Source organism: Pyrus communis, chromosome 17 (genome assembly GCF_963583255.1).
Source record: "Pyrus communis chromosome 17, drPyrComm1.1, whole genome shotgun sequence".
In the NCBI taxonomy this organism is placed as follows: Eukaryota; Viridiplantae; Streptophyta; class Magnoliopsida; order Rosales; family Rosaceae; genus Pyrus; species Pyrus communis.
The window spans coordinates 13,102,105-13,173,343 of record NC_084819.1 but is presented as its reverse complement, the minus strand read 5'-3'; the positions used below and the strand labels follow the sequence as shown (position 1 = coordinate 13,173,343).

The window sequence follows — 71,239 nt, the reverse complement described above, 5'->3', positions numbered from 1 at the left end:
GTACCAGATTATCAAACCACATCTACCATTGGTTAGATAAACACTAGCATAATGACCATAAGCATTGGTAAAACCACTTACCATCATTGACTATACATAGCCGTTACCACGATTCTTTCTCAAAATTTCTAGCCACACCCACTGGTGATACCAACATCAGAAAATTTTCACCATACTCATCATTAGCAAAACAATTATCATAAATTCCAGCCGTAACCTTTATTGGTCAAATAAATATTAGAATTTCAAGCCAAACCATCAAAATTGGCAAATCACATATAAAAAAAATTCCAGCCACATTCATTGGAATTCCAATCACAATTATTCACCACTATATATTAAACCAATCATAGCCTCGGGTTGCGATTTCATTCCTGCTCATAAAATCATCACGACATTCATAAATATTAAAATTTTCAACCATAATTACCATGGCCATAAGATTTGAAAATGTCTAACCATAATCATCATAAGAACAAGGGAGACTACTGGATTGAAGTAAAAGAAACTTTGGACCAAGCTTCAATTCAGCCGGAATATAATTGCTTGCTCGAAGCGGAATCCCGGGATATTTTTATCCGGGATTTGGCGAAACAACGATTTCATCAATCATATAAATCACTATGGTTCAACATGATACCTTAATTCATAAAATGTAACATATCAAAGAACCAACAAAGCATAGTCTTATTCTCAAGCCACATTGATCCATCAATCTATTTATAATAATAATAATCACATCTAACATCATTCCACAATCACTCCAATTACTCATTTCCATGAATCAAAGATGCACGACATTAACGTCTAACTACATCAATCTATCAATGAATAACATATCATTTCACAAATTTAATTAAAGAACTCTACATAAATCCCCACTTGGATTATAAGTAATAACATGGTGAATTCATTTATATTCACAAGGTCTATTGCGATGACTCCCCATTCACTCAAATCTAGGGTCAGACTAACCTTATGAAAATAAGCAAGAGCAAGGATTTCAAACAACTCAACGAAATCCAAAATATCCAGTGATTTCTCATAAGCTACCCAAATCTATCACATGTATAATCCATGCCTACACCATGAGAATGGTGCACTGGCCAACCAAAACTCAGATAACTGCAAAGCTCGGGTGAGCGACAATAATCCAAGTATGTGATACAATTAATAAAACCAGCCATCAATCACAATTTATAAATCTTGAATATAAATCATTCATAAGAAATCAATACCAAACCTTTGAAAACTCTGAATGAGTCACCTAGACATCCAACAGTTCGTCTGAAACAAATCACAATGTCTCACAACCATATTCTCATACAACACAATGAAAAGTAGGGCTAAAGGGATGCAGTTCGGCTGAAGCCTACATAAGTAACCAAACAAGAAGTGGCCCCCCAAAACGAATTAACCAAACAGAGCCACCCCTAAGAAAGTAACCAAGTAGGAAGTGACCCCCCCATGCGGATTAACCAAGCATGATCACTACTAAGCATACATGGCCATAAGGATCGCCCAACACGGATTAACCAAGCGTGATCCATGTATATAGTATGGTCCCCCAATGCGGATTAACCAAGCAAGGTCCTAGTTCACTACTAGCCTTCAATTTACAAAACATTTCAATATGTAATTCGAATCACTTTTCCACAAATATTACCAATCCATGAATCAAATCACATTTAATAATTATAGATCGATGGCCAATTATAAAAGAATCACATTTTAACATAAAACACATTTATAAAACCCAGTCATATCCACACAGGATAACAATTACAAAAACAGGGTAATCACCAATATCACGTATATTAAAGTCACTCACCGAGACAAGTACGCAAAGCTTCACTAAGTCTCTAGTAATACTAATTTTAGTAATTCCAATGGTTCAAGACCCGTTGACCAAAGTAATACCAATGCAAATCATAATTCCCATATATATAAACATATATCACATGAATGCATCTTTATGCATAAAAATTGTGAAATCATGTAACCACATGCATATCGTAATTCACGCCAACGAGACTCGAGAAGGTTGCATATCATAGAGTAGGATCATTTGCTCTGATACCATTAAAGTTGTCACTCCCCGATCCCGACATACATCCAGGATCGACACGTGACATCACCCAAATACTCATATATCTCACATACCCCGTCTCAGGAATATGGCAATCACAATTCGAGAATCAAATTGCAAAGAAATTTTTTGTTTACCTTATGGCTGCATCTAACCTTCTCGTTAGACTGCCTACGTACCCTCAAATAGGGATCAAGCCATTCGTAATTCATTTTTACAAAATCAGACATTTATTCCACTAAGTTCAAGCAGAAAAGCATAGTATTCCTCAATCATTCAATGTAACTTGACAACATGTAATTCCTAGACTCAGGCTACATAACCAATCCCCATGAAAACATGATTTCTCTCCCATCCAACATATAAATCATTAGGTCACATCATGATATCGCAATTCACAACATACATCATATTTAAGAGCCAACGAAACACAAAACCATTATGTAGCCACATAAATTAATTAATTTGATCAAAGTAATAACAATCATTCCCATATCTTCTAAATTCATACCTTACAAAATCATAATCGAATCATAAAAAATCCCCAAGGAGTCACTCAGACGTCCAACATCTTTTCTAACTCAATTCACAAAACTCTTGAAACCATTGACACGAATATATACATATACATAAAACTAAGGCTAAAGTGACATAGTTAGGCCAAGCCTACTTCTCCAAACAATGGGATTTTAGGCCACTCCACGAAATTCAACAACCTCAGATTCCAGATCACTCAACGGAACCAAACCAAATATGATCGCCTAAAAATGTACCATGTACAACTAATCATCATCACCTCTAGAATGCGTATGGTCCCCCATCGCGGATATACCAAGCAGGACCATAGGCAAAAACTCATCGTGCAGGCAATGATCGCCCATTGCGGATACACCAAGCATGACCACCCCTGAATACATATGGTCCCCCCATCGCGGATATACCAAGCAGGACCATACATGTACCACAACTACGTGGTGCAATCTCATCATCACACATTAAACATAATTATACGCATACATGCTATCGATTCCACATATCAACCAGCATCAAGTCAAATGGAGCACAACACAAGGAATTCCCTTAATTACTATTTCTACTAAAATCCAATAAAGTACCTAAGTCATCTCCTGACTTCCATCTCCATCTCATGCTAAGGTAGAATGCCAAGTTCAAATAGATATATAGTTGGTAATCATATCCAAATAATTATCAAACAATATTTAAATCCCATAATTGTCATAACATTCATCATAATTATCAATCACATTATTAAAAAGATAATTAAACACATATATGTCCCAAACATCATCAGTGCACAAGCCAAATCCTAGTTAATAAGCATAGGTCTATGGCTAAATATATAAAATCACATTTCAATAGAAATCATATTCATAAGACCAATTCTTAATCACAATTGATACCAATATAAGAAATTAAGATAATAATCATATCTCATATATTCAAGTCGCTATCAAACCAACATAGGCCCACTAGATTTTCACTAGTAATACCCTAAGGTCCGTAAACCATATCTACAATAGCATACTAAAATTTGGTGTCAATTCAATGGTAAGATTGTCAATTGTTAGAATATTCAAGTGACGGACCTTATCGAAAATATACTCAACCAATAACAATTCATAAATCAAATGTTACATATCGGAAAATTCGACTTTTTTCCAAAAATTCTCAAATTTCACAAGAATGAAGATCTCAAACCAATTTGGCTAGAAAACACCCCAAACTGGCCACGAATCGCCGGAACCCTAAGGTGGGTGTTCTTCAATTCGACTTCCTCAGTGTTCCTACACCCTAACCACCAGTTGGGTCTTGTTCCTGGGTCCAAGGGAAGTTGATTAAGGATGATGGTGCATGGTGATACTCACCAGAATGACGAATCGCCATCGAGAACCCCCGGGTTCTCCGGTAGAGTTCTACCCGAATTAGACCTTAAAAACCCTTGATTTTTGGTGGAGATGGAAGGAGGAAGATAGCTGAGTAGGTTGCAGGTGATGAATGGGTGCAAAACGCCTGAAAAATGAAGGATTTTGGCCTGAAATTGGTCGGGTCGAAAACCCTTTTTTTTCGGTGGGTGCACGGGTTGACAAATGAGGGGGGAGAACTTTTTTCTCCTCTCCTCATTCCTTCTTCTTTTTTTTTTCTTTTTTTTTTTTTTTTTTATCCCTTTAGCAGGTTCCCTTAACCCCATTTATATATTTGGGCCTTTTACCCTCTAGTGGAAATTAAATAATTTTCACAACCTAAAGTTTCACAACTTCAAACGTCCGTAACTATACCGTTATAACCTAAACTTGCAAACGGCTTTCGCTTATGCGCTCGTGGCTTCGAGACCTATACAAAAACGTTAATTGTGACCTCGAAAGGTCAACGAGTAAATAATAATTTTCCAAACTTCACTCTTCGTAACTAGTTTAATTGAAATCTAATTTCAAATAAATCAATATAAATTCTCCAAAAATAATATAAAATCTCAATAATACAAATACGTAGATTATAACAGTGAAATTCAGAAACGGGATTTCATAGCTATTACTTGAAGTCGCTTAATCAATGCTTCTGCTAAACATTTTGAGTATGGACATGAGGAATGGGGTGTTCAACATCGATGCCCAATGTCATGCAGTAATCATCAAAGGTTTGAGATGTAAATTTACCAGGGTTATCAAGTCTGATTGACTTAATGGGATAATCTGGGAACTGTGCTCACAACTTAATTATCTGAGCAAGAAGTCTCGCAAAAGCTACATTCCGAGTAGACAAGAGACAAACATGTGACCATTGGGTAGATGCATCAACCAAAACCATAAAATATCGAAATGGTCCACAAGATGGTTGAATAGTCCCACAAATATCCCCTTGAATTCTTTGCAGAAATGATGGGGATTCAGCATCAACCTTTAGTTGTGATGGTCTAATTACCAACTTCCCTTGAGAGCAAGCCTTGCAAGGGTTATCATTTGAGATAGCAATATGTCTGCTCAATAGTGGATGTCCATTAAAGTTGGCAATGATCCTACGCATCATGATAGATCCTGGATGACCCAGACGGTCATGGCAAAGCATGTAAACTTTTGAATCAATGAACTTCTGGTTCATGACAGTATATGATTCAGCTGTCTTTATGTATGTATAATACAATCCAATCGACAAACCATGCAACTTCTCCAATATACGCTTCTGGGTATCATTGGAGGTAATGCATAGGTACTCCACATTTTCTACACTTTTCGTTTCAATGTGGTATCCATTTAAACGTATGTCTTTGAAACTCAACAAATTTCGAGTAGATCGAGTAGCGTACAATGCATTCTGTATGGACAATATTGTTCCATTTGGTAACATAATCTGGGCTTTCCCTGAGCCTTCAATTACATCTGAAGGTCCTGATATTGTTGTTACCCTTACTTTTGTAAGCATCAATCTTGAGAAAAACTTTCGATCTCGAAGGATTGTATGCGTAGTTGCGCAGTCTGCAAGACAAATATCTTCGCCATTTCTCATATTTTGAGAATGACCATAGTTTTTATCCATGCTCTCTGAGTAAGGGAATTAGAGTTAAAAGCAAGTTATAACAGGAAATTTACATGCCACTTTTATTGAATCTGAAATGCTAGTTTTGAACTACAAGTTCAGCATAATAAAAGTACATCAAACATAAACAATTCAGTCAGACGGATATACTTCACTTCCCCTTTCCACAATAAAGTCTGAAACATCGAGGTGGGTTATGTTCAACTGCCCTGATAAGTCACACACTGGATCAGGTATATCCATTGGTTTAGCCTGGTCGAGAAAATTGGTCTAGACACCCTTCTCCTTAAAGGAGGCTTGATACAAATCCACCAGATGTTTTGGGGTACGACAAGTACGCGCCCAATGCGCATTGCCACCACACCCATGGCAGGCTCCTTCAGAGTTCATGGGAGCATTGTTCATATGAGCTTTGCCTTTATGGCGATTCACATTTTTGAAGCTCTGGCCTGAATTATGCCTTGGAAACTGGTTGTGAAATTGACCACCATGGTTCTTACCTTTCCTGTTCCACCGATCTCGCTTGTGGCCACGACCTTGTTTATGATTATCGCCACCAGATGATATGGCATTCACTTCGAGGGAAGCAGCATTCACTTCTGGGAATGGTGCAGATCTAGTAGGTCAGGACTGATGATATTTTATCAGAAGCTCATTTTTTTGTTCAGCTACCAATAGCACAAATATCAGCTGGTTGTATTCAATGAAGCTTCGCGCTCTATACTGCTGCTGCATGAGCACGTTAGAGGCATGAAATGTGCTGAAAGTCTTTTCCAGCAGATCTTCCTCAGTAATAGTATCCCCACAGAGCTTCATCTAAGAGGTAATTCTGAACAACGCAGAATTGTACTCTGTCATTGACTTAAAATCCTGGATCCTTAGGTGAGTCCACTCATAGCGAGCTCTTGGAAGAATCACCGTTGTCTGGTGATTGTATCTGTTTCTCGAGACCTTCCAGAGAGCTAACAGATCTTCAACCTTTAAGTACTCGCTCTTTAATCCCTCATCAAGATGGTGATGAATAAAGATCATGGTCTTCGCCTGCTCTTGAAAGGATGAGCTATTCTCTTCCCTAATGGTATCTCCAAGATTTCCTGCTTCCAGATGGATCTTGGTATCTAGTACCCAGGTAAGGTAATTCTTCCCGGCAATGTCCAGGGCAGCAAAATCAAGCTTCGCCAAGTTCGCCAAGTTCACCATTTTCTTTTCTGAAAGAAAATGAGATGTGTAAGAACTTGCAATAATATGTATTACTGGAGGAATATAGTGTTAGAACTTCTGGTTCTTACAAATTTTTTATTTTGATCTTCTGGCCAAAATAATAAGCACTCGAAACTTCTGGCTCAAGATTTTCAGGGTGAATGAGGAGGGCGATTGTACCGCACCATTCTCATTGAAATAATGTAACATAGAATGGGCGATTATTCCGCACCATTCAAGTAGTAGGAAAAATTTAAATACACAAAGCAGGGTGGGCAATTATACCGCTCCACCTATAATTGCAATGAAATTAAACAGCAGGAAAATTTAAATATGCAGGGTAGGATGGGCGATAATACCGCTCTACCTAAAATTTGCAGTAAAATTAGATTTGCATTCCAAGATAGGCGATGATACCACACCATCTTAGATCGCAGTAAGATTAAATTTGCAGTTCAAGATGGGCGATTGTACCGCACCATCTTGGATTGCAGCAAAATTAACATAAATAAATACTAGGTTAGTAATCAAGATCTATACCAAACAAGAAATCAAAGATGTATGTAACTGTTAGGTTGAGAACTAGAAGCAAGCATGGAGCAAACAGTTCGTCGCGAGGGTATATCACGCAGTTGAGGCAGAGGCAAAAGATGAACAGTAAAAACCTTAGAGGAAACATTTTTTCGTTCGGCAAAGAGAAATGAGAGAATGGTTATATTTAGAGACTCATGCTGATAACGTGTTATAAATATGTAAAAATTAGAAAGATAACCTTTTTAGTGAATGGAGCGAAGCACATGTAAAATGTCACATTGAAACTATAGCACAAGAGGATAACAAATAAAAGACGGAGGAATAGATGATGTTATTGATCTTTCTTTCTTTCTATCTGTGTTCTCTCTATCTCATTTAACTACAGTTGAAGTGCTCTATTTATAGAGCGGCTCCATACAAACAGGTTCTTACAGTTTGAAATTTACATCGCATGCTTTGAAAAACAATCCTTTTGTTTCCAAAGTCTATTTCAATTTGCAAGGGCATTGACAATGTTTTCATTCATCTGCCAACGTTACTGTGGGCATTCATTACCCACTAACATTTTCAACATATTTTAATTCTTAAAAAATATGAGTTTTAAACTATAACCTGTAAGATTAAAATCTAATTTTAGTCCCTACTGTATTTGATCATCTCATTTATTAAGGCATTTTTTATTAGCACCCTACATAATGTTGAATACACCCCACATTAAAATTTAATATTAAATGATTTATATACCCTAATAAGCAATGCCAATTTCGACCTCATAAAGTTTTAAAAAAATATAAAAAATTCTAAATAGACCCCAAATCATTTTTAACGTGTATATCTGAAGATTATTTATCTACTTCAACTCTCAAAACCGTTCTCACCCTCTATTGTAGATTAAAATCTTAACTAATGAAAATACAAAGAGACATGGGTAAAACTAGAAAGAGCTCAAACGGGTATTGAAAGGGTGGTGTTCGATCAAATAAGCTTAAGTGTTATTTCGAAATACTGTAACTCTCAAAGAATGAGTACTGTTTGGTTTGATTTAGAGGGAAACGTTAGTGATTTTGAAGAGCTTCTTTAAGACGGTATTGAACATAATTTGTTGCAAAAAATTGTGGTAGAAGTTTTTCCCTGTGAGATGAAAATAATGTCGGGAACTTTCCTATTGCCTTGAAGAATATGAGTAAAGGACTAAAAGTGAAGAATTTGCAGCCTAAGATTTCAAATGATCATGTTGTGCTTGAGACATAATCGTGATATAAGTGACTAGAATATGAAGAGATTTGACATGATCATTTTCGTGCCAATGTTGTTGAAGAGAAATACAAGGATTATACAATGTTCAGGAAGAGGGGCAGACGGAGGCTAAATTCGTTTTTGATCTTCAGTCTATAGGGCTTAAAGAGAGTTACTATTTTCGTTATTTTATTTACCTGCATATTGAGGGCAGCCATAGCCAAGAAAGAAGGGAAATTGTAATTGTAAGTTTGTATTGGAATCTACATGTTAAATGATTAATAAGACTTGTTTCTTCTTTAAAAATCTAGTCGATGTGAATTGTGCATTGGCTTTTGACATTACAGTTAATAGTGTGAAGAGTGCGGAATGTATGTAGAAAATGTAGGGTATATAATGTAAGGCATATGTTGAGCGTGTAGGGTGTGACATGTGAGAGTATTATGAGAATATATGTGGGGTATATTAAAATAAATTTTAATTGAAAAAGCAAATGTGGGTGTATTAAGTATGTGGGGGTGTTAATATAGCAAACCTTTATTAATTATATTTTAATGTTTTATTTCTTTTCTTTTTCCTATAATTTTAATGTATTAATTACATTTTCATTTCATTCATCATAACATATTCATTTAGGTACATTAATTCACTTGATATATTTTAGTGTATCCATTGATACAAATATATAGGTATATTAATTCAATATAATACATTTTAGTACATACATTACGATACATTAATTCAATATAATACATTTCGGTACGTACATTTCGGTATTGACATTTAGGTACATAATTCAATATAACACATTTCGATACATACATTTAGGTTCATTACAATATATTTTAGTACAAGCATTTCTGTACACTAATGTATTTACATATTTATGTGTCACTAATTTCTTTTAATATTTTCTCATTTATTTTCATTTATAATTGAAAGAACCAATATGTGGATATTAATAAAATTAACATTTTAATGTGGAGACATTAAATAACAAAAATAAAATATAAATTTTAATAAAAGTACACTTTAAAGTACTAAATTAAATATGTAATCTAGCACCATGTTTTTTTTTTTTAAATTCTAATCTAACCCATTTATATTATTCTAATTTTTCTTTTGTGTGGTGTTGAACAAAAGAAAAGTAAATTTGAGCAGTCTATTGTGTTAGGTTCCATATCGCCTAAGGAAGTGGATCCTCTATGCCTTATATGTACATGCTCACCTCCTTTAGCATGAGCCATTTTGGGAGCTCACTGGCTTCGGAGTTCAACTCTGAAGTTAAGCGAGTTTGGGCTAGAGCAATTCCAAGGTGGGTGATCCCCTGGGAAGTTACTCGTGAGTTCTCAGAAACAAAACCGTGAGGGCGTGGTCGGGGCCCAAAGAGGACAATATCGTGCTACGGCGGAGTCGAGCCCAAGATGTGATGGGGGCCCAGGCCAGAATGTGACATATTGAATATTCACCTTGAGGCAGGGAGTGTTTTCTACTTGGGTGAATATTTAAGTTTGTCTACTCATTTGCCTATTCCCTTGGAGGATGAAATTGCCCATGTGGCTAGGCAAACTTACTCCTTTCCATAATTCAAAACTTGTGGTATATAGGAAAAAAGAAAATCTAAAGCGTAGTATCAAACGGTGCGGCGGTTGTAAACTCCTTGGATGATGTCGAAGCCATCGACTTGACTTGAGGAATACATTCTCATTTTTATAGACTTTCATCGTATCATTTCCATAGAGTTACAGGTTCTCGTAAAGGGCAATTTGGAGAAGTACTGCCTCTTAAGCTAGTTTGGACACTTTCCTCGATACACCTTAGCATTAAATTTACAATTTGTGTCATAAGTATTATATAGATTCATACTTGAGGCTTATAAATGGATTTTACATACTAGAGAAATTGATTTAACGTTGAATGCTTTGTTCAAGAGGAATGCATCTTCCTTGTACATACATTCATTATACAATTTCCAGAGAGTTGTAATTTCTCTTGGATGGTCTTATCTAAGACACGTTTCCCAAAACTTAAAAAGCGTTTTTAGAAGCACTGAAGATGAGATTTTTTATTTTACTCCATATAAGATGCGGTGACAGAGGAATCCAAAGTTGAACTTGAGATTCTTTAAATTTGAAAAATAGCTCAAAACTTTTCATCAACGAATGGTCTAAACATATTTTCCTTACAAATATATAGTTACTTTGAATTAAAAATCTGGTTATTAGTTACAGATAACTAATAGACCTAGCAAGTGGTACTTCAAATTTGCCAGTTTGCACAATAATTCATCCAACCTAAGAAATTCCCTAAGAAATTCCATATTAATGATTAATGATTGAATTCAACACTTCTCTGTCTTAATTTATTCTCAAGCCCTGGCAACTGGGGTTAATTCATACATGTAATTAGAAACTTATAAATACATCGATAAGATCCAATAATGCAGCAAGTTCCTTTACTAAAACGGATGATAATCAACTGTTCAAAAGTGCACTCACGAAAGCACGACAAAAGAACTGAAAGAGGAGTTCATGCTCCTGTCTATACAATAGCTTGAATTCGTTAACTAGATTATCCGAAAAACCATCTATTGCCACTAGTTTATAGAGCGCTGTATAGAGCTATGTATATTGAGAAATTGAGAGAGATGGGACATTAGGAACTTACTTCCTCTAGTGTAGCCGAGAAGTGATACCGCTTCGTATGTCTTCGTCCTCTTCAAGTGCTTCTCTTACTAACCTCCAAATCGCAAACTCTATCTCTCCATGGAGACCAGATTCAGATAACATGAAATCTATTTGTGGATCTATGACTTGCATCCGCTGCCAAATCTGAGATGTTCTGCTAATTGCCTGCATTTATGTCTACACCACAACATGGAGGTTTGAAATTGAATTTATTAAATCCTGAAATTTACATGCATATATGTAGAAACTACTCAAAAAAAAAAAAAAAAAAGATATACAAAATATAACTCATCACGACTGCAAATGTCCAGTCAGATATATGAATAGTAGCAGGCCACTGATGGAAATATAAATTACAAAGACGGTTTCCAATGCACAGGTATTAGGTACTAGTGTTGAGATTTGAAGCAAAAGAACTGCATAAATCATTGGAGCAATATATATTATATATTAAACAATATTTGAAAAAGGACAACTCATTGGACGGCTGGATTTGCATAACTGAATCTTGATGATCAATCCCGATGTACTCTTCAAACTGGCACGTCCCATGCACTAGTGTAGTTAGGTACGACATGTTGGAATTATTGAAATGTAAATCAACCTTAAATGATCTACAACATAGAATAAGAATGTGAATAAGAATGTAATATTGAAGATTAATGTACATATTATAATTTGATCTCTTAAAAATATTAATCTTATATTGCAACATTTTACAATATTTTGAAACATTTTAATAGCATACTTTTACTAACATTTTATTTTAATATCAAACATCTATTATAAATTCTGTTAGTTGAATGTTAATTGATGACATGATAGTATAATTTGTTCACATAAAAAATTAATTTAAAAAGGAAAAAAATTTTATGCCAAGTGAGCCCCCCTCTCTCTTTTCCGTATGCATTTGCATCTCTCTCTTCGACTCCCATTACAGACGGAGGTACGTTGATGTCATCGCCGACAGAGATGAGCTCCTTGGTAGCCTTCTGGATGAACCTACCTCTTCTCCGGCCAACTTAGACCCAGCCACATTTACACCTGCTCCCGACAACCGTTACTGACCGAACCCTCTCAGATCCGTTGCAGGACCCACCCTCTGCGTCTTCCCAAGTGACGTCGTCGTAGCTTCACAGCACCACCATCGACTTCCTCCTCTGCTGCGGAGACTTTCAGGTACCGCCGCCCACCTTCCCAAATTCCCCAAATTAACCCTTCACTCTCGCTTACTTGCCCTAAGTTTTTGAGCGTTTTTCTGTACTCAATTGCCCTGAAAGTAACGAATTTTAGTTGGATTAATTGTTCAATTTCCCAAATTCGGCACTTGCAGTTCCCCGTTTGCTTATTTGCCCTAAACTTTCAATCTTTATTGTTGGGGGTAATTTAATTGTTTATGAAATTAGAGCATTTATTCAATCATGAGGAAAACTATTGGTTTTGTGAAATTAGGCTGTGAGGAATAAGAAGAACTTGGATAGCTTAAATGTGCATCAAAAGTTCACATTATTTTTATTTGTGGCTTGGCAATTGAAAGATATGTATTGACCCAGGTTGTAAACTCTAATTATTTTTATTTTTGGCTTAAAAGTTTTAAAATTTAAATTTCAATGTTTAAATTGGCTACTGGATTCATCATATAAAACTAATGTCATACTTAAGATACATGCACCACAATGTAGGTCAGCCAATTCTGTATCACTATTGTACTAACTGGTTGTCATATCCTTTCATATTAATCTTTTTTCATAGTTGAAAAGACTTTTAAACTGAAAAATAGTCCAGCTGTTTTTTGCTTAAAAGTTTTAAAATTTGTATTCCGCTTTGTTAGATATTTGGAAATTGAAAAATATGTATCAATGCTCGTTGTAAAGTTAATTTTTTTTGTTTTTTGTTTTGTTTTTGCTTATGTCTACATGTTACAAGAGCAAGTGGATCAGAGTTTGAAATTGAAGAAACCAAGAAATGGACACCCTCTACAAACTGCAGGACTACTACTCTTGCTGAGGTCTATTTCAATTCCTCTCGATTTTTTCAATCTGGAATCAGGATAAATTGCTTTTATCAATCTATTTTTCTTCATATTTATAAATTAACCTAGCTAGGTAGCTATATGGTCTCTCTTTGAATTCCTTAAACTAAAACCCTCCAAAAAGTACACTTATAATGATTTGTAACTTAGATGCATTTAGGGCAAAACTAGGTAATAATTTGCATATAATTGTTTATAAAATATTCATGATTATTTCACAAGATTTGTGCTTGCACTTGCGTTCTTTTCTTTTTCCTTTTTGGGAGATCTATGGAAAAATAGCGAATTTGTTTTTGGCTAAAAAGTTTCAAGATTTATGCCCCATTTTGTTTGTAGCTTGGCAATTGAAAGATATGTATCGAATCTATCGATCCAGGTTGTTAACTGTAATTATTTTTATTTTTGGCTTAAAGAGTTTTAAAATTTAAATTTCAATGTTTGCACATCTGATGTTATGAAGTAAGGTGCCAAGTCCTCTTACATTCATATAATTACATATACTTTCATGTTATAATCGCTGAATGAAGATGGTCCTTCTAGCAGTTTTTTCTCTCTCTGGTTTTCAGTTGATTACCATTTATCTTTTTCCTATTCAATTCTTTTCAGGTTTGTAAATGTTTGGCCTATGTTTTACCTGTAGATCAGCACACACTTTCTACAGCACATGAATTTCAGCTCAATAATTTCTTTCTCAACCGTTAATCATGTGTAAAACTCTTCAGTGGATCATTGCACATAATCCTGAGTCTAAAAACTTCAGAATTTTTTGCTTCTTAATTTGAAATCTGAGAAAGATATCTAAGCTATATTTAATGATTTCATGTTTTTTTAATTGTGTTACATCTTAATTTGACGGTGTTCACAGAAGGATACGTGTAGATGTAGCAAGTGTTTTGTAAAAGTCAAAGAAACTGTACATGGGCTGGGGTTAGCAGTTGCTATTTCATCCCACAGACGGAGACGCTATTGGTATTGAGTAATCTTCGAAGAACGTCACCTCTTCAGAGAAGTACTCTGGCAGCATTCGTTTAGCACTTTCCAAGGTACGGACTCCACCAATCCCATGTTTTAGTTTGTTTCTAATTTCTTGAGTTTTTAGGGGGCATATTCTGTAATTAAAGGGGAAGGAGGAGTCCAAATTGGTTTCGAAATCTTGAAACTGGTCAAATTAAAGAATCAAAATTCAAAGATAATATGCCACCAATCACAGGACTCCGAATTCCGACTCTGCTGCTGCATTGAAGCATCATACTTTTCTTCATATGTTGGAAACATATTTTATTTTTTTGTGTCTTTTTGGGGTTTTTTCTTTTCATTTGTTGTAATTTAATGACGAAATTCGATTGAGACGAAAAATAAAAAACATTTTGTATTCTCATTTGTTGATCCATATATCGTATGACTTTATTTTTTTGTATGAATACTGTATGACCATATCTTATGTTTTCATTTGTTGTGATTTTGTTTGCTCCAATGCAGTTGCGATTATGTCTTTGTTTATTCATGCTGTTTTGATATCATAATCGATTGTGTCTTCGGTTTGATCTGCTTTGATATTACAAATCTACTCACACTGCTTATAACACATTTAGTCCCTTAGTTTAACACTTACATACAATATTTATTATCCATTTGCTATTCCCGCGGCAACGCGCGGGCTAACGCTCTAGTAAAATCTAAAGCGTAATATTAAATGGTGTGGTGGTTGTAAACCCCTCGGAGGGATGTAGAAACCGTTGACTTGTCTTACCTTAAGGAAGATATTCTCATTTTATAGACATTCATCATACCATTTTCACAGAGTTGCAACTTCTCGTAAAGGGTGATTTGGAGAAGTATTTCCTCTTGAGCTAATTTGGAGACTTTCCTCGATACACCTTAAATGGATTTTACATACTAGAGGAATTGATTTAACGTTGAATGATTTGTTCAAGAGGAATGAATCCTGTTTTAACATACATGGATTATACCATTTTCAGAGAGTTGTAACTTCTATTGGTTGGTCTAAGATACATCACTTATAGAAAGGTCATAACTGTTATGATAAATTATACATTTTATTATAGCTTTTGTTTGTGTGTCGACCAGTCTTATGGTGTACCTTCATACATCAAACACACGCATTGTAAAACCAACATGGTCGTAATCATTTCCAAACACTCGAAAGCGTTTTCAGAGGCACTCAAGATGAGATTCTTTATTTTACTCCATATAATGTACGGTGATAGAGGGATCCTAAGTTGAACCTGACAGAGGTTCTTATGTTTTGCTAATGTTGAGGAAAGGAGATGACTTATAAATTCTTTAAACTTGAAAAGTAGTTCGAAACTTCTCGTCAACCAATAGTGTAAGGGTAATGCTATGGACTAAATTTGTAGACAAAATTTGCAAACTAAATTTAGTATCCTAACATTAATCATAGTGTAAACGTATTTTCCTTTCAAATATGTAGTTATTTTGAATTAAAAATCTGGTTATTAGTTACAGATAACTAATGGGCCTAGCAAAGATTTTCCAGTTTGGACAATAATTCAAGCAACCTCAGAAACGCCACTATCGTTTATATCAAGAGTGGGGGAGCTCTGTGTTGAACTGCGTCGGGAATTTAGAGACTACAAGCTGTAAATGGTCGGTCAGGAGAACAAAGACTTAAACTTTAGCGTGGGACTCTACAGTTTTGGTTGAGATGGGTAAGTCGGAAAAGGAGGTAGATGTCGCCGCCCAACCTATCATTTCTTCTCCATAAAAATCACGTTTTGCAGGACGTATAATGCTTGACGAGCCACTTCCTCCGCCGATACCACTAGTCTTGTAGGTAAGTACACTGCCTTGCGTGATGAAAAGCATCTTATCCAGTGGCGCCGCGCCCCCTCTCGAATAAAACAGCTACCATCAACATAGTTAACTGGCTCAAGATGCTCCATGATTGCATCCAACACTTGTCTGTCTTTGTTTTCAAGCCCTGGCAACTGGGGTTAATTCATACATGTAATTAGAAACTTAAGAATACATCGATAAGATCCAATAAGCAACATCATTTTACTGAGACAGATGATAATCAACTGTTCAAAAGTACACTCACGAAAGCACGCCAAAGAACTCAAAAGGAATTCATGCTCCTATCTATACAATAGCTCAAATTCGTTAACTAAGGTTCTAAAAGACGCTAGGCACTAGTCGAGGGGCGAGCTGAGCCTAGCGCCTTCGCGGCTAGGCGGGCGCCTAGGCGGACTAGGCAGATTTAAGTAAATCTATTGTATTTCATGTAAATAAGTGTCTGTTTATACTTAAAATATATATAATTTCATCATAAACTAGAAAATAAAATGACAAATATATTATGAAGTATTGGAACATAATGAAAACCTGGGGAGCAAATATATAATGTGTGTTTTTTAAGTATTCAATAAGTCTCTTACAATTTATTGAAAATAGCAAAATGCAAAAGGAAAGTTATCTATTTTCTATCTAAGTGAGTCGCAACCTAGGCAGGTGTCTAGGCGGGTCTAGGCGAGCTAGGCGAGCACCTCAGCAGGTCTAGGCATCCTTTTTAATTTTCAAACGCCTAGGCATTAATCGGGGCGGTGGCCAATCGCCTAGCGCCTTGACGGGGTCTAGGCGGCGCTAGGCGGGAATTTTTAGAACAATGTCGTTAACTAGTTAATTCGAAAAACCATCTACTGCCACAAGTTTATAGAATGCTATATAGAGCTATGCATATGGAGAAATTGAGAGAGATAGGACATTAGGAACTTACTTTCTTTAGTGTAGCCAAGAAGAGATGGCGCTTCATATGTTTCTTAAGCATCAATGGAAGTAACGAGACGATACTCTCCACAGGAAGATATTCGTCCTCTTCAAGTGCTTCTTTTACTAATTTCCAAATCGCATCACGTATCTCACTAGGGAGACCACATTCAGATACCATTAACTCTATTTGTGGAAATATGACTGACCTCCGCTGCGATATCTTAGATGTTTTGCTAATTGTCTGCATAAATGTCTACTCCACAACATGGAGGTTTGAAATTGAGTTTATTAAATCCTGAAATTTACATGCATATATGTAGAAACTACTCAAAAGAAAACAGATATCATATATACTAAAACCCGTAGGGGTTGTTTACTGTGGATGACCAGTGTCCGGACGGAACTGCCCTCGCTTCTCTGTTTTCTTTCCGTTTGTGTCCCTGTTTTCCACGAGGCGCTCATCTTATTCTCTCGACTTCGAGAGTCATCTTGAGTTAGGGTTTTGTTCCTTCGTTGCTTTTCTTGATTTCGGCTTTTGCTCTTTTCGTTTTGGCTGTTCTTTCTTCCAATCCTCTGTTTCCTATGATAACCGTGCTTTCTTTCGCGGAAAGGGTTGCTGATTTTCGTGGTTTAAGGGATTTTCTCTCTTTCACTTTCTCCGTTTTGCTGAAAAACCACCCAACCAATAAACGCTTTCGGTTTGATTCGAAGAAAAATTTTACCCATAAAGGATAGCATTTCTTGGTGAGTTCTTCGGATCTTACATCTGGGGTTTTCTTTTGTTCAAATATGGGGTTTTGAGATCGTGGTTTTCCTTTTCTTTTTTCTTTTTAAATTTTTTTTTATTATTTGAGATTTTGTTTGGGTTCTCTTTTTTCAGATGAGTTTTGCATCCCTGTAAACCTAGATTTGTCGGCGCTATGTGGAAGGTCATAAAATTGGTTTCCAAGGTTTTTTTTCTTCCTGATCTTGCGATTGCTGATGCAAGGGTTTCAGAGTATTTCCCAATCTCTCCTTACATAGGTAACTAAATCTCACTTCTTCTCAAGTACCCAGAAGTCAAATATTTAATTTTTCACTGTACTTAATCTCTTTTAGCAACATCCAGTTGTCCTCTGCTTTTCTCACTCTCCAGTGTTCATCAACACCATCAGGTCTCTCTCTACCTCTACCTCTCTCTTTCTCTCTCTATATCTCTGATATGTTTATACATGTCGTTGTGTATCTATATATCAGGTTGAAAAAATTGTTAATATGATTAATTTTGTTAGGGAAATTATTTGTTTTGGTGATGGATTTGTGGGTTTTAATCGTGTTTTGGATATACTAACAATTTTGTTTTGCAGTAAATTGCAATAGGTTGTCCACGGTTTGCCTGGTAAAACCAGATTTTGTGAGTCTATGATTTTTCAGGAGTTGCAGCGTTGTTAGTAAGGTTTGAGCATTTTCATCACATTAGCTTTTCCGTTCATCAGTCCAATATGTTCTTATCCCTTGCACTCCGTTGTTTATGTTTGGAATTTGTGATTAGAAATTGGAGAATTAACTTCTTGATAATTGCATGTGTTTATGCCCCCTCATGATATCATGAGATCTAATGAGATTGTTTGCGATCTGGTTAAATACATAGTAATAAGGACAATAGTTCATATTTTTAAGGAAGGTTAATGGTTCTTGGTTTTTACATTTATTGTTAACTATAATTGTTATGGTTGATTATCGTTCTTTTAGTCTCACTGAGTTTCTTTGTTCAATGGTTTGGTCCATCTTATTAAGTTTCTCACCAGAGATCTCTTCTAGCACTGCTCTTCTCTTGGACCAGGTACAACTTCTTTGACTTTCTGTTTGTTTCCGAGAAAATTTAGAGCTCGAAAGTGTGTAGAACTGTAGAAGTAAAAAAAGTCTCAATCTTTCTTTTGTCCTGTACAAAAAGAAATTGAATTTTGAATTTGCGTTTTTGGCATACCCTTTACTAGAATTTTGTGATTTGGGAATTGTAGAAGTTGGTGGCGATTCAAAACCCATTAACTTGGATGAGAATTAAGAGTAATTTGAAACCAGACAGCAAGGAATTGCAAGTGGGTAATGATAATGATAATGGTGAGGATAATGATGATGACACAAATCCGCTATTTTGCATATGGTTTTGAAGATTGATTTTTTTTTTTTTTCATTTTGATTTTTCTTTTTTGTATTTTTTAGCAGATGTTGTTTTGGTTTTTAATTCCTTATCATCGCTACTACAAAAAAGGTTAGTTTTGTTTTCTACATTTAAAGAGTGTTTAAAGAAAAGTTGCATGTAATTGATTTTCTGCTATAATGTTTTGAAATTCCTTATTTATATTGTTCTAGATATTATTGGTTTGCATTTATTTTACGTGATGGTATTAGAAAAAAATAAAGCCGCAATGATGAAAAAATTTGTCTAAGTCAAAACAAGCGATAAAGAATCCTTACACCATTGAGCCATTACTGAAATAAATTTGATACCAATTTTATGTGTGCACAGTTGAATGTGAAACAGTGTAATTAAATATGAAACAATATGTTTTCAGTACCTTGGTATATGGTACAAGATTGGGGGTAATGACACCAATAAAAACTGGGGTTGTAATAAGTAACTTTTTCTCCGTTCTTTATTGTAGTACTATAGATTAAAATTTGTCACTGTGCATTTTTTATTTTTCTGCACAGTTGGATGATTAGGTTTTGTGCAAAGTGAATCATTCGAATGCTCAGAATGTATTATATTTGTAAATTCCAGCTAATGCTGCTCTAACATGATACAAGAGACCAACACTTTCATCCATATGTAAGTTCCTCTAATAAGTGCTTTGCACAAATGCTTTACAAATTTCAGCTTTTATCTTCTGATTATTTTATGCAGGGGTTTTTATTACTTTTTCTTTGATTGGAAATTTGGTGGTTTCTTAAGATACAATGATATCAAATTAGATTTTTCTAATTTTCTGATTTTGGTGTTTTGCAGGGAGTGCTGATATACTGATATCTGGGATTTTTTATCTTTGAAATAGGTAAATGCTATTTTTAATGTTTCAGTTTTGGCATGTTTGGTTCTTTGAATTCTGTAGTTTGCTTGCTTCTTCGTTGCTTCGTGATTTTCATTTTTCAGTGTAATGAAATTCTTGAATTTTTCATATTGAACTAATGAAGTTCATTCTGAATTTCCAATTCAACATTATAACATTATAAAATTGTTTTGCAAAGAAATTGTGTGTTCTTCATGTGCATTCTTCATTGTTTGTACTTTGAATTCAAGATAATGCTGTATATTTTCAACAGTAACCAATGATATATTCTCAGATAATCGTGGCAGGATGCCCATGATGTGTTATTTAGGGGACTTTGAGTGGAATAATTTTGTGATGGTTATTATTTGAAACATTGATGTTTTTCAGTTATTTGACTACCTTTACATCTCTTTCATTTAAATACTTGATTGGGAGCTTAATCTTTCTTTTGGTATTTGTTATGTTTTCTTTTGTTGGCTGTATTTTGTATCTCATTAACAACAGTAAGCAAGTGAAAGCTATAAGTTATCTATTACCGGTATCCATTTTAAAAAATCATATGTGGTAGATGTTATTATTTGAGATTTCTTATTATTGTAGTGGTGTTGTGTTAACATTTCTTTTGCAATTTGATACTTTTCTATTTACACATTTCTTTACATGCAATTTAATCTGCATATTTGTGATTTCATAAATTGATAAAATTGATATTTTGATTCTACAACTTTGTAATTGAATGAAAATGGTTTCAGCTCTGCGATTTGCCAGCTTTTAATCCAACAAGAAAGATGAAGGTTCGTGCCTATTGAGTGTGGAGGAGTTAAAGTAGGTGAGTTCGAAAAATGTAAGAATGCAGGAATGTAAGTAAAGATTAATCTTTTTCACATGCACATCATCTTTTGTATAAAGATTGTATCAATCAAATCTTTCGTATATAAAGATTTATTCAGCATTTTCTGTCATACAATCTTTTTATATCTTTGAAACAAATTTTTCACACAATTTGTGATCCCGCAGCAACCCGCGGGCAAAACTATCTAGTACAAAATATAACTCATCACCGACCTGCAAATGACCAAGCAGATAGTTTTGCCCGCGCGTTGCTGCGGGATCACAAATTATATAGAAAATTATATAGAAAATAGGAATAGGTCGTCACATCTAGGTTCGCATCGTTGTTTATGGTCGAGAGATAAATGAAGAAAATAGGGATTGAGGATTTTTTTTATTTCCCCCAATGGTTTAATTTTTTGAAAGATATTTTCCTATTGATTTTAGTAGTTGCGTTCAACTCGTCTTCTCTTTATTCTTGTTCTTTTCATTTCCACTTATTCACTTTCACCAAGAAAAGAACGAAAATTCTTGTCAACATTATTTATTTTCTTTTAGCTAACAAACTTCGTTTTAATTATTTGACTCGACTATAGCACACACGGGTTCATATCATTGTTTTTCTCGTCAAGAGATAAATGAAGAAACTATGAAGTGAGGTTTTTGTTTTTTTCTTTTTTCTTCCAACAATGGTTTAATTTTTTCAAACATATTTTCTATTGATTTTAGCAGTCGTGTGCATCTCCTTTCCCTTTATTCCTGTTTTTTTCTTTCCCACTTCTCATTTTGTCTTTCTTCATGTTCTTTTCTTTTCCACTTATTCACTTTACCAAGACAAGAACGAAAATTCTTGTCAGCATTAATTTTTTTTTTTTCTGGAGCTAAGAAACTTCATTTTAATTATTTGACTCGACTCTATGACATCTAGGTTCACACCGTTGTTTTTGGTCTAGAGATAAAAGAAGAGAATATAAATTGATATTTTTTTTTTTTTTAAATTTCCCCCAGTGGTTTAATTTTTTGAAACATATTTTTTTTATTGATTTTAGTAGTTGTGTGTATCTCATTTTTCTTTATTCTTATTCTTTTCATTTCTACTTATTCACTTTGCCAAGAAAATAACGAAAATTCTTGCCAACATTATTATTATTATTATTATTTTCAGCTAAGAAACGTCGTTTTAATTATTTGACTCAACCATGTGACACCCGGTACGCATCATTGTTTTTCATCGAGAGTTAAATGAAGAAACTATGAATTGAGGTTTTTTTTTTTTTTCTTCCCTTCAGTGGTTGAATTTTGTCAAAGATATTTTTCTATTGATTTTAGTAGTCACGTGCATCTCGTTTTCTCTTTATTCCTATTCTTTCTTTTCCACTTCTCCACTTCTTCACTTTACTAAGAAAAGAACAAAAATTCTTGGAAATTTTTTTTATTTTTTTTAGCTAAGAAACTTCATTTTAATTATTTGACTCAAATGTGACACATTTGTTTGCATCTCATTTTCTTTTTATTCTTGTTCCTTTCTTTTCCACTGATTCACTTTGCCAAGAAAAGAATGAAAATTCTTGTCATTATTGTTTTTTTTTTTTTAGCAAAGAAACTTCATTTTAATTTTTTTACTCGACTATGTGACACCTGTGTTTGCATCATTGGTTTTTGTCAAGAGATAAATAAAGAAACTATGAATTGAGTTTTTTTTTTCTCTCTCCTAGTGGTTTATTTTATTGATTTTGTAGTCGCGTGCATCTCACTTTCTCTTTTTTCCTGTTCTTTTCTTTTCCACTTTTCACTTTACTAAGAAAAGAACGAAAATTCTTGTCAACGTTTTTTTTTTACCTAAGAAACTTCTTTTGAACTATTTGCTCGACTATGTTACAGTTCGCATTACTGTTTTTCATCGAGAGATAAATGAAGAAAAATGAATTGAGGATTTTTTACCAAGTGGTTTAATTTTTTCAAAGATATTTTTGTATTGATTTTCGTAGTCTCATGCATCTCGTTTTCTCTTTATTCTCGTTCTTTTCTTTTCCACTTATTTACTTTACCAAGAAAAGAATGAAAATTTTTGTCAACATTATTTATTTTTTAATTTTTAGTTAAGAAACTTGATCTGTCTACCTTTTTTGAAAAGGAAAAGGAAAAAGAAAAGAGAGAGAGAGACAGAGAGAGAGAGAGAGCTGGGATGCTCTGCAAGGAACGGGAAAAACTGGAGGGAGAAGGAGAAAAGAAAAGAATGGGAGGACAGCCAAGAGACCAAAAAAAAAAAAAAAAAGGAAGTAAAGTAGTGTTACATTTATCATCTATTTGTATCATCTCTTTAATAGAGGTAGGATCAACCAATACAAGTGGGTTCAATCTTTATTGAAGAGATGGTACAAATAGATGTTAAGAATCGTATCTTGAAAAAAAATAAAATAAAAAATAAAAGGCGGGCAGGAGATAGAGTCGATAGTATTAGTCAATTTCTCAATGGAAATGTTGAGGGGAATCTTTGGATTGCTGCTTAATCCTTCAGTATATGACTGTACCAGCCATTGAAACTCGCATAAAGAGCTAAAATTTTAAGCTTAATGTAGTAATGTAGCGGGAACTATGTGCACTGACTCCATGTTCCCATTTTCAAGACTATCGATCATATCCTGAGTTATAACAGTCAGGGAAAACCAGGTCGATTTGGTTAAAAAATCTAGAGTTCATAGTTGATAGTTCGATTTGGTCTTTCCTTGGCGCAGCGGGGCCCTCCTAGAGTTGAACTATAGTTCGCTGTGCTTGTAGCGGGCTTGTTCTAGTGAAAAGAGATTTCTCTATTAGAAAAACGCATAAGATTTGCTCGAAACTGTAAACGGAACAGGTTAGGGCATACTTACTTGGGAACAAGGAGGTGAACTATGAATGGCTTGATTTCATTTTAGGGTACATAAGTAGCCTAACGTGAGAGTTAGAAGTAATCACAAATTAAAAGGAATTTAATTGGTACTACGTAATCAATTCATAATTTTAATCACCTCTCGGGGTTAAATTTTCGAAGTGTGATAGAATGGTATCAGAATATAGGTTAATACCTCAGAACAAGGAGTATCAAAATGAATGTATGCCAATACAAATGCCTATTGAACCTAACGTTATTACACCGCATGAGATAGAGATGGACGTATCGATAATGTTTGACTACTAGTATGAGATGATGAGTCATGGACTCTATTTGAAGTTTAGTAGATCTAGTAAACCAAGGTATCTCACGTATTGTACTTCGTATGATTAGATACTTGTTTGATACATGGCACCGATAGAGAATATGTTTACTTGTAAATAAATCATGTTGGGTGTGATGTGTGATGTGTGATGTGTGATGATGTGATTGCACCATGTAGTAGTGCGTGAAGAGCGGGTCACAAGCATGCTTAGCTACAAAGAGTTGGACCAGCATTACATGTATGTGATTTTCCTGGACAGTCAGGCATACATAATTTGGTCTTCTCAAATTTAATTACCATGTAGTATTTCAAGCTGGCTGGGATTGCAATTGTGAATGTTCAGTTTACAATTTTTCCAATGGCCATGTGGATCTGCTGCTTCAGGTATCAATATATGTTGTACCTAATGTCATAATATTAGGAAATGAGAAAAGAATGCAAATCAATTTCTGATAACAAGTAAATGAAGCTTCGGTTCTGAAGAAAATTACCTGCCAAAAATCATAAGCTGGGTTGACAAGAAACATTGGGGTATTAATGTGTTTAATAACTTCTTCAGGAAATAGACACTGGTGTAGAAGTTCACAACAAAAAATGGGGGCTTTGTGTTATAAATCATAACCGAGCAGAAAAATAAGAAGCTATAAAATTTGACTATTTGGCACTATATAGAGGAAAAGAACAACTACCTTTGCTGGTTCCATTCTCGAAAGACAATCCTTGTGCAAACTTTTTGATAAACCCTGACTGCGCGACAGAAAATAAGCAAGAGAAAGAAATGAAGGTACTGTTTAATGGCTAACGTCCTAAAGCCTCCCGCTAAAGATTTAATTTTCATTAAGAGATATAGACAAAGATAAATGAAACCCTTTCTCATATATGATGTATCAGACTCACAAAAAAGAACAAGCAGATGGACCCAAATAAATTAAAAACATATCGACTAGATTTTACATCTAATAATCAAATGGTGGATCCTGCAGATCTGACAGTGTCAGCATTTGATAGTAATTAAATTTCTATAAAAAAACATAGAGTGATAAAAAAAAATATAAAGATTATATAAGCTAGTAATAGCACTGTTCTAAAAATCCCCGCCTAGGCGCTAGGCGGCTGGCCACCGCCCCGATTAATGCCTAGGCGTTTGAAAATTAAGAAAGGGCGCCTAGACCTGCTGAGGCACCCGCCTAGACCACCTAGGCACCCGCCTAGGTTGCGACTCACTTAGGCAGAAAATAAATAACTTTCATTTTGCATTTTATTTTTTTTCAATAAATTGTAAAAGACGTTGAATACTTAAATGAGCACACATAATATGCTTGTTCCCCATGCTTTCATTATGTTCCAATACTTCATAATATATGTGTCATTCTATTTTGTAGTTTATGATGAAATTATATATATTTTAAGTATACACATACACTTATTTACACGAAATATAATGGATTTAGTTAAATCCGCCTAGTCCGCCTAGCCGCCCGCGACCCCGCCTAGCCGCCTAGGCACTAGGGCCAGCTCGCCGCCTAGGCGCTAGGGCCAACTCCCCGCCCAACTAGCGCCTAGCGTCTTTTAGAACCTTGAGTAATAGTAAAGATCAAAGCTAACCTGAAGGATGGCAACGTCATTATAGAAAGACCTCATCGTCCGATGCTGGAGAACATCTTCCCTGAAATGTAGCAAACAGAAAATGGCTCAAAACTTTCCCTCTTTCTCTCTCTACAGCTCCTATTTCTTTATGAATTCACTATCCTGAGCATAAAGGATGCACTAGATAGGAAAAAAGGGAAAAGCACCATACCTGCAAACAATTTAAAAAATCCTACTTTAACTTGATAGGAAGAATTTTAATCATTTTAGAAAAATGTGGTACAAAGGTGTTCCATTTTGATAGGTCTCATATTCTGACGTATGAAAATGAGAGAGTAGAATCTGGCAACACCATCATTTTATGAAATTTATGATTTAGGAGATATTAAGCGTGCACAAAGAAATATGATCCTTGTATAATCCTAGAAAAATTTCATCTTGAACAGGTTCTCTAAAAGATGTAGGTGCCGAAGGCACTAGTACACAAAAAACATACTCATCAAGGAAAAAACCTGCATCCGCAAGACATTTGACAGTTGCATCCTTTGGCAGAAGACGTCGAAAGTCATCACAATGTATAAGAGTCGCTAACCCACCGGCAGAGCATCCTGAAAGAAGTGCCTGTAAGAGTGCCACTCATACATATTAGCAGAAAAAGACCATTCTTTGTAATAATCTTGATGAGTAGCTTTAAATTAGCTCATGGTGGAAAACAATACTTTTCTTGCGGAGAATGTTATTACAATTACTGGACCAATCATATCATTATAATACCAATGAAACCAGCTCTTAGAACGAGAGTGGAAAAGACATTTTGTATAGTCATAATCATCGATACATGCATAGAAAATTTCTGATGTTTAAAAGCTGTGAACTGCAGTTCATATTATTCAAATAGAGCTTAACCGAAGTAAGCACGAGATACCTCTTTCACTTTTGACAAGCCAATTGACAAGAGTTCATCCATAACTGCTTCCCAGATGAGCTGGCCCCTAAAACAGGTCCTGATCCAATCTATGAAATAGAAGAACAGCCAATGCTAAAATAACAGCTTACATTCTTCCATTTATAAAATTAAAACAAGGCAGCAAAATCTCCAAACACAATGCACCTTAGACTCATTTTCCGGGTGGCCAGCGAAGGATCCGCCATCACAGTATCGGATTTTGACTTTGTTCCAGTTAAAGAATTCTAGAGAATGCTCCAAACAATGAATTGAATCACATCAATTAGATGGCCAACAACTTAGATTGAGCTAGAATTACAAAACGAAGCGTTACAGGAATAAAAGTAGCAGCCGAATAAAATCAAGCTTACCAGGATTTTGTGATGGATGAGAGCTCAAAATCCCAGAAAAGGGAACTCGACGATCCATGTAATTAGAAGACCCTAGTAGAGTACCTTTGCGCCAAGAACACGATTCAATCGAAAATTGAGGCCATCTTCATGTACCATAATTTTGGAAAGATGGCCTCAATTTCATCAAGAAAACCTGCAATAGAATGTCATCTGCTATAAGCTTTGAGAATAAAAAAATCCACTGCATGGTGTGAGCAATTGTGTTTGCAAGAGGACAAACCTAATTTGCAAGTTTGAAAAGAAACTTTTCTAGTCGAGATTAAATGTGTTCCCGTATCCACTGAAGTGCTGGCCTTCCGCTTTCTCAAGTTTGAGCCTAACGTAACAGTGTTTGAAGGAGTTGGCTGACCTTTTATCCTAATTGTGTCGTCTACATCTATCTTATGTTTATGGTCAGCCATTGTAATATTTATAACCTCGCTGCAACAAACAAAAAGCATCCATATAATATTTGTTTGCCGAATAACAACTGCCACGGCACCAAGCTGCATTACCAACATCAAACAAAGTTACCACTTGACAAAACATATAGGCGTAGCACATGTGTGCTTGCATCAAAATCATACAATGACATATGGAAGAGACTTAAGCCTTTACCAATGCACTAAACCAGTAATTCTTCTTCAAACACGCAAGATGCATAGCGAGCACTGCCGCAAGCGACACAACATCTGTATAATAGAGAAAAGTGAAGAACCAATGAAGCGGGTACATGGCTAGCACCACCGTGTAAAGTGTTGCTTTTCTTTCATCAAGAGCCGGTCTCAAGTGAATGATTATCTCATACACTAGAACGCTGCAAAATACCGCCAAAACACCATTGACAGAGCGAAGAATCGCTGTGGAGCAGCCTTCAGAAAACGACAGGGCTGCTTTTACCAAGGACATGCCTGGAAACAAATACGCAACATGAGCTAGTGAAAGATAGTACCTGCAAAAGTTTAGCGTTGCACATGTTAAATTCCCTGCTAAATACTGTGATACAACATGATTCTTAAGTTCTCAATCAAAAGTTCAAAACATATCAAAGCCAATTAATTTGCCAAAAGTAATTAAAACCCGTCTTTCGCATTTACAAATCAGCTGGCGGAATACAAAGTTCAAAGCAAATTAACAACAAAAAAGTAAAAAATTAAGAAATGGTAAAGAACATACAGGAGGAGTGGTGATCATGGGATCCCAGCTTCCGAAATTGCCATTACAGTACTGTTGAGCTTGAGGTACATGGAATATCTCATCCTACAGATCATAAATTTATTCACCAATTCCTCAAAACAAATTCACACAACCCAAAAATCTAAATACAAAAAATTCCCATTGAATTGAATCGACGAAAGTTGCTGCCTTGGGGGGATTACCATGTAGGGCTCGGGAACAATGTGATTGACGAGGATGGAGATGGGAATTATCCACAGGCTCACAATCGTGGCCACGGCAATCCTACCCATGTTTCTCTGCTGTTACAGGATCAAATCCAAAGGGTCTGTTTGGTTCCATGGATAAGGCAATGGAAAGTGTGGCCCAGCATCCCGAGCTGTGGTATCAACTGGGACCAGCACTACTGAATCCCAAATTTCTATTGGCTGATCGTCGGAAGAAGGTCTGGTTAGGGTTAGGCAGGCGAGAGTGTTCCCGTCAACGTCTTAACAAGCCCTTCCTGCTTGTCCAATTTTGATTTACCGCTCTCTGCAAAGCCCTAGTTGTAAACAAATTGGGGGTTATCGACAGTTGCTTAAAAACCATATACATTTTATTAAAAAAAACAATTTATATATATAATACATAAATTATTGGTGTTATTGGCCGCGCATGGAAGCAGTCAAGTTTTCATACACTAGAGCACAATAAAATTGTTGGACAACTGAAAGTAAAATGTTTTCAATCATCAAATTAAAAAAAAAAAAAAAAAAAAAAAAAGATGTTTTTATTTTTCTTTGAGTTTGAGAATGACTTTCACACGTATGTCAAACAAATCGAAGATCATTAATAGCCAAAAATTACAAACGTGTGTGGAATGTAAAAATGAGTATGTGAATACTCAATAGCACTATCCTTTCTTTAGGGGTGGGTTCGAAAAACCGAAAATCGAAAAAAACCGTACCGAAAACCGAACCGAGGCCGAAAAAACCCAACCGAAAAAAAAAACCGAACCGAAAGTGTAAAACCGGACCGAACCTAATCTGGTTCAGTTCGGTTCGGTTTCTGAGGTTCGAAAACCGGACCGGACCGAACCGAACCGAAGTAAGGCAAAACGACGTCGTTTTGTATTTAATTATAAATTAATAATTTTTTTTTATCTGGAACGGTGTCGTCTCAGTGTCTCACTCAGACACTCACTCTCGTCTAGGTCTAGTCGTCTTCACTCTTCGTCTTCAATCTGAAAGTGAAACCCTAAACGCTCCGGCCTTCCCTTTCCCTTATCCTCCTCTGCAGCACTCTCACTCTGGACCATCTCCTTCCCAGCTCCGCCGCTCTTCCGCTTCGTCTTCTTCCTTCCCTGCGACCTACTGCGACCTGCCTCACACATCTCGCTGATGCGACGCCGTCTTACTCTCTCTCAGTCTCTCACCCCCATGACCTGTGATCAGTAACCCGCGCGCGACCCACGACTTCCTCTCGCCGTTTCTAGTCTCCAGTCTTGACCCACAAATTCCCTCCTTTGCAAGGTTAGTCTCTCACCCAGTCACCCTGCTCTGCTGTGTGCAGATTTTTTTTTTATTTTCGATTTCATTGGTTATAATCTGTAGACATTTCTATTGGGTAATGGGTATGCTATAACCATTGAATGGGAGCTAGTAATGTTGGAGACGGAGAGTAACCATTTTTGATATATTTTGAATTGATAAAAGCTGTGGAGTGTTAGTGCTCGTTGAATGAATTGGATGGATGATTTGTATCATTGTATAGGGTTTAGGTTGGTTTGCAGCATCATGTGTGGTAGTGGATCTGTTTTGCAGCATCATTGTATGGGGTTTGGGTTTTTTATTTTTTCACAATTGCTTATTGTTTTGTTCATTCAATATTTGAAGGAAATTCCTGGAGCATTTCAATTCAATTTGCTCCCCTTTTTTGGGGACTTTTATATCGTAGTGGATCTGTACAATTTTCTCTATTTTCTTTTCAAAGTTGGTTTTGCATTTTCTGTTTGCATTCATGCCCGCGTCATTTGGCTCTTTTTTATAGTGAATATCTATATAGAGGGGAATAGATAATGATCAAAGAAAGCAAATCACAAGAAAGGTTGGGTTAGCTCAACTGGAAGATGAAATGCTTTATTAGTTAGGATTATTTGTGATTTAATCAAAGTAGTTAGTCTAACAATGCTTAAGATATGTGTGTGTTGGAACCCCCAGTCCCACATCGGACAGAGGGAGAAGAGAAGAGTGCTTTAAATAGAAATACCCATCTCTAACTAACATCGAGGCCTTTTGTGATAAAACCCCACACCTGAGGATTGTGCAGGTGGTTAAGTGGGGACAGTATCGGTGTTGTTGGAGTGGGCCCTCGGCCCGTCGACCTGAAAATTTCTACATGGTATCAGAGCCAGGAGGCGGGCCCGTACTGCCACGTGATTGGGTGGGTCCCCGTTGGCCTCGCGTGATTATCCACGTAGGCCAAAGATGCCACGTGTTTGGGTGGGTCCCCATTGGCCCCACGTGATTGGGTGAGTCCCGACATGGCTCCACGTGGTTGCCGATGTGTGGAAATTCACGTGTGACCCATAAGTGGGGTCTCACGTGCGGGGGAGTGTTGGAACCCCCAGTCCCACATCGGACAGAGGGAGAAGAGAAGAGTGCTTTAAATAGAAATACCCATCTCTAACTAACATCGAGGCCTTTTGTGATAAAACCCCACACCTGAGGATTGTGCAGGTGGTTAAGTGGGGACAGTATCGGTGTTGTTGGAGTGGGCCCTCGGCCCGTCGACCTGAAAATTTCTACAGTGTGTGATTATTCTGGCAACTAAAGTAACATGGTGGCATTTGTGAGTAAGATTTCAAAGTAATTGTCATGATATGGACTGCATGATTACAACAGTATAATTAGTGGAGCTTCCATGAATGTGTCGAATAAAGAAGTTTTTTGGCTTTTCTTCTGAATGAGGTGCATGAATCAATCCAGTTTTAGAGGGTTATGGCCTTTTCTTAAGTGAATAAAATGATGAATCGGCATAGTCAAGATCTTTTAATTGATATTAGAAGTACTACTATGCGGGTGTGTGTGAGTGTGAGGGGGAGAGATGGGGTTTGAGAGAAGAAAAGTAGAAGGAAAATATTAAAAATGAAATTAGGTAAGGAAGAGAGGACCCTTTTAAACCGAGCCATAGTCGATATCACTGATGGAAATCTTTGAGTGGTTCAGATGTAGAGGAATGGAAGAATTTCTTAGGGGAGCAAGGGACGAGGAGATGGATCTTCAATGGGATCAATTTGGTTTTGGCTTCCCTTTTGGTATTTGCATTTTCAGAACTTAGGAATAGTTCTTTTCAGGCTATATTGCATGTTGCGGTACATTAGTTTTTTGTTAGTCTGACTCTGCTGCCATGTATCTTTGTTGTTTAGTTGAGTTTGTTGTCTTTGTTGAATTGTTTAGCTAGCATCTTCTAACTAGACTATTGGTCAACTTGTTCCCTACATTGTTCTGTTTTTTAAATGAGACTATGTTTCTTATTAGAGGGGCAGGATTATTATTAACACCATGATTAGTAGAATATGGGACAGGAAAAATACTAAAAAAAAACTTTTAGTATTACTTGTATTACTTGTAGTCTTGTATAGCCCCTGGAACCTTTTATTTAAGTTTATATATGAAGAAGAGAGTATGTGTGTAGTCATTGTGTTACCTTTGAACAAGGCAGATTTTCGAACATATTTTTACATAAGTGACCATTTGCTAATATTCGACTAGTAATCACCGTAGCATAAACCTATCACCCTAGCACCATAGCATAAGTGACCATTTACATATTTTTACATATTCCTGAAGATGGTCTAAAACCAACATAAACCTATCACCCTAGCACCGTAGACATAAGAAGGGCATCGAGGATACTCATAGTTACAAATGCATATAGCCAAAATTTTGTAAATTGCACTGTTGCAGAAAGAAATTAATTAACATACAAAGAAATAGGTAAGAGAATGGTACTGGAACCCAAATGTCACACTCTTTATTATGTGCATTCATAGCTTTTGCATGTGAATCGTACATTTGCTTATTATATGTTTTGTATCTTAATTAGATGAAGTCAAGTGCATCAAAGGCCTCGAGCTCAAGCTCAAACTCAATGAGATCATCAAATAGCTCCCGTGAAAAAATAAACTCATCTACTTCTACTCCATCGCAAATAAGTTGTCATCTCTATACTTTCTCTATGGTTCTTATGTCTCAATTTATTTAATAATTAATTGTAATGATTCTTACTCTTATTTTTGAAGGACATTGTTGGTGAATCAACTCCACCTCAACCCCCTATGGTGGCAACTCAACAAACTCCTCTTACTCATGGTGGATCCACAAATTTATTCGATGCAACTCCCAAAGCCTTCCATTAAAAGTCCAACCATTAGAAGCCTTGATATCACCCTAGGAAAGCCCAAACCATCCAGCCAAGAATGCCATGCAACCATGCAAATCCCTCATCTCTCATGTTAAACAGATAATCTTCTAGCTTGCACACCACACTTCACTTGAGTAAGTCATTATCTTTATCAATCATGCTAACTTTAAGTCGTTGATGTTACTGGGGTATTTCCTATGATGAGCTAACTATTTCGAGATATTCTGGGACTTGGTACGAATCCAGACCAAAGGAGACAAGAGGACGTTCTCAAATCTTAAGTCCACTTCGACCTAAATATCCCCCAACACTAATCACATGACTAAACCCATAGTTAGAAACTCATTTCTAACTTATGTAAAGAATATGGGTTTATGTAGGGTTTGATGTGTTTTCTTTGCATTTGACATTGTTATTGATTGAATAAAAAGGAATTGAAGTTTTTCATTTCATATTTATTTATTTTTGAAATGATTGTTTACACATCTTTACGAGTGTCACCAAGCTAGAATTGGTTTTTCACACGAATGATTGCCCTAGCGCTGAGATAACGTGCAAGATGAGACATGTGTGTCCTCAATGCATTGGACTGCGAGACCGGACATGTGTATATTGAACATACCAATATGCATAAGATAAACATCACCTTAGAAATGTCTAAGATGAGACTTAACAGAAGTCAAACATGAAATTTGTTTCATGTTAAGCCGCCGGATGTGAGTATTTAAGTGGGCGTCGAGAAGGCAACTAAGCTAGAAGACTCAGGTTAGGCGCTTGTGTAGCAACTAAACTAAGATCCGTATGGTGTATGTCCAATGGACATGTGACATACTCATTGAAATTAGGATACACCATAACATACAAATCATATTGTATGTGCTATAGCCGATTGATAGTGGAAGTGATGAATTGATCCCTTCTTCAATCATTGTGTGAACCACAAGGAATCTATACGATTCCACCACTATTCCCCTTGGACTAAAGTCTATGTCATAAAGAGGAGGTTTGATGATCGCTACTTTAGCATGTTTATCTAAGACGGTCAAGTTAGCTACGGTCCGAAGAGGCGTGTCTAGGCAAGCAGTTAAACCAAATTAGACTAACATGAGAGCTTAGGGAAGACAGTTCGAAGATAACACCAAGACATGTGATTCATTAGTTGTGCAGCGTCTTTTGATATTTGTTATCAAACATAAGACATGGATACATGATACTTGTGAGACATGACATTGCTTTTTATTTCATAACAAGGGATAAAGAATGTCAAGTTTGGTGTGCGACAAACAATCTAGGGTATAAAGCGATGAACTTCCGAGTGATGCAATGTTGTTAGTTTAGTGATAGCTTAATGACAGTGCTCATGGTTATGTACATTTTTTTCTCGCGAGGTCGCCCGTCCCATTTCTTGTATGCGGAGATAGACTAGAATAGATGTGAACTAAGAGTGTTGATAGAGATTATGCCATACCCTATATGGGTGAGTGGGAGATGTAGGATTTATCTTATGGGATAAATAAATAAAAGGATATTCCACCCACATGAGGATATTAACCTCCTAATTATCTATGTGATAATTAAATGAAAATCAAAAGATATTCAGATTGGACTATACTCGGGATTTTCATGGGCATTTGAGTCATTGTACACTCTTCCCAACCACCATATAAGGAGGCTTTGGGGAAGAGAGAAAACACAAGAAACATAAACTTTTCCACAGTTCAAAATATTCTAGTTAGGTCTAACACAAGAAACACAAGCTTTTCCAGAGTTCAAAATATTCTAGTTAGGTCTCTAGGGCTATCACTTTCGGCCCTAGGTCTTGGGAGGCGAAAACCAAGGGGCAACTCGATATACCGTAGCTACTACGAGGTTCTAGACATGCACGAAGGGTTGTTCGTGTTTGTAGGAGCATATCGAGATTCAAGCTTCCGCATAAAAGGTACATGCGTCCTTCTAAATTTATTTATAGTCTTCCAACAATATGAATGTGCAGGTAGTAGATTATTAGCGCTTAATCAACCTGAATGCAGGGTTGTTCTTTACAGAGGTTATTAAAAACAATTTATATTTAAAACCAATTCTTGATTAATTATTGAAAACAGAGTTTCGAAAGAGATTTTAAATTGTGACATGCAATAATAAAAGCAATTAAGTTAAAACAATTAAAATAAATTGGCAAAGTAAAGAAAAAAAATAGAAAACAATTTTTTTTTAAATCAAGTTCTAAAAACACTAGAGTTTCACTGTTACTTTAACAATCCTATGTTGTTTTCCCAATTACTTATGAATTATCCATGCATATTTAGAAGGTAGGTTTATCTACAATATGTTCTACTTGGGCCTCCAATTTAGAACGTATACTAAACATGCAACCCGTCCAGACGTTCGAATCAAATCTAAACATGAAAGACTCATTAAGAAGCCAGAGCGTCCGGACGTGGTGTTCACCCTAAGTGAACTTACAATTATTAACCATAAGAAGCCAACGCTAATTTCAATACTAAAATTTCATTAAATTATGTTTTTAAACATCCTAATGGTCACGAAGCACTAAGACGATTAGTTGTTTATACTCAGTGATTAATAATTCAAAATATACATGCATAATATCATAAGCAAATTGAAATGAAACTGCATATTCTTGTTATGGCTTGTGACCTCGCCCTAGCAAGAGAAAGTTAGTTACGCATATCCATAATTAAAAACCAAGAAAATATTATTAAGAATAAAAGGATAAGAAACACCTTGTATGAAGTACGAAATCCAAAGGTCTAGCTAAGTTCTCCAAAGTAGTGTGTAGTGAACTCTAATGAATAAGCCTTATTTATACTACCAAAAATCTTCCTAGTAAATAAACTAAAATAAACTAGAAAAGAATCTCCTACACTAGTGTGGAGAATCTGCTAGTTTACAAAGTTGTCACGTTCACGAGCCAAATCTGCTCCAAAATAGGCCCAAGACTCTTTTTAAAGCTTAAGTCATTTTGAACATATTTGTAGAGGGCCCATCGCCATAAAACACCATCTTGGACGCCAATGAGCCCAAATAAGCCTGAAATGTCACTTTGACAGTTTCGCGTGCTGGTGTTTTATTTAATCGTCATAACTTAACCGCTTGGCATAAAAATCTGAAGCTCTGACACGAACAAGTTGAAAGATTTGTGAGAGCCGTCCAATTGGAATCACTCCAAAATTCTTCCGTTTGATTACTTTTTGCTTAAGAGTAAGTTGCATGTTCCACATTAGAAATATAAACCAAAGTATTAAAATACCACCAAAATATATTAAAAATAGAATAAAATATACAATATAATATCGACTCATCAATGAGTCTTGTCTTTTTCCCACCATGTCTTATTCTAATAAAATTGGTATTAAAAATAGAATAAAATATACATTATAATATCGACTCATCAATGAGTCTTGTCTTTTTCCCACCATGTCTTATTCTAATAAAATTGTGCTCACCAAAGGTGACCTCTTTTTTTATTTTTTATTTTTAAGGAAACCTCAACGGTACGAAGAAATTTTATTGATAATAAAAAATGAAGTTGGACCTAGTCAAAGTGACACACCCCGTCCCGAAGGAGGGCATGCTGGTCGTCACGTGAAAGTGACGTAACCATTTACACAGTACGGAAGCTTTAAAGATACAATTTCTAAGATGAAACACCCAAAGGCGAGTCCTAATTTTTGTCCATTCTGTCAGAACACCGTTGGATTCCTCGTAGCCACCAAGCTCTGATATCTTAAACCTGGAGGGGCGCAAAACAAAGTTGAGTGGGTCAGCAAAACAAACTTATTCATAACCTTCTTTTCTCTTTGGATATATTAACCCCTCGCCGTAAAACAAGTATAGTTTCCCAGAAGTAAAGTATATAATCATATACGTAATATATATCAAATCATGCTGAACAATATGAATGTATGTCATGCCAAATATCATAACTGAATGCTCAACATTTCTATGTGAATATGAGGGAATAACATATAATCAATTCAACACTCGGCTATAAACATAGCTCATACTCTTTCATTCTAATCAACTCAGTCATCGACTGCATATATAGCTCATAATCAACTCATCATAATCAACTCAGCCCTCGGCTGCGTATATAGCTCATAATCATCTCATCACATCATGTATATCTTGCACACATTCAGTACCACCTCGCGTGGTCTGCAACTCATCACTGTATATAACATAATATGCTCTAGTGCTACAATCACGTGAAGCTGTGCGATAAATCGCGGGTCACCTACAAGTCGAACCCACATAAGTGGTCTATACGACAGGCTGTGCACCTAACTTGGATCCAAGGCGAGCATGCGGTGCGGGAGGTGAACATACACGTGAAGGCTATGCCCCTATCTCTGGGCGGGAGCACTTATATACATGTGCAAGTAAATGAGCTTTCAATCACATCTCAATCATATCACAATTATACCTCGATCATAACTCAATCGTATCACAATTGTATCTCAAACATATCTCAATCACATTTCATACGTATATCAACTGTATTTCGTACGTATTTCAAATGTATATTATACGTATTTCAAATGTATTTCAATCATATGTACTCACATGTAACTTACCTGGGCCTTCTCAGCACCATGAAACAATATACATAATTATAGTAATGCACATTCTAAAATATGATGCATACATGATAAGTTACTTAAATCGTATTTCTTTTAAAATACGTTTTCTGGGAAATACGTCAAGTATACGTATATATATACTGAAAAATAACTGCCCACTCACTGATAAGTAGCCGGTTCGTAACCCTCACGCCTAGTTTGGTTACATTCGTCGTTCGTACAAGTTTCACCTATAAAAGAATAATTATAAAATCATCATTTAAACGCACATACACAAACATTCGTCAATAACTTTCTCATACGTTGCTCAATTTGGGTGTGTGAATATACCACGGTGATCTACACGACGTCACGAACACGTGACAATTTTTAGAACTCAATTTGGAGCTTTCACGCGCCCTCACGCACCCTGTATACGCGCTGCCCACGCGCGCGTCTTCTTCCTCGCGTCGCCGGACTGGTTTCGCCGGAGGTGGGTGTTTTGCCGGAATTTCTGGGTAAACTTCAAAGTGTCATAACTTCTTCATTTCTTAACCATTTTCGACGTACTTTATATCAAAATGAAGTTATTGACGAGACGAACACATCCATACCTGCCTCGACCCCTAACTCGCCGTGGATTCGCCGGAAAAAAGCCTCGAAAGCTCCGGCCAAACTTTGAACTTGTCGTTCTCCGTGTTTTTTTCGTCCAAAAACTTCCAACGAATTACTCCAAGCCTCCTAAGGACCTCAAGAAGCTTCCTATAAGCTTGAAAAGTCCTAAAAATCAACCAATAAAAAGTTGATGAATAGTACCTAAACCGGAGTTCGTATTTTCGATGTGAAAACGTTATAGTTCTTACCTGAAATTGGTATGGTTGGACTCGTATCGTCGAAACGAAGAAGATGGTGATTTTATTTTTGTCGATCCGTGAAGTTTTGAAGAATTGGTGTTGTTGCCGTGTGTTTGAGAGTGAGTGAGAGAGAGAGAGCTTGATGGGGAGAGAGGAAGAATGAAAAACAGGTTTGAGGAAATCACGGAAAGGAAAAGGAAAAGGAGAAGAAACGTGCAACCCGTGTATGCACAGTGCCCTGTCTTTAATCATTCCACACAATCAAACAAACCGTCCAACTTTAATAAAGATTTAGGGCAATTAAACACACTTCACACATATGAAAATGTTAATTCGGGACGGGTTGTCACACAAAGGGAACATAAACCTTACCCAAAAAAAAAAACAAAGAAAAATAAAATACATGAAAAAGAAATGGGGATACAAAAATGATACAAAGAAAAGAGAGAGGGACATCTCACAAAAGGTGACTTTCTCGACAGGGCATGTGCCAACACGGTTGACCAAGCCATCAAGTTTTAGCTTCTTGTCTCGAAAATAAACAATAGAAGGTATGTGGAAATAACTCGTCTGTGAACCATGTGATCATGGCGCTATGGATCCGTGAGATGTTTCCTGAATCATTGGCCCTTGGAAAATTGATATAGACTAGACAGATTAAGCAGCCACAATTTATGTTATTCTAATTTTTCTTTTGTTTGGTGAAGAGCAAAAGAAAATTAAATGGTACAATTTGAGCGTTCTATTCAATATATCCATTCACTTTGAGGTAGGGAACGTTTTTTATTATGGTGAATATATAGGTTTGTCTACTCATTTGATTGGAGTATGAAATTGCCCATGTGGCTAGGCAAACTTAGTCCTCTACATAATTCAAAACTTGTGGTATTTAGAAAGTTAAAAAGAAAATCTAAAGCGTAGTATCAAACGGTGTGGTGGTTGTAAACCCCTCGGATGATGTAGAAACAGTTGACTTGTCATGAAGAATACATTCTCATTTTATGGACATTCACCATTAGATTTCCAGAGAGTTGTAACTTCTCGTGAAAGGTAATTTGGAGAAGTACTTTCTCTTAAGCTATTTTGGAGACTTTTCTCGATACATACTAGAGAAAATGATTTAATGTTGCATACTAAATTCAACATCATCATAATCATTTTCAAAACACTTAAAAAGTGTATTCAGAGGCACTGAAGATGAATTTTTTTTTACTCCATATAAGATATGTGACAGAGGAATCAAAGTTGAACCTGACAGAGGTTATTGTGTTTTGCTAATGTTGAGGAAAGGAGATGATGTTTAAACTCTTCAAATTTGAAAAATAGCTCGAAACTTTTCATCAACCATAGTCTAAACATATTTTTCCTTATAAATATACTTATTTTGAATTAAAAATCTTGTTATATACAGATAACTAATAGACAAAGTAGTACTTCAAATTTTCCAGTTTGAACAATAATTCATACAACCTAAGAGATGCTTATTTCCACAGGAGCACTATCCGCTGGTTGGGGGATCTCTGTGTTGGACTGCGTCCGGAATTTAGAGACAACAAGCTGTAAATCGTTGGCCATGAGAACAAAGACTTCAACTTCAGTGCGGGACTTGACAGTTTTGGCTGAGATGGGAAAGTCGGAAAGGGAGTTAGATGCCTCCGCCCAACCTATAAGTTCTTCTCCATAAAAATCACGACGTATAATGCTTGATGAGCCACTTCCTCCGCCAATAGTACTAGTCTTGTAGGTAAGTACACTGCCCTGCGTGATGAAAAGCATCCTATCCAGTGGCTCCCCCTCTCGAATAATATAGCTACCATCAGCATAGTTAACTGGCTCAAGATGTTTCATGATTTCTTCCAACACTTCTCTGTTTTTGTTTTCAAGCCCTGGCATCTGGGGTTAATTCATACATGTAATGAGAAACTTACAAATGCATCGATAAGATCCAATAAGCAACATCATTTTACTAAGACGGAAGATAATCAACTGTTCAAAAGTACAGTCAAGAAAGAACGCCAAAAGAACTCAAAGAGGAGTTCATGCTCCTATCTATATAATAGCTTGAATTCGTTAACTAGATTATTTGAAAAGCCATCTACTACCACAAGTTTATAGAAAACTAAATAGAGCTATGCATATGGAGAAATTGAGAGAGATAGGACATTAGGAACTTACTTTCTTTAGTGTATCCAAGAAGAGATGTCTCTTAATATGTTCCTTAAGTTCCCCAGGAAGTAAAGAGAAGATATTCTTCACCGGAAGATCTTCGTCCTTTTCAAGTGCTTCTCTTACTAATTCCCAAATCGCCTTAGCTACAGATTCAGGGGACTTAGCGTTCGGAAGTTTATCAGGGATGCCATATTCAGATAACATGAAACGTATTTGTTGAGATATGACTTCCTTCCTCAGCCGTATCCTATATGTTCTGGTAGTTGCCTGCATAAATGTCTACTCCACAACGGGGAGGTTTTGGACTTGAGTTTATTAAATCCTGAAGTTTACATGCATATATATGTAGAAACTACTCAAAAGAGAACAGATATACAGTATATAACTCATCACCGACCTGCAAATGTCCAAGCAGATATATGAATAGTACTAGACCACTCATCGAAATAAAAATTACGAAGACGTTTTCCCATGCGTAGGTACTAGTGTTGAGATTTGAAGCAAAAGAACTGCAAAAATCATTGGAGCAATATATTAAAATAGTATTTCTAAAAATAAATAAATAAATAAAATAAATAATATATTAAAATAGTATTTTAAGAGAACTATTATTGGTACTCCAAAAATTTAATTATGAACTCTTCGTAAGAGTATTTTTCTTTCTATATATATATACACATATATATATATATATTATATACACACACATATAGAAAGTTTGGAGAACAATACTAGTGTTGAGATTTGAAGCAAAAGAACTGCAGAAATCATTGGAGCAATATATTAAAATAATATTTGAACGGAACTATTATTAATACTCTAAAAATTTAATTATGCACCCCTCATAAAAGTATTTTTCTTTCTATATATTTAGAAAGTTTGGAGAAGAATAACAAATCCCTATGTGAAAAAGGACAACTTATTAGACGACTGGATTTGTATAACTGAATTTTGATAGTCAATTTCAATGTGGCGCATCCCATGCATCGGTGTGTTGTAGGAAAAAAAAAACCCAAATGCATGACGCAATATCTTCGAATAAAAACACTTATGTAGGACAAACCTTAGATTTCGTAGGCCCCATGAGAAACACATCAAGAATTTTTGAGAAAAATCTGTTGTTCCCACTATGCCAGACTGGAGAGTGTTAAGGAATATGCCAAAATCGAATACCACTGGATTTGGTGGATTTGTTGGACATAAATCATGTAGAAGTGTGATATTTCTGAACCTAGTATTATCACATTGTAAAGTACTTAAGTCACATCCATTTTCACTTCGACAAGTAGAAATCCAACAATCTATCTCTCGTTGAATAGAAAAAAAGTACCAAAATGCTCCGAGTACCTAACAAACCAAGAATTACATTTGTAACTCAACAATATTTAAAGCAACTTATATATGGAGCAGTTAAAACAAACAAAGATAAGACGATAACTTACATGGCTAGCAAGAATGTACATAATGAAATTTAATAGACCTGGAATCCATATTTTCTTTCTCATAGCAATGTTGTTGCTAAGTTCACGTGTTGACTTGTTATAATTCTTACAGAATTTGAATATTGGATAAGCTCGTGCAACATATTGCAATAGAATAAGTGAGTTCAAAAACTTCATTCCATTCAACGATCTTGAGCCCGTCATTTTCGGAAGGAAAATTAAAATTACGATCTGTACACAAATGTAACTAGTAATTAAATTTTGGATGTTGTGTGACAGAATCAGCAAAATCAAATTATCCTAATTCCTAATATATGACTTAAGAGATTACGAAAAATAATTAACTCCAGAAAAGTAATTGGCTTACTTGTGGAATAGGAAGAACAGGTAAAATGCTTTGAAGTAGGAATTCTGGGCGAAAAAGCCGACCTGCTTCTCTCCACCGGCAACTGTTCCCGTCCGTACATATCAATGCGTGCAACACAGGCAGCACTTGATAGATGGTTTCACATACGTAAGGGAGATCTGTAAATGATCGCAAAACAATAACTGTCTTTTTTAATTTTTCGTCCAACGCGAGACACTTGATATTTTCATTGATGATAGGAACATACAAGAACAAAGGGTCCACAAGCATAGGGCCAATATAAACCATCACGATGATCGGATACAATATCTGTAACGTTATTGCAACCAAGTCTGCTGACCACTTTGATCCATCTCCTCCATCTCTCTTATAAGACATCCTTCCACACCCAAACGTTGCAGCAAATATTGTTAGTGTTGAGTCTAGCATTGATTCCTTTGATCTCTTTGCAAGCTTTAAAATTTCATCACGTGGCGACGAGCTGAACAATTAATACACTAGAATTAACGCATGAAATTCATTTGTTTGATTTGTTTATTCCTATTTCGAACAACCATGCATATTGATCTGATGCAAAAATTCTTTGTTTTAATTTGAAAAGGAAAAAAAAAATGTTAAAGATATCAAAAGAAGGGTTAATTTCAGTTTATTATTATAAAATTTATTGATTTTCAACTTTTGGTATATGAAGTTTTTTTAATCCCAGAGTTGTACCCCAAAATTATAATTTTAGAACAATCTCATATATCCGTTAAGATTGCTGTTAATTCAACTGTTAACTAGTGATGTAGCGCCTACGTGAACAATGACTGAGCGTTACTTATCAATATAGCCACGTGAAAAATAATAAAAATTTAAAAACTAAAAAAAAATTAAAAATTAAAACAAATTTTCTTCTTTCCAAACCCATGGCCGATTGCTTCCTCCACCTCTCCTCCTCCTCCCACGACCTCCTCTCCTTCCCATGGCCTTCGAGACCTCCTCGACTCCTTCCTCCGCATACACCAGGAGTTCAAAACTCTCATCCTCTCCTCCACTAAAACCCACATCTCCAAATCCACCGTTGACCGCTACATCTCCGAATACTTCGAACGCAGCGTCAAAGCCCTAGACGTCTGCAACGCCATCCGCGACGGAATCGAGCAGATGCGTCAGTGGCTTAAGTTGCTCGACATCTCCTCCCTCATTACCCACTTCACCCCTGTTTTCAACACTTCAGACCAAAACCCAATTTCCCAATTCGGATCAACCCACGTCGTCATCTTCTTCTTCGCCCAGATCAGCCATTTCTGCCGCAGGAACCTTCTTCGCCGCCGACAACTCAGCCACATCTCCATCCCCGCCTTCCCCTCCTTCGAACCCAACTCCCTCAAAGTACCCATTTTCCAGTTCCAATTCTCCCCCTCCCAATTCCCCATTTTTCCCATCCAACTCTTCCCCTCCCGACCCAGCCATTCCCCGCCAACAGCGCCGCACCGAATAAGGCCCTTGCAACCTAGCGATCGCAATGTTCGTCCCTGTCCAAAATCCTTGTTGAGCTCCTGATGGTGGAGATCAAAGGAGGAAAGAAAGAAAATTTGTTTTGATTTTTAATTTTTTTAGTTTTTTAATTTTTAATTCCTTTTTAACTTTTATTAATTTTTTCTTTTTATTTTGTAATTTTTAATTTTTTTGATATTTTAATATCCACGTGGGTTTATATTGATATGCGGACCCCAATCATTGTCCACGTGGGTGTGACGTCATCAGTTAACGGTTGACTTAATAGCAATATTAACGGATATATAAGGCTGTTCTAAAATTATGACTTCAGGTACTATTCTCGAATGAAAAAAAATTTATATACCAAATATTGAAAACCCAAAAACTTTAAGATATTAAACTGATATTAACCCTTAAAAGAAATATGAAACCTTGTTTGGCCGACTTACTTGTCATCAGAGCTATCCATTTTCTGAGCCATCAAAACCCGAATGAGGAGCTTCTTGAAATTACGACAAAGTACATATGTTAACTACAACCACTACAAGATGGAGAATTAGGAGGCTGGGGGTTTAATGGACAAATTAAGAAGCTAGCTAGCTAGGGTTTTGGAAATCTGAAAATGAAGATATCATGCAGCAAACCCAACACAAGTCGTTAGATTTAGAATGGTCCACGGGGTCTTGGACTTTTCCCAAGTACGTACATTTTCTCATATATAATTGTGCTCACCAACCAGAGCAATAAATAGGCCACTTACCAACCGTTTCGGACAGCGGATGAAAGGCAAATGGGTCCCGTCATTTATAACTCGTAATAGACTAACAATAATTTGATTCAAATTTATTTTTGACGAGAATTGAATATAAGATCTCTCATTTATAAGTGAAGAAGAATACCACTTGACCGTAATACTAAGTGACGATGGAGTCTCGTCATTTAAATTCTTATTTATTTCGCCTGGAATGGTTTTGCTTTGAGTGAGCTATAAATTTTCGGATTCCAAGTGATGAGTTAAATCATATTGGAGTACCTACTAAGTAATATTAGGACATCTCCAGAAGAGATGTCAAATTTAAAACATTAAATTGATATTTAATGGCTTATGTGGCAATTTAACATTTTGTACAATTTTTTGATCCACCTAATATGTTGAATAATAATGTCATTTTAAATTTTTTGCTAAATTGGATTAATGGTTTTCGTGATGTTAGGGTAATCGTAAGATAACCCCGGTGATGAAAAAATTCAGATTTAAACTCTCGTGGTGAAGTCTGTTAGGATTCAAGCCAAAATTAATATTTCCGCCAACTTTCCGTTAACCAAAATTAACAATCCTACCCTTCCTCAAATTTTTCCTGCGTTCCCATTACAGAACTCCTAATGGATATGATATACATCCTATTATAAAACTCGGTATGATATTAAACCGTTTACGGTCTCAACAACCAATCGACTCATGCGTACAAGCAGCAGCAAGTAAGATCTCGTTTTGGGAACTATATCAATGAAACAGCAACCAATCAGGCCATTGAACTTGACATCTATAAAATCTGTTTTCTGGAGTTACGAGAAGTAGTCGGATTGCCTCATGAAAGTCTGGTGGTAAAGAGATTTCAAATGAAATATGTGTGCATATGCCAACAAGTATGGATGCACTGTAGGATGTACATCCATGTCACTTAGTTAACAAGGCATAATCGTCACTTTACACACTCAGGGAGAAAATTATATAGAAAATAAGGATAGGTCGTCACATCTAGGTTCGCATCGTTGTTTATGGTCGAGAGATAAATGAAGAAAATATGGATTGAGGATTTTTTTTATTTCCCCCAATGGTTTAATTTTTTGAAAGATATTTTCCTATTGATTTTAGTAGTTGCGTTCAACTCGTCTTCTCTTTATTCTTGTTCTTTTCATTTCCACTTATTCACTTTCACCAAGAAAAGAACGAAAATTCTTGTCAACATTATTTATTTTCTTTTAGCTAACAAACTTCGTTTTAATTATTTGACTCGACTATAGCACACACGGGTTCATATCATTGTTTTTCTCGTCAAGAGATAAATGAAGAAACTATGAAGTGAGGTTTTTGTTTTTTTTCTTTTTTCTTCCATCAATGGTTTAATTTTTTTCAAACATATTTTCTATTGATTTTAGCAGTCGTGTGCATCTCATTTCCCTTTATTCCTGTTTTTTTCTTTCCCACTTCTCATTTTGTCTTTCTTCATGTTCTTTTCTTTTCCACTTATTCACTTTACCAAGACAAGAACGAAAATTCTTGTCAGCATTAATTTTTTTTTTTTCTGGAGCTAAGAAACTTCATTTTAATTATTTGACTCGACTCTGTGACATCTAGGTTCACACCGTTGTTTTTGGTCCAGAGATAAAAGAAGAGAATATAAATTGAGATTTTTTTTTTTTTTTAAATTTCCCCCAGTGGTTTAATTTTTTGAAACATTTTTTTTTTTATTGATTTTAGTAGTTGTGTGTATCTCATTTTTCTTTATTCTTATTCTTTTCATTTCTACTTATTCACTTTGCCAAGAAAATAACGAAAATTCTTGCCAACGTTGTTATTATTATTATTAGCTAAGAAACGTCGTTTTAATTATTTGACTCAACTATGTGACACCCGATACGCATCATTGTTTTTCATCGAGAGTTAAATGAAGAAACTATGAATTGAAGTTTTTTTTTTTTTTTCCTTCAGTGGTTGAATTTTGTCAAAGATGTTTTTCTATTGATTTTAGTAGTCACGTGCATCTCGTTTTCTCTTTATTCCTATTCTTTCTTTTCTACTTCTCCACTTCTTCACTTTACTAAGAAAAGAACAAAAATTCTTGGAAATTTTTTTTATTTTTTTTAGCTAAGAAACTTCATTTTAATTATTTGACTCAAATGTGACACATTTGTGTGCATCTCATTTTCTCTTTATTCTTGTTCCTTTCTTTTCCACTGATTCACTTTGCCAAGAAAAGAATGAAAATTCTTGTCATTATTGTTTTTTTTTTTTTAGCTAAGAAACTTCATGTTAATTTTTTTACTCGACTATGTGACACCTGTGTTTGCATCATTGGTTTTTGTCAAGAGATAAATAAAGAAACTATGAATTGAGTTTTTTTTTCTCTCTCCTAGTGGTTTATTCTATTGATTTTGTAGTCGCGTGCATCTCTCTCTCTTTTTTCCTGTTCTTTTCTTTTCCACTTATTCACTTTACTAAGAAAAGAACGAAAATTCTTGTCAACGTTTTTTTTTACCTAAGAAACTTCTTTTGAACTATTTGCTCGACTATGTTACACCTGAGTTCGCATTACTGTTTTTCATCGAGAGATAAATGAAGAAAAATGAATTGAGGATTTTTTACCAAGTGGTTTAATTTTTTCAAAGATATTTTTGTATTGATTTTCGTAGTCTCATGCATCACGTTTTCTCTTTATTCTCGTTCTTTTCTTCTCCACTTATTTACTTTACCAAGAAAAGAATGAAATTTTTTGTCAACATTATTTATTTTTTAATTTTTAGTTAAGAAACTTGATCTGTCTACCTTTTTTGAAAAGGAAAAGGAAAAAGAAGAGAGAGAGAGAGAGAGAGAGAGAGAGAGAGAGAGAGAGAGAGAGAGAGAGAGAGAGAGAGAGAGAGAGAGAGAGAGAGAGAGAGAGAGCTGGGATGCTCTGCAAGGAACGGGAAAAACTGGAGGGAGAAGGAGAAAAGAAAAGAATGGGAGGACAGCCAAGAGACCAAAAAAAAAAAAAAACAAAAGGAAGTAAAGTAGTGTTATATTTATCATCTATTTGTATCATCTTTTTAATAGAGGTAGGATCAACCAATACATGTGGGTTCAATCTTTATTGAAGAGATGGTACAAATAGATGTTAAGAATTGTATCTTGAAAAAAAATTAAATAAAAAATAAAAGGCGGGCAGGAGATAGAGTCGATAATATTAGTCAATTTCTCAATGGAATTGTTGAGGGGAATCTTTGGATTGCTGCTTAATCCTTCAGTATATGACTGTACCAGCCATTGAAACTCACATAAAGAGCTTTATCTAGTACAATTGTGGTGCAATGTATGTTCTTTTTTCACAAATTTTGGGTAGAATTAGAAAGACTTGAGTTGATAAAATTGTTTCGGAATTAGGCTCACATGCATCGCTGCGTTTGGATGACCAATACAGGTTGATGCAAGCTAAAATTTTAAGCTTAATGTAGCAATGTAGCGGGAACTATGTGCACTGACTCCATGTTCCCATTTTCAAGACTATCGATCATATCCTGAGTTATAACAGTCATGGAAAACCAGGTCGAATTGGTTAAAATATCTAGAGTTCATAGTTGATAGTTCGATTTGGTATTTCCTTGGCGCAGCGGGGCCATCCTGGAGTTGAACTATAGTTCGTTGTGCTTGTAGTGGGCTTGTTTTAGTGAAAAGAGATTTCTCTATTAGAAAAACGCATAAGATTTGCTCGAAACTGTAAACGGAACAGGTTAGGGCACACTTACTTGGGAACAAGGAGGTGAACTATGAATGGCTTGATTTCATTTTAGGGTACATAAGTAGCCTAACTTGAGAGTTAGAAGTAATCACAAATTAAAAGGAATTTAATTGGTACTACATAATCAATTCATAATTTTAATCACCTCTCGGGGTTAAATTTTCGAAGTGTGATAGAATGGTATCAGAATATAGGTTAGTACCTCAGAACAAGGAGTATCAAAATGAATGTATGCCAATACAAATGCCTATTGAACCTAACGTTATTACACCGCATGAGATAGAGATGGACGTAGAAACTACTCAAAAGAAAACAGATATACAAAATATAACTCATCACCGACCTGCAAATGACCAAGCAGATATATGAATAGTAACAGGCCACTGATCGAAATGAAAATTACAAATAGGCTTTCCCATGCATAGGTACTAGAGTTGAGATTTGAAGTAAAAGAACTGCAGAATTCAATGGAGCAATATATTAAAACGGCATATGTACATCCACGTCACTTAGTTAACCATGCATAATCGTCACTTTACACATTCAGGGAGAAAATTATATAGAAAATAGGGATAGGTCGTCACATCTAGGTTCGCATCGTTGTTTATGGTCGAGAGATAAATGAAGAAAATATGGATTGAGGATTTTTTTTATTTCCCCCAATGGTTTAATTTTTTGAAAGATATTTTCCTATTGATTTTAGTAGTTGCGTTCAACTCGTCTTCTCTTTATTCTTGTTCTTTTCATTTCCACTTATTCACTTTCACCAAGAAAAGAACGAAAATTCTTGTCAACATTATTTATTTTCTTTTAGCTAACAAACTTCGTTTTAATTATTTGACTCGACTATAGCACACGCGGGTTCATATCATTGTTTTTCTCGTCAAGAGATAAATGAAGAAACTATGAAGTGAGGTTTTTCTTTTTTTCTTTTTTCTTCCATCAATGGTTTAATTTTTTCAAACATATTTTCTATTGATTTTAGCAGTCGTGTGCATCTCATTTCCCTTTATTCCTGTTTTTTTCTTTCCCACTTCTCATTTTGTCTTTCTTCATGTTCTTTTCTTTTCCACTTATTCACTTTACCAAGACAAGAACGAAAATTCTTGTCAACATTAATTTTTTTTTTCTGGAGCTAAGAAACTTCATTTTAATTATTTGACTCGACTCTGTGACATCTAGTTTCACACCGTTGTTTTTGGTCTAGAGATAAATGAAGAGAATATAAATTGAGATTTTTTTTTAAAAAAAATTTCCCCCAGTGGTTTAATTTTTTGAAACATATTTTTTTTTATTGATTTTAGAAGTTGTGTGTATCTCATTTTTCTTTATTCTTATTCTTTTCATTTCTACTTATTCACTTTGCCAAGAAAATAACGAAAATTCTTGCCAACATTATTATTATTATTATTATTTTTTTTTTTTTTTTTAAGAAACGTCGTTTTAATTATTTGACTCAACTATGTGACACCCGATACGCATCATTGTTTTTCATCGAGAGTTAAATGAAGAAACTATGAATTGAGGTTTTTTTTTTTTTTCTTCCTTCAGTGGTTGAATTTTGTCAAAGATATTTTTCTATTGATTTTAGTAGTCAAATGCATCTCGTTTTCTCTTTATTCCTATTCTTTCTTTTCCACTTCTCCACTTCTTCACTTTACTAAGAAAAGAACAAAAATTCTTGGAAATTTTTTTTATTTTTTTTAGCTAAGAAACTTCATTTTAATTATTTGACTCAAATGTGACACATTTGTGTGCATCTCATTTTCTTTTTATTCTTGTTCCTTTCTTTTCCACTGATTCACTTTGCGAAGAAAAGAATGAAAATTCTTGTCATTATTATTTTTTTTTTAGCTAAGAAACTTCATTTTAATTTTTTTACTCGACTATGTGACACCTGTGTTTGCATCATTGGTTTTTGTCAAGAGATAAATAAAGAAACTATGAATTGAGTTTTTTTTTCTCTCTCCTAGTGGTTTATTCTATTGATTTTGTAGTAGCGTGCATCTCACTTTCTCTTTTTTCCTGTTCTTTTCTTTTCCACTTATTCACTTTACTAAGAAAAGAACAAAAATTCTTGTCAACGTTTTTTTTTACCTAAGAAACTTCTTTTGAACTATTTGCTCGACTATGTTACACCTGAGTTCGCATTACTGTTTTTCATCGAGAGATAAATGAAGAAAAATGAATTGAGGATTTTTTACCAAGTGGTTTAATTTTTTCAAAGATATTTTTGTATTGATTTTCGTAGTCTCATGCATCTCGTTTTCTCTTTATTCTCGTTCTTTTCTTTTCCACTTATTTACTTTACGAAGAAAAGAATGAAAATTTTTGTCAGCATTATTTATTTTTTAATTTTTAGTTAACAAACTTGATCTGTCTACCTTTTTTGAAAACGAAAAGGAGAGAGAGAGAGAGAGAGAGAGAGAGAGAGAGAGAGAGAGAGAGAGAGAGAGATAGAGAGAGCTGGGATGCTCTGCAAGGAACGAGAAAAACTGGAGGGAGAAGGAGAAAAAGAAAAGAATGGGAGGACAGCCAAGAGACCAAAAACAAAAAAAGAAAAAAAAAAGGAAGTAAAGTAGTGTTACATTTATCATCTATTTGTATCATCTCTTTAATAGAGGTAGGATCAACCAATACAAGTGGGTTCAATCTTTATTGAAGAGATGGTACAAATAGATGTTAAGAATCGTAACTTGAAAAAAAAATAAATAAATAAAATAAAAGGCGGGCAGGAGATAGAGTCGATAGTATTAGTCAATTTCTCAATGGAATTGTTGAGGGGAATCTTTGGATTGCTGCTTAATCCTTCAGTATATGACTGTACCGGCCATTGAAACTCACATAAAGAGCTTTATCTAGTACAATTGTGGTACAATGTATGTTCTTTTTTCACAAATTTTGGGTAGAATTAGAAAGACTTGAGTTGATAAAATTGTTTCGGAATTAGGCTCACATGCATCGCTGCGTTTGGATGACCAATACAGGTTGATGCAAGCTAAAATTTTAAGCTTAATGTAGTAATGTAGCGGGAACTATGTGCACTGACTCCATGTTCCCATTTTCAAGACTATCGATCATATCCTGAGTTATAACAGTCATGGAAAACCAGGTCGAATTGGTTAAAATATCTAGATTTCATAGTTGATAGTTCGATTTGGTCTTTCCTTGGCGCAGCGGGGCCATCCTGGAGTTGAACTATAGTTCGTTGTGCTTGTAGCGGGCTTATTCTAGTGAAAAGAGATTTCTCTATTAGAAAAACGCATAAGATTTGCTCGAAACTGTAAACGGAACAGGTTAAGGCATACTTACTTGGGAACAAGGAGGTGAACTATGAATGGCTTGATTTCATTTTAGGGTACATAAGTAGCCTAACTTGAGAGTTAGAAGTAATCACAAATTAAAAGGAATTTAATTGGTACTACATAATCAATTCATAATTTTAATCACCTCTCGGGGTTAAATTTTCGAAGTGTGATAGAATGGTATCAGAATATAGGTTAATACCTCAGAACAAGGAGTATCAAAATGAATGTATGCCAATACAAATGCCTATTGAACCTAACGTTATTACACCGCATGAGATAGAGATGGACGTATCGATAATGTTTGACTACTAGTATGAGAGGATGAGTCATGGACTCTATTTGAAGTTTAGTAGATCTAGTAAACCAAGGTATCTCACGTATTGTACTTCGTATGATTAGATACTTTTTTGATACATGGCACCGATAGAGAATATGTTTACTTGTAAATAAATCATGTTGGGTGTGATGTGTGATGTGTGATGATGTGATTGCACCATGTAGTAGTGTGTACATGGGTGATTCTGCTTGGTTAAACCGCATCAAGGGATCATACTATTAGATGCATGTCTATGGTTCTGCTTAGTTAATCCACATTGGGGGACCATATGCATTCGAAGGGGAATCATGCTTGGTATATCAGTAATGAGTGATCTCTACCTAGTACTATAGGAAATGGTCCTCTTGGTTAATTCGCATTGGAGGAACACATTATTAGATGCATACCTATGGTCCAGCTTGATTAATTCGTATTGGGGGACCATACGTATTCTAGGGATGATCATATGCTTCGTGTATTCGCGATGGCTTATCACTGTTTAGTATTACATGAAATGGTCCTACTTGGTTAATCCGCTTTGAGGGACCATACGCATTCTAGGAGTAATCATGCTTGATATATCCGTGATAGGTGATCACTATCTAGTATTATAGGAAACGGTCATGCTTGATTAATCCGATGTGGGACCACACCATTAGATGCATGCTTATGAATGTATGATTATGCTTGATTAATCCACATTAGGGGACCATATGTATTTTAAAGGTGATCATGTTCGGTAAATCCACGATGGTAAATTTTAAGCTTCATGTACTCTATATTTACAATTATTTCCAATTTTTTATTATCAAATCTTGAGAAAATAATCTCGAGATTTGATTGAGAGCAAGTTTGAAAAGAAATGTATCTTAAAAATGTGATAAGTGTTGAGCAAATTCGGACTCTTTCAGATTGGGATCCATCATGAGGTTGTTGAAATGGTTTAGGCAAATATGGTAGCTAGGGAGGACCTAAATGGAAGTTGACAAAGTAAAATGGTGCAAATTATCTAATTGGATTTGGGACATTGAGTGCAGTCGCACATTATGTAGATAATCCAATTTGAAATAGAAATAAATTATGAGTGAGATATTGTCAAACACTATTGTTATGTTTTATAATTGGAAACCAAATGAAATCTCATATTTTTATTTTCTCATATATCTCCTTGCTCGATATATGCTACATCTATAATCGTACGTGATTATAATCATAACAATGAAAACCCTTATAATCGTACATGATTGACGATATTGAGGATTTTCATTAGCGACGAGGTCTCTTGACTACATTTCAGGTGAGGAAGATGTTGATGCATTGCAGCACAATTTTGTCACATGGGAAAGACATTTTGGACAAGACCAAACTAGCTAGTTTGCATGAGGTCGTTAATCATGGATGCCCAAATTCTTCGTAACTCTTTCAGAAATTGTCTCACTTAGGGCTGGTTTGGTCGTATAGCTGTGTTTTGAAAAAAAAAAAAAACTTTTTCTGTTGTACTGTTTGAATAAGCTGTGAAATAAAGTAGTAAGGTGTTTGGTAAATTTTTTGTAAAAGTGCTTTTGGAAAAAAAAAATAAATATTATGGTGTTTGATAAAATTTTTTACAAAACAATTGTGATTGTGTAAAATGACAAAAAAAAGTATAATACTAAATGTGCCATTAATTTAATTTTCTTAACAAATAAAATTATTAAATATACTTTATTTTTAAAAGAAAAATATTTATAAACTTTATTAAACATATAATCCAATGTTTAACAAGAAATCATAATCCAACATTCAACATATAATCCAACACTTATGCTGCTTCACGTTTTCAGCTTTTTTTCACCCAAAACAGTGAAAATAAGCTGTTTTTAAGTGTTTACCAAACACATTTTTGAACTCAGCTTTTTTTTATACCCACTTTTTATAAAAGCACTTCAGTACCAAACCAGCATTTAGTCATATTGGACCGAACCATAAAAGTAACTAACTACTGCAATGTTTTCCAATATATTTTTGAAATCCCTATTTGCTACTTAATAGTTATTTTGAGAGTAAATTGTAGTAATGGTTCATTAATTTTAACTCAATTGGAACAATGGTCTCTCAACTAAAAATTCATTACCATTGGTACTCAACTCATCAAAACGTGCAGCTATGGTCCCTCAACTAAAAATCCATTACCATTGGTCCCTCAACTTTAATCCAACTAAAAATTCATTACCATTGGTCCCTCAACTTTAATCTAATTGAAGAAATGGCCCCTCAACTTTAACCCAATTGAATCAATGATCCCTCAACTTTAACCCAATTGTAGCAATGGTCCTTCCAACATAACTCATTTTGACAAAGCCTAACTAAATTGACGAAAATGACCATAGCTACATGTTTTGATGAGTTGAGGGACCCCAATTGTAGTAATGGTCATTCCAACATAACTTATGTTGACAAAATTCTAATGAAATTGACGAAAATGACCATAGCTACACATTTTGATGTGTTGAGGGACCAATGGTAATGGATTTTTAGTTAAGGAATCATTGCTACAATTTGATTAAAGTTGAGGGACCATTGCTACAATTTACTTTTATTTTGACCTAATTTGCCTATGAAATTAACTGTTTGTGTTGCATTTTTCCACCACCAAATCCGACTAAAATCTGTTAAATTTGAAGATGTAGCACATGATGTTCACCATACGAGAGACAAAAAGTTGTACCGCTATGTTTGCCTAGAGATGTTCCAAGTACCAAATTTCTCCTTAAAAGTCATTTTGGGACGACCTATCTCTTAACAATCAATTCTTGTGTCTCACCTTACCTTTCACCTTCATACCCGTAATAAATTCATTAAATTTGACGATGCGGCGCATTGAGGTTCACTTTTTTGCTGAAGTGTGGCCATGAGGAGAAAGGTCGTCTATTTGGCACCCAGAACTGGTACATGGGAGAGGGGGTTGGAACCAAAGATTGGTCAGGGTTAGCATGACAAATTAGAGATGGGTAGGAGGTGTCTTATGTGTCTAGGTCCGCACAGACATGTGGTCCGTTGTCGGACCCAAATTTCTCACACAAGACACCAGCAAATTTAACATATTTTTTTACAGACTTAACAGTAGCAGGCAAAGCAAGACGTCAAAAGGATCCAAACTACAAACTACAGAATGCGTATGAAGTTCTTCAAAGTCTCAAAACTTATAATCAACAAATACCCCAAATATTTCTTACTTAGTTTCCTTCGGACATCGATAAAAGTCCAACGATTCATCTATTTCCCTTGTAGTTGGCAACCAATTAAATGAAGTGATACTCTGTAAAGCCAGGCATCTTCGTCACAGGTAATGCAGGTTAAAACCTTTGGTTCCACACCCTGAGAGAAACAGAAAAATAAACTTTGGGGAAACATAATTAAAGGATGTAATCCTCAAATTGCAACGAAAAAAATAGTTACTACAAACGCAAGCATGAGAATCCGGAAAGCAAGGTACATAGTAACATCATAAAGTTGTTTAAGAAGTATCATTACTACATTGAAAGGAAAACATTTCAACTGGTTGATATGGAAATTAGAGGATGTGTTGCTTCTCTATGTAAACAAGTGAAGATGTGATATCAATGTATAAACCGTTTTTTCTCTTCGTTTTCCCTTTTTCTGCTACACACCTTCATTGTCAATTTCTACAGATGGACCTACCAGAAATTTGGAAGCGTTCTTGAGTTCAATCAACCTCGTGAGAAAGCAGTGAAATTCATATGATAGCAGGTGGGATTGCATGGGAATGGACAGTCAATTTGCTTTACTGCATTTCGACCGAAGTACCAGTCGCCCACAGATTCTGCAATTGTCTATCAAAGTCCAAACCGGTCAGATAACAAGTTCAGCATGAAAGATGACAGAAAACCATTTGTTTTCAAACAATAAAGTTAAGCAGATTTTAATGCCGTAACTCGTGGTATTTAGGCATTCAGTTGCATGAACAGAAACATTTATAAGAATACAACATACATACATATATGTATATTTCGAAAACCTCAAGGAAAGTGAGCAAACAAGCAAAGGGGACGAAGATCATTAAACTTTCATGATTTCATCATATCTCCAGTCTCCGTATTTTCGTTGCTAAATCTTTTTCTGGAAAGCAAAGTACAAAAGATATCCATGGCATGCATGTTTACATAACAAAGAACAATTAATACATTGAAAGCACAAAGAACATTATATTAAGAAGTCTCCCCTCCTCTATGAAAAAGCCTTGTAACATGATGGCAAGTATAAACTGTTATTCCATTTTCTTCACACCCTGTCTCTATTTTTTTCCGGTTTGATAAACACCTTCCTTCTAAATGTGTACAGGGATAGAAGCATGGACAATAAGGGAAGATTTCCGCCAGGAAGTAAAGATATAAAGTTGGGAATAATCCACTATAAAGTTGGAAGTTTTCTTGAGTTCAATAAAAACGTGAGAGACCAGTGAGATTTATACGATAGAAGGTGGGATTGCAAGGAAATGGGCAGTCAATCTGCTTTACCACATTCCGACTAAAGTACCAATCACCCACAGACTCCGTAATTGTCTATGAAAGTTCAAATCAGTCAGAAAAGTAGTTTAAAAATGACAGAAAACCATTTGTATTCCAATAAAGGAATGAGATGATTAAAATTTCCACACCTTATTGTTTAATCGTGGAGAAGTGGGTGAATGCCATGTCTCGGTTATCCACGTCTGGCAATGAATATAACATGAATTTATAAACATTCCTCCTTCCGTATTTTTTTGGAATTCAGTCAGTGCTTTCAGCATAGAATCACGGAAACCTGTATGAAATAAGTTGATACATTAATCTGCCACGATATTCTGTATAATTACACTTCATTACAGAACGAATTGCAAGGACCTATCTATGGACCCTATTTTTCGATTGACAAGAAGCATGAAGCTAGTGAAATATACATGTAAGATGAACCAATACTATAATTCCCTAGTTTGACAATGTACATCTGTGAAGTTGACGTTAGTAATGCCCACTCTTGAAACTTGCAACTGTAAAAGATGCTGGTTTATGGTCCACAAACTCTAGGATTCTTAGGGTGACATTTTTCATAGGATATTTTAAATGCAATGTGATGAGAAGACCCAAAACTTTCTGCTCATCACAGCATGCAGTGTGCAAATATGCTGGTTTATAGTCCACAAAAATCTATAGATGGTTACGATCAACCGCTCGAATTAACAATTATCAGATCACTGGGATAGTAGCGCGTGAAGAGCGGGTCACAAGCATGCTCAGCTACAAAGAGTTGGACCAGCATTACATGTATGTGATTTTCCTGGACAGTCAGGCATATATAATTTGGTCTTCTCAAATTTAATTACCATGTAGTATTTCAAGCTGGCTGGGATTCCAATTGTGAATGTTCAGTTTACAATTTTTCCAATGGCCATGTGGATCTGCTGCTTCAGGTATCAATATATGTTGTACCTAATGTCATAATATTAGGAAATGAGAAAAGAATGCAAATCAATTTCTGATAACAAGTAAATGAAGCTTCGGTTCTGAAGAAAATTACCTGCCAAAAATCATAAGCTGGGTTGACAAGAAACACTGGGGTATTAATGTGTTTAATAACTTCTTCAGGAAATAGACACTGGTGTAGAAGTTCACAACAAAAAATGGGGGCTTTGTGTTATAAATCATAACCGAGCAGAAAAATAAGAAGCTATAAAATTTGACTATTTGGCACTATATAGAGGAAAAGAACAACTACCTTTGCTGGTTCCATCCTCGAAAGACAATCCTTGTGCAAACTTTTTGATAAACCCTGACAGCGCGACAGAAAATAAGCAAGAGAAAGCAATGAAGGTACTGTTTAATGGCTAACGTCCTAAAGCCTCCCGCTAAAGATTTAATTTTCATTAAGTGATATAGACCAAGATAAATGAAACCCTTTCTCATATATGATGTGTCAGACTCACAAAAAAGAACAAGCAGATGGACCCAAATAAATTAAAAACATATCGACTAGATTTTACATCTAATAATCAAATGGTGGATCCTGCAGATCTGACAGTGTCAGCATTTGATAGTAATTAAATTTCTATAAAAAAACATAGAGTGATAAAAAAATATAAAGATTATATAAGCTAGTAATAGCACTGTTCTAAAAATCCCCGCCTAGGCGCTAGGCGGCTGGCCACCGCCCCAATTAATGCCTAGGCGTTTGAAAATTAAGAAAGGGCGCCTAGACCTGCTGAGGCGCCCGCCTAGACCACCTAGGCACCCGCCTAGGTTGCGACTCACTTAGGCAGAAAATAAATAACTTTCATTTTGCATTTTATTTTTTTTCAATAAATTGTAAGAGACGTTGAATACTTAAATGAGCACGCATAATATGCTTGTTCCCCATGCTTTCATTATGTTCCAATACTTCATAATATATGTGTCATTCTATTTTGTAGTTTATGATGAAATTATATATATTTTAAGTATACACATACACTTATTTACACGAAATATAATGGATTTAGTTAAATCCGCCTAGGCGCCCGCGACCCCACCTAGCCGCCTAGGCACTAGGGCCAGCTCGCCGCCTAGGCGCTAGGGCCAGCTCGCCGCCCAACTAGCGCCTAGCGTCTTTTAGAACCTTGAGTAATAGTAAAGATCAAAGCTAACCTGAAGGATGGCAACGTCATTATAGAAAGACCTCATTGTCCGATGCTGGAGAACATCTTCCCTGAAATGTAGCAAACAGAAAATGGCTCAAAACTTTCCCTCTTTCTCTCTCTACAGCTCCTATTTCTTTATGAATTCACTATCCTGAGCATAGAGGATGCACTAGATAGGAAAAAAGGGAAAAGCATCATACCTGCAAACAATTTAAAAAATCCTACTTTAACTTGATAGGAAGAATTTTAATCATTTTAGAAAAATGTGGTACAAAGGTGTTCCATTTTGATAGGTCTCATATTCTGACGTATGAAAATGAGAGAGTAGAATCTGGCAACACCATCATTTTATGAAATTTATGATTTAGGAGATATTAAGCATACACAAAGAAATATGATCCTTGTATAATCCTAGAAAAATTTCATCTTGAACAGGTTCTCTAAAAGATGTAGGTGCCGAAGGCACTAGTACACAAAAAACATACTCATCAAGGAAAAAACCTGCATCAGCAAGACATTTGACAGTTGCATCCTTTGGCAGAAGACGTCGAAAGTCATCACAATGTATAAGAGTCGCTAACCCACCGGCAGAGCATCCTGAAAGAAGTGCCTGTAAGAGTGCCACTCATACATATTAGCAGAAAAAGACCATTCTTTGTAATAATCTCGATGAGTAGCTTTAAATTAGCTCATGGTGGAAAACAATACTTTTCTTGCGGAGAATGTTATTACAATTACTGGACCAATCATATCATTATAATACCAATGAAACCAGCTCTTAGAACGAGAGTGGAAAAGACATTTTGTATAGTCATAATCATCAATACATGCATAGAAAATTTCTGATGTTTAAAAGCTGTGAACTGCAGTTCATATTATTCAAATAGAGCTTAACCGAAGTAAGCACAAGATACCTCTTTCACTTTTGACAAGCCAATTGACAAGAGTTCATCCATAACTGCTTCCCAGATGAGCTGGCCCCTAAAAAAAGGTCCTGATCCAATCTATGAAATAGAAGAACAGCCAATGCTAAAATAACAGCTTACATTCTTCCATTTATAAAATTAAAACAAGGCAGCAAAATCTCCAAACACAATGCACCTTAGACTCATTTTCCGGGTGGCCAGCGAAGGATCCGCCATCACAGTATCGGATTTTGACTTTGTTCCAGTTAAAGAATTCTAGAGAATGCTCCAAACAATGAATTGAATCACATCAATTAGATGGCCAACAACTTAGATTGAGCTAGAATTACAAAACGAAGCGTTACGGGAATAAAAGTAGCAGCCGAATAAAATCAAGCTTACCAGGATTTTGTGATGGATGAGAGCTCAAAATCCCAGAAAAGGGAACTCGACGATCCATGTAATTAGAAGACCCTAGTAGAGTACCTTTGCGCCAAGAACACGATTCAATCGAATTGCACCAACCTCCACCCTACATTTTCGATTTTTGAACCAAACCCATCACACAATTTTCCTTTCTAAACATAAAAATCTACTAGCATATGCATATTCACTGAAATTGAATGGAACAATTGTTGGTATTTGACAGTTTACTAACTCAATACCAAAATATGTGGGTGATAAGTTTACAAACTCTATCACACCTCTTTCTCTTTGCACTCTCAAATAAAATTGGACAAAGAAAGAAATAGAGAAAGGAGGGAAGCAACAAGCTTTGGCAAAACACTTGGACTTTGATATATGAAAAAGGTTTACAAACTATTGGAATAAGAAAGCTTACAAGCTTCTTCACAATTGGAAGTGGGATTTGGATGGGATGATTTACAATGCTTGAGAACTTGGGTATTTATAGCAAACCAAATGATTAAACTAAGATTATTTATTACCACACAAAACACATTAATTGCACCTAATAATTTTTATTCAACCATACCTAACATTGCCTAACTTTCCATGCCTAACTTTGACATTGATTTTCAACAATAGATAGCACCAACTTGTTTTGAGTTGAATTTCCAACAACAATTTGTGTTAGACCTGTAAAAAAGGCACAGGGATAGAATTTTGACCTCAATGTGAAGCAGCCAATTGTTGGCGCCGGATCCGAATCCCTTCCTGAAATGGTAGCCAGGGGCAGTCCCGTCCAAACAAACTGCAAAACCAAAATTCAAACAATTAGGGGGAGAGAGATGATAGAAAGAGATTGGAAAGTAGAGGGGATGGGATTGAGTACAGGCGCCTCTATCTTTGGCGTTGCGCAGCAAGGTCAAGTCGACGAAATCGAAGGCGGCGGCGTTGGGAAGAAACGGGCGGGAGATTTCGGAGTCTGGTTCGTCGCGCCAAGAGTTGGAGAGGAGAGTGAGAGCGAAGGCGATAACGGTACATCCGATGGCAGCGATTGCCCAGTCCTTTTTGGCCCACCTTCGCCACCATAGAAGGCTGCGAAGCCTGGGATTCGCCATTGGCCCCACCATCAATTGACTGACTGCCTCCGGTGCTCTGCTCACGCAGTCAAACGGACACTGAAAAATTAACTGCCAATTTTCATTTTGTTTTATTTTGTTTTTGGTTTTTGGTTTTTTAATTTTACTTTAATTTTTTTGTTTATTTGTTTTTGCTTTTCTTGCAAGAAACAATGTTTAATAGAATAAATCCATAGAATGAGGTAGCGTATTATTATCAACCAAAAAAAAAGGAAAAGGTAGGCCATTATTTTCAGACCAAAAAGAAAGGTAGCATTATTTTGAAGCACAGAAAAAAATTTTGCATATTAAAAGAAAATGTCAGATTCTGAACACACAATCAACCGTTAATTCGCATGAGATGATTCTCAATGAGCACGTAATATAAAAACTAGAGCCCTTTTGCTTTAGCTTATGGACTAGATATAGAGCTTGTAGCTCAAGAAACTAGTTTTAAAATTTTCAGTTTAGTATTTATGATTCAACGCTTCAAATTTAACGAGTAAAATTAATACAAGATTAAATCATTACACGTACATTATCGTCTTTTTATACACAGCTACATCACTAAGCTGTAGCAAATTGGTCCCTAGCCTTTGAATGTAAAAAACAATGTTTCCTCCTCCATGTAAAAAGAAGTGACAGCAGCTATAAACTGGTTTAAATTTTCTCTACACACCCTCGTTCTCAATATCTGCAGCGATAGGATCCTGCTTGGAGTCTGGACAAGGAGGATAGAATTTTCACTAGGGTGAACTGAGGCTCCAAAGATCTACAGTTCGGAACAACAGTTGAAAAGTTGAAAGCGTTTCTTGAGTTCAATCAATCTCGAGTGAAATTCACATTGTAGCAGGTCGGATTGCATGGAAACGGGCAGTCTATTAGCTTCGCTGCACTTCTATTGAAGTACCAGTCCCCCACAGACTCTGCAATTGTCTATTCGGAATAGCAAAGCTCAAAACAGTCAGATGCCCAGTTTAGTTAAGAAAGTGACAGAAAACCAAGAAACAAATGAAAGAAAAACAGATTTTGATTTGATAACACTAAGCAGCTTAAGCTTATGGTATTTATGCTTTCATCTGTCTCACAGAGAAATATACGGCTGGGGTGATAGAACTTCCGTCACCATATTTGAGTTAACAAGAAATCTCCACATGATAACGGCATTCGAATACAAATGATAAAACTTTCCTCACCTTGTTGTTTATCCTTAAAGATTTCGGCGAATTCCATATCTCAGTCATCAATGTCTGGCAATGAATAAAGCAAGAACTTATAAACATTCCTCCTTCCTTATTTTTCTCGAAATCATTCAGCGCCTTCAGCAGAGATCCCCGGAAAGCTGTACAAAATGATTCGACTTAATTTTGCCACTGTATTTTGTTTACAACTATTCTTCATTATACAACCAATTAGTGTCCGATGAATGAATCATATTTTCTGTAAAAGAGGCCTCGAGCTAGTGATGCTGCAGGTAATGCCCGCTGATTGCATTTGCAATTGGTAGAAAGACAGTAAGAATCCTAGTTTCAATGTAATATAACAAGAAGACCCTGAACAAAAATCTACCTTTTGACTAACGACAGTGGTATATACATACCTAGAAGTATTTCAACCTGGGTAGAATTGCAATTATAAATGTTCAGTCTGCAATTTTGCCAGTAGCTATGTGGATCGGATGCTTTAGGTATCAAGGTATTTTGTATCTAATGATCATCACATACGAAAAAAGAGAAAAGGGATGTAAGTCAAATTCAGATGATAAGCAAATGAAGCTTTGAGTTCTGAGGAAGCTTACTTGCCAAAAATCATAAGCTGATTGAACGAGGAACACGGGGGTTTTGATGTTTTTAACAATTTCTTCAGGAAAGATACACTACATAAAAACAAACGATTGGGGCTGTGTTAAAAACCATAACCTAGAGGAAAAATAAGAACATCCCAAATTTAATCATTGGTACCATATAAAAAAGAAGAAAATAAAATCTACCCTATCTGGTTCCATTCTCGCAACACAATCCTTGTTCAAACTTTTCGCTAACCCCTGATACAGCGTGAATAAGAAAATCAGTATGACATGCCAGAGTCTAAAATAAGAATTAACAGATGTACCATATTTAAGATTGAAAATTATATTGATACATGTTGTGACACCTCATATTCATTCCATCCGTCAAACCCAACAACCCTACACTATCACCTAGGTAGTAACTAAAGTTATACCCAAAAACTAGGATAAGTATCACCAAGAAAGGGATTGTATAAGCTAGTATCGTCAATGTCAGAGCATAACCTGAAGGTTGACAACATCACGAAAGAGAGATCTCACGGTAGGATTGTGGAGAACATCTTTCCTGAAATGTACGAAACAGAATGTAGCTATGTGATCACTAGTAAGAGCACAGATGATGCTTTAAGAAAAAGGGCTTTATACACGTAGAACAAGTAGTTAGTAAGACCTTGCAAGAATTTCAACATTCCTAGTGTAGCTTGAGAGGGAGAATTGCAAATTTGATAGAAAAGAGAATGGTTCAAAGGTGTTCGATTGTGATAGGTCTTATTTCCTAATGTATGAACTAGGAACAGTAGAATAAGGAAACAGCAAAGATAGGAACGAAATTATGGCCCTCAAAGAGTTCACATGTGAAAATATATGATCCTAGAAAAACTTCATGCCAAGCAGATTAGCTAAAAGATGTTGGTGCAGAAGGAACTGGTATGCATAAAACATACTCATCAAGAAAAAAACCCGCATCCCCTAGACATTTGACAGTGGCATCCTTAGGCAAAAGATGTTGAAATTCATCACAATGTATAAGAGCCGCCAACCCACCAGAAGAGCATCCCGAAAGAAGGGCCTGTAAGATTGTTATTCACACACATTATTGCTTCCCAAAAGAAGGGCCTGTAAGATTGATACCTGTTCCGCTTTTGACAAGCCAAATGACAAGAGTTCATCCATAATTGCTTCCCAGATGAGCTGGCCCCTAAAGAAAAGTTCCGTTCCATTCTATACCATTGAAGAGCAATAAAACCTCCATTAATAAAATTACTACTGATTCTCAAACAAGGCAGAAAATCTCCAAACATAACTTACCTTCAACTCATTATCAGGGTGACCGGCTATAAATGCGCCATCACAATACTGTATTCTGACTCGGTTCCAGTTAAAGAATCCTAGAGAATGCTCCAAAATTGGAATTGAATCACATCAGTTAACTGTTTAACTTGACATTGAGTTAAAACTACAAATAATTAAGCAACTGAGCAGAATATAATTACCCGGATTATGGTGATCGTACATATACGAAGCAACTGAGCAGAATATAATTACCCGGATTATGGTCAGGGTAAGGGCTTAAAATCCCAGTAAAGTGAACTCGACGTCCCATATGTTTGGAAGATCCTAAATGCATATGTTTACGCAAAATACATGATTCTATTGTGTTGCACCAACCTCCACCCTACATTTCAACATTTCAACCTAATAAATCCATTAATAAATCCATTAATAAACAAACCAACTAGAACATGTAAATGCAATGAAATTGAACAAAACAATTGCAAGAAATATGCACAAACAGAATTGGTTACAAAATTTTAAAGAAATTATTAATCGGGAAACATAACGCATGTAACACTAAGGTTTAGGGCATTTTATTGTCTGTTTAGTATCCGTCCAATTCCAGTTTCGATTAAAAGTTCATAACCAGTTATTTCTGCGCCTTTCCAACAACATAAGAATTTTGAAATTTTAAGACCTCAATGAAAAGTAGCCAATTTTTGGCGCCGGATCCAAATCCCTTTTGAAAATGGTAGCCAGGCAAACTTCCATCTAAACAAACTGCAAAACCAAAAATTAAACAAGAGGGTAATCAAATCAAGGAGAAATTAATTAGGAGCTGAAACACATGGTAATTAAAATTTGATTAGCAAAGGGTTACGGTGCGGTACGGGCGCCTCTATCTTTGGCGCTGTGCAACAATGTCAGGTCGATCAAATCGGAGGTGGTGATGCGATGAAATGAGTTCGCGATGTTGGACTCCGGCTCGGAACTCCGATAGTAGGAGGCGACAGAGAGAGCGAAGACGAAGACGAAGACGGCGAATCCGACGGCGGCGATTGCCCAGCCACGCTTGGCCCACTGCATCCACCACAGCGGGCCGCGAAGCCCAGAAATATTCGCCATGGAATTTGACCCGACTTTCACCACCACCATGGCTCGTCGGTGTTTGAGGTTCGAGGTTGCAGAGAGACGTAACTTCCATGGCTTGCATTTCAAGCTACCTCCGATTTCCGTGGCTTTCAACTTGTGACCTTGCTAGCTCGTGGCGCGTGAACAACGGAAGATCACTGTTGAGTGTTGACCACGGTCAACCAAACACATAATACCCTTCATATTTTTCAAGCTAAAATCAATTATCTCGTTACAAAGTGTTTTTAAAATGATTTTGAAAACGCCTTTAGTAAAATTGATTTTGATTTTCAAAAACATTTTAAATGTTTTTTAGAAAAAGCACCGGATTTGTGCTTATTGTAGGAATCAATTCTAGTATTTTTTTTCAAGATCCATTTGGATTTTTACTACGAATGGATTTCAAAACATTATCACCAAAAACGTCTTCAGTCATTTTAGAAATACTTCCAAACGAATAATGTTAGCCAACGTGAATTACGTTGCTTGGTTTGGGTAGCGGCTCGATGTGTTATAGATCAGTTGATCTACCTTGGGCAGTGTGTTTTCTCTTCTTGGGTTTTCTATTACAGCATTTGGAGTATTTTTGTTCACCACCACTAACTATGGTGATACTCATCTCCACCTAAGAACCTGACACGTGTCCTTATACTTAACAAGTTTACTAGGGATTAGAAAATGTAACACATGGCAGCTAATAAGGTGTATAATAAACATACAACAAAGTTAATGTAGTTGAGCAAAAATGCACCCTTATTTAGAAGGAATGAGGTTTGACCAAAAAATTTAGAAGGAATGGGACTTTGAATTATTTTAATTCTTGAGTTCCCTATGTTTACTAAAATATGGATATGAGAATCATTTTACTCGTTAACTTTTTGTTAGGTTTACTTACACATAAAAGATCGAAAAAATACAACTTTTTTCATCGTTATCAAATACCTAAAAATCAGGAATCAAATCTACTAGAGAGAATTGTTCTGATTCCCTTTCCTTCTCGCATTTTAAAACCCTCTTATTCATTTATTTTCTCATTTTCGCTTAAGGCTATTTAGACACATTGCTTAGTGCAAGTCGGTCCCACATGAAGTGGTAGAGCCCATTGCTACTAGATATTATCGACCATGTGATCAATTTTACGTGTCTACATTCACGTTATTGTTTCGAATGTTAAAAACTATTGAGCAAACAGCCTAGATTTCCGCATTAACGTGGGATGGAAACAATGAAAATATGATTCAAATTCATATGGGTAAGGAAAAACAAAGCTTTTCATTCATTCCTATAAATGAATTCAGTTTATACAATGCTGCAAGGGATACTCAACCGAGTTTCAAAAACAAGAAGGAAAAGTAGAGCATGGATCACAAGTACGCTACATCGGCATCGCCGTGCCGGGATCTGATTAGTATGAAGGTTTTGAATTTCTATGGACCTGAACAGGTTTTTTGGAATCTATGGGTGAATCTAGCTAGCACCTACCATATAAACCGTTGGGTCCCTGGCTCATGGGACCAATGGAATGGTCGATACAAGAACATCATCATTGTGAAGACGTTGACGATTATGTACAGGACCCCCATGACGAGCCAAGTTCGATAATCATCAGTATGGGAATGTAGAATCAAGAAAAAGAATGGAATAGTATAATATCTAAACTCAATCAGCGGTGCGGGAACCAAAACTGCAGCAGCAGCCAAGAAAAATGCCAGCGCCCAGATCTTCCTCTGAAATTTCCCTGCCGAAGTGAAACAGAAACAAGTCTTAGGGGCAAAAACACAAGGAGGATTGACACGTATGATGACCAAGAGCTGTATACCGACCCAATCTAGTGACGATGGAAAGCCATGAATAAACATAAAGTGGGACTAGAAGGAACTTCATTGACCAATGAGCTTTGATGACTTTCCGCCAAAGATAAAAAGGGTAATGCCGATTGTCAGCCAGAAGATAGGGATGAGCTATGCTGCAGCAGTCAAGAAATTACATCATGATTTGTAACATTAAGGTTATGAATGAATGTCTATGCTGCATTGGACGTGAAAACAGCACAGGAAACATTCACCGTTCTTGGAATTGGAGAAAACGTTAAAACAAACACTTGAAAAGTTGCTTTTCTCAAATATCAATTGAAAAATTGACCTCCATATCAGCTGACCTATTTCCTCGTCCATAAATTGAATGCAATTATTATTCTAAAAGCATTGAGCTCAAATTTTAAATAGGCCTGACCTGAAAAAATGGACAGCGATGAAGCCAGCACTGAGTGCCAAAGACATCTGAAAGAAGGTTAGGAACTTATTCTTCCACATTGACCGGAATAAATCTACAACTTGTCTCAAACTAAAGAGTGTAGGAGCCATAGCAAGGGCAGAAAATAGACCAAAATACAAGATCTGTGAAAAATGCGGAGAAACTGCATGAGCATCTTTTGCACCTGCAACATTTGGACATGGTATGAGACAACAGAAGTAAAGGCAACTTCATAAACCACAATGTGTAACACAAATCAACAACAGAAGGATGAGTCATACCCAGAACCACACTCCCATTCCACCGAACAAAGGCAATAAAGGCTGCTAATACTAGAATAAAAGGGCTAAAAGAAAACAATAGTTCCAACATCATGTACCATAATTTTGGAAAGATGGCCTCAATTTCATCAAGAAAACCTGCAATAGAATGTCATCTGCTATAAGCTTTGATAATAAAAAATGTGAGCAATTGTGTTTGCAAGAGGACAAACCTAATTTGCAAGTTTGAAAAGAAACTTTTCTAATCGAGATTAAATGTGTTCCCGTATCCACTGAAATGCTGGCCTTCCGCTTTCTCAAGTTTGCGCCTAACATAACAGTGTTTGAAGGAGTTGGCTGACCTTTTATCCTAATTGTGTCGTCTACATCTATCTTATCTTTATGGCCAGCCATTGTAATATTTATAACCTCGCTGCAACAAACAAAAAGCATCCATATAATATTTGTTTGCCGAATAACAACTGCCACAGCACCAAGCTGCATTACCAACATCAAACAAAGTTACCACTTGACAAAACATATAGGCGTAGCACATGTGTGCTTGCATCAAAATCATACAATGACATATGGAAGAGACTTAAGCCTTTACCAATGCACTAAACCAGTAATTCTTCTTCAAACACGCAAGATGCATAGCGAGCACTGCCACAAGCGACACAACATCTGTATAATAGAGAAAAGTGAAGAACCAATGAAGCGGGTACATGGCTAGCACCACCGTGTAAAGTGTTGCTTTTCTTTCATCAAGAGCCGGTCTCAAGTGAATGATTATCTCATACACAAGAATGCTGCAAAATACCGCCAAAACACCATTGACAGAGCGAAGAATCGCTGTGGAGCAACCTTCAGAAAACGACAGGGCTGCTTTTACCAATGACATGCCTGGAAACAAATACGCAACATGAGCTAGTGAAAGATAGTACCTGCAAAAGTTTAGCGTTGCACATGTTAGATTCCCTGCTAAATACTGTGATACAACATGATTCTTAAGTTCTCAATCAAAAGTTCAAAACATATCAAAGCCAATTAATTTGCCAAAAGTAATTAAAACCCGTCTTTCGCATTTACAAATCAGCTGGCGCAATACAAAGTTCAAAGCAAATTAACAACAAAAAAGTAAAAAATTCAGAAATTCAGAAATGGTAAAGAACATACAGGCCAGGAGGAGTGGTGATCATGGGATCCCAGCTTCTGAAATTGCCATTACAGTACTGTTGAGCTTGAGGTACATGGAATATCTCATCCTACAGATCGTAAATTTATTTACCAATTCCTCAAAACAAAATTCACACAACCCAAAAATCTAAATACAAAAAATTCCCATTGAATTGAATCGACGAAAGTTGCTGCCTTGGGGGGATTACCATGTAGGGCTCGGGAACAATGTGATTGACTAGGATGGAGATGGGAATTATCCACAGGCTCACAATCGTGGCCACGGCAATCCTACCCATGTTTCTCTGCTGTTACAGGATCAAATCCAAAGGGTCTGTTTGTTTCCATGGATAAGGCAATGGATAAATTATTGGTATTATTGGCCGCGCATGGAAGCAGTCAAGCCTTCATTCATTCGATTCACACATACCCTGGAGCACAATAAAATTATTGGGCAACTGAAAGTAAAATGTTTTCAATCATCAAATTAAAAAAAAGAAGATGTTTTTATTTTTCTTTGAGTTTGAGAATGACTTTCACATTTATGTTTACTTCTCGCACACCTTCTCAATTTTCAGAATCGAATAAATTGAAGATTATTAATGGTCAAAAATTACCAACGTGTGTGGAATGTAAAAATTAAATGAGTATGTGAATACTGAATAGCACTATCCTTTCTTTTTGGTCAATCGTTTGAGAATGACTTAGCATTGGACTTTTTCTTTTAACCTTGTACACTCCTGTTTAATTATAACCATTTATTCCAACTGATTTATTCGAGGGGTGTATTTTTGAGGTATTTTAATTCTTTTAATTAATCTAGAGGTATTCAATCAGGATTTTAAGTGATTCTCTGAAATTCAAGGTTATTTAATTAGAATTTTAAAATAGTTTATTAAAATCCTTAGAAATCTGGGTGTATTCAATTAGGATTTTAAAGAAGTTTATAACATCTCAGATGTATTCAATTAGAAATTGATTTTATATAATTTAAGAAAGTTAAGGAATTAGAGGGAATTGAAAATATTTTGTAATGTATTTTAAGCATCCACAAATCTCACCTCTCCCCATGCGATTTCGAAGGAATTGAATCAAAATTTTATATAGAATATCTACAAATCAATACTCCATAAAAATCCATAAATTTATAAATCCATTAGTCTCTCAACGTCTCAATTGAATACACCCCCTTAATTTAATAGTCATAAATAAATAATGCTAATAAAACGTGTGAAAATCTATTTTCCAAATGCTCAACCTGGAAACTCTTACCACTGATTGGTCTTTATTTTTCATTGTAACTAAAAATATTTCAATTTGCTGTTAGCATATGTTGTTCATATTTCCCTTTTATTTTTGGAACATCATTATAATTTCCATCGATTGAATTGAAGAATACCAATGATAGCATCATTTGCACGTCAGAAATTTCATGGGCAGGAAAAAATTAGATGAACCAGAATCAACATTCTACCAAAAAAAAACTTGCAGATGCAGAGGGATTAGTAAATGATCACTGTGAATAAAAACATATTCAGAAAAATTACAAATAATCCAGCGGTAAACCTACAAACTCATATAGTCCAGACATTTAGGTAATATAAAGCGAAATAACAGCAAAACCAGAGAACAAGAATGCAAGCAGCATTTTCCTTCCATGATCATCCCTCCGCCTATCCTTGATTGTTCTCAGAAGCATTTCCTGTGCACGATTGAGGGACCGGATTCATCGTACTCAGCTTTGGCAATCCACATCTGCACTCAAATGAATTCGGATTTCTAGTTAGAATCTTTTGACAGAGCAGTTTGCACAGGAAAACAAAGTAAATGTATTAAGAAACAAAACTGCTGGAATGTACTAAGGGAAGCTAAGATGGAGCCTCCGATCCAGACACTGTACTTTCTCTCTGGTGGGGCAACCACCTTGATCTTCATGCTGCTTGGGGCCAATGCAGTAATTTCCTTGCTCATTCTGTCAGCAATTCCCGGGAACATGGTCGAACCACCACTAAGAACAATGTTGCCATACAAATCCTTCCTGATATCAACATCGCATTTCATTATGGAATTGTACGTGGTCTCATGAATACCAGCAGCCTCCATTCCGATCATGGATGGTTGGAAGAGGACTTCTGGGCACCGGAAACGCTCCGCTCCAATGGTGATCACCTGACCATCAGGTAGCTCATAGCTCTTCTCAATAGAAGAGCTGGTTTTAGCAGTTTCCAATTCCTGTTCATAGTCAAGAGCAATGTACGCCAACTTTTCCTTCATGTCCCTCACAATTTCACGCTCTGCTGTGGTGGTGAATGAATAGCCACGCTCAGTCAAAATCTTCATCAAGGCATCAGTCAGATCACGGCCTGCAAGGTCAAGCCTCAAGATGGCGTGTGGAAGAGCATACCCCTCATAAATAGGGACTGTATGGCTGACACCATCTCCAGAGTCAAGAACGATACCTGCACACAAGCACATAGAAAACATGAATCACAGTTGAAATGGTTTCACTGACGGAGGCACGCTCCTTGGTGGCCCTTATCAATTTCTTTGGGGTACTCTTTGGCGATGAGCGATGACTTCATCAAAACTGGAAATCGGTACTCGACTGCAACT

General features: G+C 35.9%; 5 protein-coding genes and 2 long non-coding RNA genes across 15 annotated transcripts; 2 read left to right on the top strand and 5 right to left on the bottom strand.

Moving 5' to 3' along the window:
* Positions 1-12,199: 12,199 nt before the first annotated feature.
* On the top strand, positions 12,200-14,722 carry LOC137723466 (uncharacterized). The gene is made up of 3 exons (XR_011066916.1): positions 12,200-12,477; positions 13,225-13,306; positions 14,196-14,722. It is a non-coding gene; the product is annotated as an uncharacterized lncRNA (long non-coding RNA).
* A 2,742-nt stretch (positions 14,723-17,464) lies between these two features.
* LOC137723425 (uncharacterized) lies at positions 17,465-21,065 on the top strand. Of its 8 annotated transcripts, none has more exons than XR_011066908.1 (9): positions 17,465-17,824; positions 17,961-18,103; positions 18,189-18,234; positions 18,427-18,902; positions 19,081-19,180; positions 19,286-19,331; positions 19,845-19,892; positions 20,070-20,115; positions 20,865-21,065. It is a non-coding gene; the product is annotated as an uncharacterized lncRNA (long non-coding RNA). The 8 variants fall into 8 exon arrangements; XR_011066909.1 differs by having other exon boundaries at positions 18,179-18,234; XR_011066902.1 differs by having other exon boundaries at positions 17,961-18,234.
* Positions 21,066-39,376: 18,311 nt separating this feature from the next.
* LOC137723148 (cyclic nucleotide-gated ion channel 1-like) lies at positions 39,377-43,515 on the bottom strand. The gene is made up of 8 exons (XM_068462319.1): positions 43,315-43,515; positions 42,967-43,130; positions 42,061-42,541; positions 41,694-41,924; positions 41,315-41,598; positions 40,649-40,760; positions 40,258-40,530; positions 39,377-39,975 (listed from the first exon to the last, which is right to left on the bottom strand). The coding sequence occupies exons 1-8, from the start codon at positions 43,513-43,515 to the stop codon at positions 39,553-39,555; spliced, it is 2,169 nt and encodes a 722-aa protein (XP_068318420.1). The 3' UTR covers positions 39,377-39,552.
* A 10,937-nt stretch (positions 43,516-54,452) lies between these two features.
* On the bottom strand, positions 54,453-60,795 carry LOC137722720 (pectin acetylesterase 5-like). Of its 2 annotated transcripts, XM_068461790.1 has the most exons (13): positions 60,514-60,795; positions 60,350-60,432; positions 59,622-59,751; positions 59,416-59,495; positions 59,229-59,318; positions 58,800-58,924; positions 58,322-58,382; positions 57,417-57,470; positions 57,219-57,296; positions 57,025-57,130; positions 56,320-56,465; positions 55,344-55,495; positions 54,453-55,019 (listed from the first exon to the last, which is right to left on the bottom strand). In XM_068461790.1, exons 1-12 carry the CDS (start codon positions 60,752-60,754, stop codon positions 55,373-55,375), a joined length of 1,317 nt encoding a protein of 438 aa, XP_068317891.1. In that variant the 5' UTR covers positions 60,755-60,795; the 3' UTR covers positions 54,453-55,019; positions 55,344-55,372. The 2 variants fall into 2 exon arrangements, with proteins under 2 accessions (XP_068317891.1, XP_068317890.1); XM_068461789.1 differs by lacking the exon at positions 54,453-55,019 and having other exon boundaries at positions 55,172-55,495.
* Positions 60,796-61,293: 498 nt separating this feature from the next.
* Positions 61,294-64,961, bottom strand: LOC137722721 (pectin acetylesterase 5-like). The gene is made up of 12 exons (XM_068461792.1): positions 64,697-64,961; positions 64,504-64,586; positions 64,077-64,206; positions 63,840-63,919; positions 63,663-63,752; positions 63,476-63,600; positions 63,036-63,096; positions 62,733-62,786; positions 62,541-62,618; positions 62,343-62,448; positions 61,939-62,084; positions 61,294-61,678 (listed from the first exon to the last, which is right to left on the bottom strand). Exons 1-12 carry the CDS (start codon positions 64,959-64,961, stop codon positions 61,565-61,567), a joined length of 1,332 nt encoding a protein of 443 aa, XP_068317893.1. The 3' UTR covers positions 61,294-61,564.
* A 1,229-nt stretch (positions 64,962-66,190) lies between these two features.
* On the bottom strand, positions 66,191-68,926 carry LOC137723652 (dol-P-Glc:Glc(2)Man(9)GlcNAc(2)-PP-Dol alpha-1,2-glucosyltransferase-like). The gene is made up of 8 exons (XM_068462850.1): positions 68,836-68,926; positions 68,627-68,715; positions 68,061-68,394; positions 67,684-67,948; positions 67,472-67,609; positions 67,170-67,374; positions 66,761-66,903; positions 66,191-66,675 (listed from the first exon to the last, which is right to left on the bottom strand). The coding sequence occupies exons 1-8, from the start codon at positions 68,923-68,925 to the stop codon at positions 66,416-66,418; spliced, it is 1,524 nt and encodes a 507-aa protein (XP_068318951.1). The 5' UTR covers position 68,926; the 3' UTR covers positions 66,191-66,415.
* Positions 68,927-70,073: 1,147 nt separating this feature from the next.
* Positions 70,074-71,110, bottom strand: LOC137722604 (actin-like). Its single transcript, XM_068461647.1, has 2 exons — positions 70,468-71,110; positions 70,074-70,386 (listed from the first exon to the last, which is right to left on the bottom strand). The coding sequence occupies exons 1-2, from the start codon at positions 71,108-71,110 to the stop codon at positions 70,316-70,318; spliced, it is 714 nt and encodes a 237-aa protein (XP_068317748.1). The 3' UTR covers positions 70,074-70,315.
* Positions 71,111-71,239: the final 129 nt, after the last annotated feature.

What these genes read in the sequence shown, in the direction of transcription:
- LOC137722604 (XM_068461647.1), bottom strand. Translation starts at nt 71,110, where the DNA reads ATGTTTTCTATGTGCTTGTGTGCAGGTATCGTTCTTGACTCTGGAGAT. An exon ending in TAGTACATTCCAGCAGTTTT is followed by an intron (nt 70,387 to 70,467) that starts GTTTCTTAATAC and finishes AATTCATTTGAG; the next exon opens with TGCAGATGTGGATTGCCAAA.
- LOC137722721 (XM_068461792.1), bottom strand. Translation starts at nt 64,961, where the DNA reads ATGGTGGTGGTGAAAGTCGGGTCAAATTCCATGGCGAATATTTCTGGG. An exon ending in ATTGGCTACTTTTCATTGAG is followed by an intron (nt 64,207 to 64,503) that starts GTCTTAAAATTT and finishes GTTGAAATGTAG; the next exon opens with GGTGGAGGTTGGTGCAACAC. An exon ending in CAGCTTATGATTTTTGGCAA is followed by an intron (nt 62,449 to 62,540) that starts GTAAGCTTCCTC and finishes GATGATCATTAG; the next exon opens with ATACAAAATACCTTGATACC.
- LOC137723652 (XM_068462850.1), bottom strand. Translation starts at nt 68,925, where the DNA reads ATGGGTAGGATTGCCGTGGCCACGATTGTGAGCCTGTGGATAATTCCC. An exon ending in ATCACCACTCCTCCTGGCCT is followed by an intron (nt 68,395 to 68,626) that starts GTATGTTCTTTA and finishes AAACTTTTGCAG; the next exon opens with GTACTATCTTTCACTAGCTC. An exon ending in GAATGGGAGTGTGGTTCTGG is followed by an intron (nt 67,375 to 67,471) that starts GTATGACTCATC and finishes CAAATGTTGCAG; the next exon opens with GTGCAAAAGATGCTCATGCA.
- LOC137722720 (XM_068461790.1), bottom strand. Translation starts at nt 60,754, where the DNA reads ATGGTGGGGCCAATGGCGAATCCCAGGCTTCGCAGCCTTCTATGGTGG. An exon ending in ATTGGCTGCTTCACATTGAG is followed by an intron (nt 59,752 to 60,349) that starts GTCAAAATTCTA and finishes TCGAAAATGTAG; the next exon opens with GGTGGAGGTTGGTGCAATTC. An exon ending in GCTTGTCAAAAGTGAAAGAG is followed by an intron (nt 58,925 to 59,228) that starts GTATCTTGTGCT and finishes GCACTCTTACAG; the next exon opens with GCACTTCTTTCAGGATGCTC.
- LOC137723148 (XM_068462319.1), bottom strand. Translation starts at nt 43,515, where the DNA reads ATGGCTGGGTCGGGAGGGGAAGAGTTGGATGGGAAAAATGGGGAATTG. An exon ending in ATCTGCTTGGACATTTGCAG is followed by an intron (nt 40,531 to 40,648) that starts GTCGGTGATGAG and finishes GTTGTGGAGTAG; the next exon opens with ACATTTATGCAGGCAACTAC. An exon ending in TCTTGGATACACTAAAGAAA is followed by an intron (nt 39,976 to 40,257) that starts GTAAGTTCCTAA and finishes AATTAACCCCAG; the next exon opens with ATGCCAGGGCTTGAAAACAA.